The 70,678-nt window shown below is 34.7% G+C and overlaps 2 protein-coding genes across 3 annotated transcripts; one reads left to right on the top strand and one right to left on the bottom strand.

Annotated features, from left to right (window-relative positions):
• Positions 1-2,301: 2,301 nt before the first annotated feature.
• Positions 2,302-6,153, bottom strand: LOC107945359 (ribonuclease III domain-containing protein RNC1, chloroplastic). 2 transcript variants are annotated; one of them, XM_016879331.2, is made up of 5 exons: positions 5,146-6,153; positions 3,436-3,640; positions 3,046-3,246; positions 2,860-2,946; positions 2,302-2,731 (listed from the first exon to the last, which is right to left on the bottom strand). In XM_016879331.2, the coding sequence occupies exons 1-5, from the start codon at positions 5,955-5,957 to the stop codon at positions 2,414-2,416; spliced, it is 1,623 nt and encodes a 540-aa protein (XP_016734820.2). In that variant the 5' UTR covers positions 5,958-6,153; the 3' UTR covers positions 2,302-2,413. The 2 variants fall into 2 exon arrangements, with proteins under 2 accessions (XP_016734820.2, XP_016734821.1); XM_016879332.2 differs by having other exon boundaries at positions 2,302-2,738; positions 5,146-6,144.
• A 37,740-nt stretch (positions 6,154-43,893) lies between these two features.
• Positions 43,894-47,030, top strand: LOC107945360 (BTB/POZ domain-containing protein SR1IP1). Its single transcript, XM_016879333.2, has 5 exons — positions 43,894-44,493; positions 44,591-44,660; positions 44,865-45,479; positions 45,565-46,104; positions 46,304-47,030. Exons 1-5 carry the CDS (start codon positions 44,396-44,398, stop codon positions 46,823-46,825), a joined length of 1,845 nt encoding a protein of 614 aa, XP_016734822.2. The 5' UTR covers positions 43,894-44,395; the 3' UTR covers positions 46,826-47,030.
• Positions 47,031-70,678: the final 23,648 nt, after the last annotated feature.

Here is a 70,678-nt window from a genome sequence, read left to right as displayed (position 1 = left end):
CTCAAACACTTAAACCCTAAACACAAAACCATAAACCTCAAAGTTTTGAATGCTAAACCCTAAACATGTGACCCTATACTCTTAAACCCTAAATATAAACTTTAAATCTCCAACCCAAACCCTAACCTCGAGGTTTGAGGTTCAAAGTTTAAGGTTCATGATTCGAGTTCAAGGTTTAAGGTTCTGAGTTTAGTGTTCATGGCAAAATAATTACCAAAATTATGTGTCAATAATATGGAAAAATATTACACAAAAATTACTATTTTTTTTAAAAATTGGTTGCACAAAAATAAAAAAAATTAACTTACAGGAAAAATGTCTGTTTATAATTTAAAAATTACTTATTTGAAGGAATTTAATTAAAGTTAAATTAAGTTGGAGAAGATATTAGATATAGATGAATGCATAATAATATTTTGTTATCTTTAAAATTTAATGACTTGACACTATTTTATTAGTGGCTAAAAATCATACTTTGTAGGATGATCCTAATATAAATTATTCCCAAATTTAAATTTATTATATATATTTTTTGAATTTTTTAGTATTAGGATCAAATTGAGAATATTTGTAAATTTTAAGGGTTAATTTTTTAAAATTATGACTAAACCGATATGATATGTAAAAGTTGATGGTTAAATTTGTTATTATACCTATTTTTAATTGTCTTGCCGTTTGTGATTTTAACTGGAGTGACCAAAATGATCAAACTATGTAACTTGGGTGCTTAAATTGTAAACTTTGTATTTTGGGTGTCGGAAATGAAAACTTTTGATAATTGAGTGATTATCTGCGTAGTTTACCCTTTATTTTACTTTTGATATGTATATTAACAATTTTAGCTCTCAATGTTTATACATTTTGTCACTTTAGTCTTGATTCTAAAAAGTCAACAATTTTAGAGCTCAATATTTATGCAATTTATCAATTTGATCATTATTTTAAAAAATATATGAAAAGTAAAAATATTTATATATTTTTTAAAGTATAAAAGTTCAAAAAATTATATAAGAATGTAGTCAATTTCGTTCCAATATTGCTCGTACCAATTAGAATATGGTGTATTGGTTTGTAAGAAATGAATTTAAAAAAATATAATTTAAATTTTTTATTACTTATTTCCGATTTTTTGAATGATGAATTGTTAATAGTATGGGATAATCTTATTGTTTAATATATGAAATAATTTTTTCCTTGTTTAATAATGGAATAATTTAATTTCATTTATTTGATATTTCTAAATATTTTGTATGCATATATCATGTAACACCCATCACTTATTCTGACATACGAAACAAATGTAAGATGTTACTGAAGCACACATAGAACAAAAATATCAGAGATCTTTAAAATTTTAAACTTTAAAACAATTTTATAAAATATTAAAACCAATTTTAAAACAATTTGAGGGCTGTAGAAGCATTTTAAAATAATTTAAAATCATTTTATGAGTGATTGGAAGTGTTTGAGGTCAAATTTAAACTTTGGTGGGCTCGAAAAATTCGAAATAATGTGGTGGTCTAAGTTCAAGACTTATGTAACTGTACATATATTCTATGTATTGATACCTTAAGTAAGTTACCAACACATAAGCCTTATGTATCGACACTTGGGCTAGAAACTGTAGCTTTTCAGCTACTGTCTTGCGATGTTTCAATGCTTTTAGTATAAATACCATTACTTGGATCCCTTAAATTAAAAACTAGTCTAAAAACACATAGAAACATGTTCAAACACTTGCATATCATTTCAATAAGTCTCAAATATAGAGAATTACGATAAAATTACACTCTGTTAGCTAAGCATGTCTAGAAAATTACAATTCTTTGTAATTTTTATCCTAATAATTATATTTTCATCTGTTGTGAAAACAGACCCTTAATGATTGTTTTGAAGGCATTCACTAAAAATCTTAAACAAAAACTAATATTATAAATTGATTTAAAATATATTAGGGCAGCACAGAGTAAACAACTAGTTGTATTTATATTTTAGTTGTCACACTTGAAGATGTTTTTTAGTAATCAAGAGTAAATTACTTCGATTCTATCCATAAGTCATAATTCTTCTTTTAACCTTTAGATCAGAATAAAACACAAGAACCCTCTTCCTCCTCATTACTACAATAGTATTTGATGATTGAAAACGAAATTTATTTTCTTCACAATTAAGCAAGTTGGTTATTTGTGTTGAATATATGATTTTAAAAGGAACATTAATTTATTAATATTTAAATAGATAAAACTTGGTACTATAAAAATTAAAAAAAACAAAACCTCGTTCATCGAAACCAACCCAATATCAAATAATCGACCAAACCTAATTAGTTCCATCTTTAAAACCAAAATCAACCATCCAATTTTCCCCTACTTCAAATCAAACAATAAGCTTTCACGAATCAGTGTCCAGATATTTACACAGATTTAGGTTGAATTTGCTCGAAGTCAAAAACCTCGAACATAAGGCGTCTCACATCTGGCTTACCATACACAGTGTATGAAAGGCCATGGAGGGCCTGCTGAACAGCAGTTGTGGCAGGGTTCCGGAGTCTTCGATTGTTCTCATATGCATCTTGAACTTGCTCCGAGTAGATGATAAAATGATGCAGATACTTTTCCCGCAAATACCTCCCGCAGAACTTGTTCATAAGAACACGGCGATGCTTCTCTTGTAGCCATCTTCCAGGGGCGTCTAGATGCTTCATCAGCAACCTCTCCGCCATAACCAGATCCTAAAGAATTCGAAAACAGAAATTCATTTCAGATTGAGTTAACCCGAAAAGATCATTCTTTTTCTTCCAGTGATGTATCCAATATGAGAGAGGCCAAAGCATATGTCTAACTTTGCAAAAACCATTACCTGGATCTTCTGGCCGACATACTCCAACCGCTCAAAGCAAAACCGAGGATGTTCAAACTTGTATTTTGATGGATGCATAAAACAAAGCTGTAGTACCACAAACGAAACAGCACAAGGAATCAAGCAGGAGAAAGATGAGTAAATAAAGCCTTGCATCTAGAGAACGAGAATAAACAGTCAAATAACCTGTAGCCCGAGCCCGAGTTCAATGTTCCTGGCTTCAGTAATTTCGGGGATTCTATCATTTACTGCCAAGGGATATCCCAGTATCTGCATAACTTGTGGTTTGCTGTCATAATCCCAGATATTTCCCTGAAACCGATGCATACCTGGTGGAACACAAGCCCTGAATAGCCTTGGATGTGCAAAAAGAGCATCCTCCGGTGGCTGTAAGAAAAATGAATTAGGTTAAGTTTCCTCGTAATATCAATTTGAACAAAATGCTTAACCAGGCTCCCGTAGACAGAAACATTGCCGCAACACATAATCTCTTTCCTCAATCACCTTCCCTTTAATAATTTCCATTTTAACTAATAAGCTATCTACAAATGAAGGGTAAAAAAAATCAAAGCTTACCTTATAAGTAGCAATATCCTGCCAACTGAGCTTATTCCCATCAAATTCAACAGAAACATAATCTACATCTTCAAGTTGTCTCCTTAATCGTGGCTGGCAGTCCTCAGCTTCTGGATCCATTCCAAATACTTCAAAAAGAACACGATACACTTCCGGCATGCCAAAACACAAGTATATTGCGCCAAACAGAGCCCAAAAGACGGACCTGGCCAAAATAACATAAATTAGTAGTCAATACACACACACGTGTAATCAGTCTATTTCAGATATCTCACAGTGCCACCACCCAAAGCATCAAGTGATATGAACTCATGCAGCATGACATAATCTATCCATTCTTAAACAGTTTCTCATACGACATCTAACATTTCCTGCCAGTAAGCTAAGGCTTACTGGTACATGTTACCCATCAAATACAAGGCATATACCTATATATATTTGCCACTGACGTATTGCAATACAAGACATCCATCAGCTTTCCTACCCATAACCTGACATTTTTATTGTATTGTTTAAACCAATATTAGCAGCGTTCCATGACTTCTAAGCTTTTGGATCTTCTCTGTCCTGATGTTATTCTAGCCATGCATTTGTAGTTAAAAATAGAAAACTGAGATTATCTCTTCAATATATCATACATACTGACAAAAAGATAATAGCAAATAAATTGCTTAATGTGCAAAACCCCTTTCTCAACCTCACAAAGTAAAGATTTTAAAGAGTAAAGCAGGGTGTCAATAAATACAAGTAAACTTGGTAGCTCCATCACAAGCAGATAACAAAGATTATGCATAATAATGATGGCAACTCCATCCTACTGCAGTCACCTTAATATCACAGCAATCCTATCATATGCCTCCGATTTGACTCTGTTTTTATTTTGTCTAGACCACACAAGAAACATAATGCAGCATTTACTAAGACGTAGTATGTTTGGGCAAGTTAGGGTTTGAACCATGTAACATTCACGATATATGTTTGAGCAGTGCAGCTGCAGCCACTAAGCGGCTAAATTCTAAGTCCAACCGTGAAAATATCATTTTCTTAACAAGTATGGATAGCCTTATTTTGTCACATGCTATCAGTTCCAAATCATGTTGCCATAACAACAGAAGAATGTGCCTAGTGCATATTGATGCCTGGCTTGCCGAAAGCACAGCCTAAAAACTTAAAAGGCTATATTACTTGGACTTAAGTGTGAGCCATATACAATTTTGAGTTTGACATGGGTATGTTCCTTTCTTTTTAAGCTTTTCCATGTATTTGGAGAGTCTTGGAGAGACTCATCACCATACCCGTGTCCTGATATACGCCAGACACCAGTGTCGAACACGGGTACTTGAAAAAAAAAAAAGAGTTGGAGCAACACAGCTAAAATGCACAGGATTAAGTCCTAAGTTAACCTAGCATGGATTCAAGAAACAAAAATTCTACTCAAGTAATGATGCTTAGAAGGCAACAACCATGGGCAAGTAAAAGCGGTCAAAACATCATAGCTAAAGGCAAGAGGAATTCAATGGTTTTATTTCTATGCCATGGTATGTGAGACTAAAGCTAGGTGCACCAATTCCCAAAATCAAAATTCAACACCTGCCCCCACGTACCCTCAAGTTCAAACAAATATATAACAATTCAGAAATTTATGAATCATACACGTCAAAATCTACTAAGCAAATTATTCGTCAAATGATAAACAGAAGAAAAACTCACTTCACAGGAGGTTCCCGGTCTTTCCTAATCAATTTATCCATATCATCATAAGGAAAGATTAGATTCTGCAAGCTAGCAGCTTTAATCCAGTTAGGCAAATTCCTCTTCCCAATCAAACCAAACACCCTTTCCCTCATCGGCCCCGGCGATTCCCTCGGATACCTCTGCAAGAAAAACTCCGCCAAAGCCAACTCCAGTACATATTGCCCAAAAAACCAAAGCCTGGAATGAGCCGACCTAACGTGCCTAGCATTAGTCCTATCACAAGAAGGATGCTGAAACGCCAAATACAACAAAGTATCAAACTGTTTCGCCGGATTATCATCTCCCAATTCATCAGATTTCTCCAAAGGATACCCCAAAGCTTGCTTAGCTTCAAGCAAATACTCGTCTATCCAAGTATTGTCAGCAGTGTTAAGCTTTGAAGAAGGCAGGCAAGAACTTAACAAAGGGAACTGTTTTAAGGATAATTGTGGGCTGTTTAGGAATCTTTCTGTCAGTTTTTTGTCATCGAGGGGAGGCTTCAGTATGAACCTTTTTGGGGGTACTTTTTTCCTTGGAGCTGTGGCTTTTTTACGATGGGCAAGCTCTTTTAGGAGTCTTTGCGGGCTGTTTCTGGGAAGCTCTTGCGATGGGCCGACAGCAACAGCGAGGACACGGAGGTTTTTGGGTTTTGACGGTTGTGGGTAGAGTTGAAGTGGGAAGGGGGAGAGGGATGAAGAGAATGAGATATCGGAGAGCTTTTTCGAGAAGTGTGTAAGAGATGATGAGAGTTCCATTGAAGAATTCGTTGAATTAAAAGATTGAAGCATTTCTTTTAATTACGGGAAATGGAGATTTTGGGTTAGGTTGCCATTGAAGAAGGGATTTGTTTGCAGGGGTTTTACAGAGGGTTTGGATAAGGTGAAGAAGCGTGTCTTATTTTGCAGTACACTATCTCCGGCAAGGGAGATATTTTTCTTTTTCTTTTTCTTGTAAAAGAATTGTTTTAATTTTACGAAGTCGTCCATTAAATTGGTAATTTTGGAAAAAAAAAAAGGTTCAATGCTCTTTTCCTGACCATCGGAGAAGTAATTAAATGGTCCAAAATATCAAAAAAAAGGTAATTTTTTTTTAAATTTATCGAAATTGGCCCAGTATTTTATTATTTACCGGAATGGGCCACTTTCCCCTAAATCGCGTCCACGTTAGCGCGATGTCAGGGGATATGTCAGCAAATCGCTTCCACGTCAGCGCGATTTGCTGACATGGGAACAAAGCGCGGCCTTGAAAGCGCAATTTGTGTCCACGTCAGCAAAGCACGCTGACGTGGACGCGATTTTGCGGTGTTTCCCACGTTAGATTTTTTAGGGTTTTTCAGATTTTTAGGGCTTCGAAGAGAAATTAATTAATTAATTAATTAAAATTAAATTACGTGGGCGCGAAGAATTTGTGAAATCGCGCCCTCCTGGACGCGCTTTTGCTACAGTTGGTCCTGGAAGAAATAATTTCGAGTTGACGTTTCTGAGCAAATAGTATAAAATCACTTCTACCAGGATGCTTTATGAGAAGAATTTGTTAAATCGCGCCCACGTGGACATGCTTTTGCTACAGTAGGTCCTGAAAAAATTATTTCAAGTTGACGTTTCTGAGCAAATAGTATAAAAAACGCTTCAAGCAGGATGATATTTGAGAAGAATTTCTGAAATCGCGCCCTCGTGGACGCGTTTTTGCTACGGTTGGTCCTGGAAGAAATAATTTCGAGTTGACGTTTCTAAGCAAATAGTATAAAATCACTTCTACCAGGATGCTTTATGAGAAGAATTTGTGAAATCGCGCCCACGTGGACGTGCTTTTGCTACAGTAGCATGTTTGGGCTGAGGCTATAAATGAGATAAAAAATGTTCTCAGAATGCATAAGTCACAGCAGAAACAATTTAGAGAGGCTAAGAAGGTTAAAGTTTCAAATATGAGTGAACGTATTAGCGCTGTTATTTACTACGATGGTGAGGTTTGCCACACCGAGAATGGTGTTGTTTTTTTGTCGGAGAATACGGTGCGACTAGTTTTTAACTAGAACATAGATTTGACAGAACTTCGTAAAAGAATTAGGCATAAAATTTTCGGAATGACGCCAATGAAAGTTTTGTCTATCACGTATCGATTTTGTTCTTCTGTTGATCCGATGACATATGACTCGTTCGACATAAAAGGTGCTCGTAGCTTGGAGGCAATTGTGCAGACTCATCTTGCTAGTGGAACACCTTATATTGAGTTATATGTACAATTTACATCGCCAAATGATGTACTTGCGATCGGTGTTTGAGATGTATACACGACCCCTGGTCGACACTCGGTTAGCGGGTTACAAAATACGGAACAACCCATGTTTGGTAGCAGTGTCGAATGCACATCCCCTGCAAGACACTCTGTTGGTGGATTGGACATGTACGTTGGTGGCTCGATGTTTGATGCTGGAAATAGGTACTGGGGAATGGCATCAAGTTCTAGTGGGTGGCAATCTACATCCAATTAGGGACGTTATTAAATGCCCAGAAGAAGGGACGATGTACTCCCTACGACGTCAACCGGTGAGGGGACCTTGTACGCTGCAGATGATTGTGGGTTAGAAGATGACTCCGAGTGGATCCACCTCGAGAGCCCGGGCCGGATGGTGCAGAAGTTGGCTTACTTTCTGAACCGGAGCCTATTCCAACAGAACCTGAAGATGCTGAAAGGAGTTCAGATGAAGAAGAAAATCCACGATTCAGAGCATACTCACCTCCAACCCACATGCATAATGTCGATCTGTCTGCAGATGATGCGTTAGAGTTTCTAGATCTACCACACCGGTTGCGTGATCGTACAAGTTCGGGGGTAGATTCCGGTGAATTTGAAGTTGGTAATCAATTTACCAACAAGGATAGTTTTATTGGTGTTTTGAAACAACATAGCATCAAAAATAGTGTTAACTACCACGTCGTTAAATCCAAATCTGATAAGTTTGAGGCAAAGTGTGTGGTCCAAGACGGCACATGTTCATGGAAAATCTACGCCTCGTTAAGGAAAATGACAAGGTTGTGGGAGATTAAAAGTTACAAAGGTCCACATACATGTGCTGCAGGTACAGTATTGACGATTTCTGAATAATACTTTTATTATGCAATGTTGCATTATTTAATGTACTCGGTTTATAGGTGTTTCACATGATCATCTCAAGATGGATTCAGCTATGTTAGCTAGTTTGATACTGCCCACGGTTAAAGCAGATCCTAGAACTTCAGTGTCGGTGTTAATTGCAAGTATTCGTAGCCAAATGGGGTACACGCCCTCTTACCGTAAGGCTTGGATAGCAAAGCAAAAGGCGTTAGAGAAGATGTATAGTGGGTGGGACGCCTCATATAATGAAATATGGCAGTGGTGTCAGGTGCTAGAGAGATACGTCCCAGGTGCCATCACAGACCTTGAAATGAAACATGCGTACTACAACGGCCGATTGCTACGTGGATGCCAAGTGTTCAAACGCCTGTTTTGGACCTTTAAGTAATGCCGAGACGCATTTCCATACTACAAGCCGTTGGTACAAATTGACGGTACATTTATGTTTGGTAGGTATACTCATCGGCTATTGCTTGCAGTGGCACAGAATGGCGGTGGGAGAATTCTTCCAATTGCATTTGCAATAACACCAGGGGAGTCGTCTGATGACTGGGATTTCTTTCTCTCTAGGTTAAGGAGGCATGTGTGCCCCCAACCTGATATCTGTGTTATTTCAGATCGGGGCGCCGATATACTAGCTGCATTTGATTGACAGGGAAGCTTATGGCAACGCACACACCATAGATATTGCCTAAGACACGTTGCTTCGAACTACTACAGGCAATATCCATCTAAGAGTGAACGACGACAAGCGACCAACATGTGTATTTAGTTTATATTTGTGTTATTTCGTTTGTCAATTTGAATTAGTTTTATTGGTAGAAGTGGTATAAATTATTCGCTATGATATTATATTGGCAGGGTATAAAATAAATAAAGACCGTTTTCACGAGATGTTGGCAATTTTACGTTCAATTAACAGAGAAGGGGCAGACTACCTTTGTAACATACGTTTCAAACAATGGGCACAAGCATACGACGGCGGCCTACGATATGGCCATATGACGTCGAACCTGGCTGAATGCATAAATTTTGTTCTTAAAGGAATGCGCCATCTACCGATAACATCGGTTGTGCGAGAGACATATTTTCGTTTGGCGGCGCTATTTCCAAAGCTAGCAGCAAGTTATGCAGGCCAGATGCAGGGAGACCATGTATGGTGCAGTAAGGTAGTTCAAGAAATTAACAAAGCCAAGGCGAGGGCAAACACCATGCACACAGTGTGTCACGATCGAGACAATTTATGGTTTCGCTGACAGAGTTTGACAAACCACACCAAGGTGTTGTTGGCGGGCAATTTCGTGTACACTTGTGAAATAGGACTTGTGACTGTGGGATGTTTGATGCACTTCGTTATCCACGCGCTCATGTTATTGCAGCTTGTCAGAATCTCCGTCTGGATCCGATGAGTTATGTGGACGAAGTGTACAAATTAGAAAACATGTACAGCGTCTGGAGACACGTTTTCCCACCGGTCCCAGATGAACGTAAGTGGTCATCCCGTATCTCTTGCTCCTTTTAAGCTATTACCGGATAGAGAATTGCGTCGTAAACCAAAGGGTCGACCTTGCTCGACTAGAATACGTAACAATATGGATATCCGAGAAACAGCCAGTCAACAGAAGTTGTGCGAATGGTGTAGGAATCCAGGCCATACAAGCCAATCATGCCCTAATCGGAATAGTTGAATGTAATTGTAAATAAATTATATTTTTTCAATTATTTATTGATAATTGTATTAATTGTTAGTAACAGTCAAAACATTTTTCAAATCTAACATTATGTGAATGTAAAAATATTAACTGATAATTGTATTAATGGTTAGTAGAATTCTCAAATAATATCAAAATATTCAAAATATTTGTACAAATTAATTAAGCTCATGTTATTACATCAAATAATATCAAAATAACTCAAAAAAATTTCTATTTTATTACATAAAATAATATCAAAATATTCAAAATATTTGTACAAATAAATTTAAATATGACAATCAATGTCTATGCCCGGGGGATTTAGTGCCACATGGCAGCCGTCGACGGTTACGCGCTGGATTCCTCCTTTGTCTAGCTTCCGGCAACGGTTGTTGTTCCTCCGGTGGGGATTCTGGTTCTTCCGGTACGGTATCTGGTTGTTGAACTTGGGACGATGATCCGCATTCAAAGAATAGTGTATGTGGAGGTGTTTGCATCACGAACGGCGACGGTGTTTGAAACCCATACGTTGGTGGGGATTGGTAAAAAGGAGAGCTCCCCGACAGCCCCTCTTGCGATCCCTTGTGCGCTGCTGGCCTATACATCGGTGGTCCACTCGGCATAACAGGAAATGGAGCTGAACCGGGCATTTGACTCCAACTTGCCATAGGACTCGGAAAAGGATACATGTAAGGGTTAGGATACATATAAGGGCTAGGAAACGCACCTGGCATCATCTGAAAAGGCGGTTGCGTGGGTATCATTGGTTGAACTGCTGCGTTGGGTGACTGTGTCGGTGCTCTCGTTGGGCCTGGTGATTGCATGGCTGCTGATGATGAGCCGAGTGAATGTTTGGGCCTCGTTGAGGGGCTGCCTTCGTCGTCTTGGATTTAGAGGCCCACGCATTTCCCTTTGGACACGTATTTGCCGCTGTCTCTCCTCTGGCGTCAGTAAATACGGCTTGCTATGGATCCTAAACCATGGCATGTATTCCGGAACGCACGTTAACTCCGGAACAATGATTGGTTCTTGAGTAGGTATATATTCTTACCGATCTTCCCATATTTCCATGTACTCGGACCAGTATCTCGGCCAATCCGAATTCAATTACCGAAGGTCGACTTTGTGTTGATCGTCAAACACCTCAGGATCCACGGGAATCGGTTGTCTACATCCAAAATGTCGTAGCACTCTGTCTGACGGGTGCGGCTCCACGGTTGCGTAGTTGATCAACATGACTTTCACGTGCCAAGCTAGTGAATTTTGTAAGAACTCATCCGGAATTACTGCCCGAATTGCCGGATCCTCGTATGGTGTCCATTGAAACTATATGAATATTATAGAAATATTAGTTATATACATAATACTAAATACTAAATACTAATTACCAATCGACTAGCAAATGATGGAAATATCAATTTTATTTAATATTTATACGTGCTTCCGACTGCTGGTCTAATAGAAGCCGTATATCTTCAAGTTCTGTAGGTAATCGAGCATGACTTGCCGGATGGTTCCACCTAATTAAATAAACTTTTAGCATACTTTTATTTTTAAATATCTACATAATAATTGTAAACTTTAATATAAAATTTACCTCGTTATGAGTGGGAATGTATATGGATGGTCCACTGGAGGACGTAGAAATGGAAAGTGAAATCGTGCCCATGACTGCAGTAGTGACAGGCAGCCTCCGATTTTTGCTCTCCTCGGTCGCGTCGCCCCGCACATCTCCCGATATAATATGGCCAAGACAGCAGACCCCCAACTCAATTCACCGGCTGCTCTAAAATCAACGAGTTTCAGCAGCCATCTTAAATGTACGCGGCTCCGTGACAAGTCCGGCATTAGATAACCTCCAACTAACTGAAGAATATATGCCCGAGCATATCGGATTCTTTCTATTTCGGTTGAATCTTCATCCAGATCCGGGAATGTGTCTCGCAACCAGCCCATCTCGATCTTACCTCCGTCCATTTTCTCCGGAATAGCGCCCAGAAGCTCGTAGCACACCGCTGGTCAATCGCTAGATTGGGCAGACCCCGTGACTGGGTACCCGTCCACCGGCAATCCCAATTGCAGGCTGACGTCTTCCAAAGTGACAGTGCACTCTCCACATGGAAGATGGATTGTGTGTGTCTCGGGTCTCCACCTCTCGATCAACGCACTAATTAGTTTCGGGTCCACCTTGCATCCCCGGCCTACCGTCGCCACGTGCCAAAAACCCGCTTCCCGCAGGTAGTTCTCTACCAACGATGATGGAGGAGCATGCATATTCCGGATATTGCATTCCAATACCTGATTTATAGACTTTTATAACAAATAATAAATTAATAATTATCTAAAAATGCATAAATAAAAAATTCTTAAATAATATTTAAAAATTATATTTAACGCTTACCATTTTCATTTGTTCCACCGATATGTGATGATTATCAAGACGAGTCAATTCTCCGGCCATTGCTGAAATCGTACAAAATTTTACCGTATAAAAAAATTAAAAAAATAAATTTTTTTAAAATTATTTAAAAATAGGGATTTAAGAGAAATTTAAGAAGAACTTGTGAGCAAATTGAAATTAAATATGGATTTGAGAGAAATTTTGAAGGAAATTGAGAGGAAATTGAGAGAAAATTTGAGAAAGGATTAGTTTGTGAAAAAAAACAAAGGGGTGGGGGTATTTATAGTGTTTTTTTACCGTTGGGAGGGGGGCAACGGTAAAAAAATTGACCGTTGCACTGTTCACGCGCGGGTCAGATTGCGTCCATGTCAGCGCGCTTTGCTGACGTGGACTCAAATCGCGCTCCAAAGGACGCGATTTGTTTCCACGTCAGGAAAGCGCGCTGACGTGGCCGCGATTTTCTGGAACGTTCCCTGACATCGCGCTAACGTGGATGCGATTTCGGGGAAAAGGGTCCATTCCGGTAAATAATAAAATATTGGACCCATTTCGGTAAATTTAAAAAAATAGGCTTTTTTTGGTAAATTGCCCAATTAAATGAACATTATTAATTAAAAAAAACTAAGAGAGATATTTTTAGCTAAGATTTTTTTTTAAATTTTTTACTATTAATATTTTAATAATTTAATTGTTAGATTTATCAATATAAATATATAATTGTATTTGTTATACATGTAAATTTTTGAATTGATTCAATTTTATCATACCCATACAAAATATTGTATTTATTAATATATATTTAATTATTGAAAGTTTTTTTTACATAAAACAAATAATTAGATATTTTATATTTGAAAGTAATAATTAGACATTTTTAATTTAACCAAAACTTGACATGCATGATCTACATGAATTGAATATAAAATATGACGATCGAATTGTTAAAATATTAATCGTACAAAAAATTATAAAAGTGTATAAAACTACTTCAATTTTTTACATCGCTATAAATTGACCCCTTTCTATTAAAAGCATATGAATCACGTGTAGAAAAGGTGATGGTTGTCAAGCAACAACCAACAATGATCTATTAAGTCTGTTGCTAACTGACTTGGTTAGTTAAGTTAGTTATGAGTAGTTTCATGTTAGTTATGTATATAGTTGTGATATGTGAAGGAGACTATAAATTTGTAAGTTGGCTTATTGTGAAGCTTAGGTGATTCATCAATAAAGAAGTTTGATTCTCTTATACTTTGTTCTTATTTGTTGTTTGTTTGTTCATTATTCTTGTATTGTATTTCTGCCAGTTTTGGTGTTTGATGCAAGCTTGTGGTTCGATCATGGTAAGTGATATTGAGATTCGACGTAAAGAGGTATCAAGTTCTGATCATGCTATTACTGAGAGCAAGATTAGTTAGGTATTTTCTAACAAACGTGTGAATGGTTTCTTGAATGAAAGAACTTTTTACTTGGGAAGCAACAAGTGCTTTTTATTGTTAAAAGTCATGGCTTGGAAGGATTCCTTTATTGGTCAGTTGTTGTTCCATCGAAAGTTCTTGTTTCATCTTCTAGTGATAAGGTTGCAAATCTTGAGTATGCTAATCACATTTGTAACACCCTATACCCAATTTGATCACCAGGTCTGAGCTAAAGGGTGCTACATTTATTATCGGAGCAACTACAATAAATTATATGCTAATTCCACCATTAAAAATTCATATACGGGTATTACACGCATCAAACACAATAAATAATCATTTCTGAGTCAAATACAAGCTTAAAAAAGCTTAATACCATCTAGGAGTCGATTAAGGACCAAAGAGAAAAGTTTTATAAAATATCCCAAGTAGGTGTCGCAATTTTAAGGGCTTGGTATCATAATTTTGAAGATAGTAGCCAAACTTCCCAACTTGAGGATCAAATTGTAAGGTTTCCAAAATAAAATAGAGTCGAAGTCGCTGCCTTAATGGGGGATGACACAATGAGGTGGCCTGTTGTCGTGACATTTAAGGTGTGAAGTTGCGACTTCCATGGAAGACCACCAAGTCTGCAACTCCCGATTTTGGCAGGTTCTAAAATTGGCGGGTAAATCGAGTGGTACTTGAGTAGCATAGTGCTATCCACACAACTGATGCTCTTAACGTGTAAAGGTGGATGTGTAATAGGCATTGGGTTATTGCGAGAAATTGTCCTAGAAAGAACGATTGTTAAAGAAAGGATCTTGGCAATGTATTATGAAATTTTAGGTAATTGAGTCATCGCTGGAGAGTATGGTACGTCAAGTTTGGTTGGTTACGGTGCTGGTTGCATTCTAATAGGGTGGTTAGGAACGAACAATGAAACTACTCTATATATGTGAAATGTTATATTTTCGTACATGTTTCCTTACAGTTGTAAACCACCTATATGACAAATTGAATGGGATTATGACGCGTGTCAAGTGTCCATAGGTACAAAGGTTGTATATTTAGATAATCAGGATTGGAAAAATGGAGTTTTTCTTCTTCCTTCTTCAAGAAGTATTTTTGTCTAGATTTAAAGGCACATGGGGTATTTCCTTCATTTACTTAAGCTAAGTTGTAGGTTTGGATCTTTACTTATAAATGCTCCATGTCAAGGTAAGATTTTTGACCCTCCATATTATGTTGTGAAATATTAAATCTGTTAACTTGGTAAATCCGTAAGGTGGATGATATAAAGCTTTGTTTGGGGATTTTTTATGGTAGAAATTATGGTAAAATGGGGTATTTGAATAGATCCTGATGAGTTTCCATATTCTATAGTAGTAGTTACTGCTAATCTTACAAGGGAAGTCTAGATCTGGAGTTTGGAAATACTATAGGAGAGAATCAGGTAAGTTCCTAAACTGACTATTGTTTGTATATTGGTTTAGTCTAAATACCTTTGTAGGTCAGGATCTTTACCTATAAATGCTCCATGTCAAGGTAAGATTTTTGACCCTCCATATTATGTTGTGAAAGAGTAAATCTATTAACTTGGTAAATTCGTAAGATGGATGATATAAGGCTCTGTTTGGGGATTTTTGGTGTTAGAAATGATGGTGAAAGGAGGGCATTTGAATAGATCCTGATGAGTTTCCATGTTTTATAATAGTAGCTGCTACTGATTTTACAAGAGAAGTCTGGATCTGGAGTTTGAAACTACTGTAGGAGAGAATAAAGTGAGTTCCTGAGCTAACTCTTGTGTGTGTATATTAGTTTAGTCTAAATACCTTTATCAACACCCGTACAAAACTTGAACTGAGATTAGAAAAGAATGGTACATTGAGTATGTTGATCTATGAATGTTGGATAAGATTTGCATATATAGTAGGTATGAATCTGACAAGTATAAAGTATCTGATAAGAAATATGGAGTCAAAGATATGACTGTATGAGCATGTTCGGAATATGTAAAATGAGATGTATGCTAAGTTTAGTGCTAATGCATGAAAGGTTTGCTAGTGAGTCTATGTCTGTCTCCACAGAGTCGTCTAAAGGGGTCAGTTGGGACTTTAAGCAGGATCTTTGGAAGGAAGAGTCCATGACACCATATCGTGTAAGACCATAATTGGTGGGTTATGACATAATATAGGATGATTTAAAGGAAGGTTATCACCTAAAGGGGTTTTTTGCGTGACCTAGGACGATGATGAGCAAACCTCAAGAGACGTGAGCCTAGGCGAATTCCTATCGTGAACACACTAAAAAACGAAAGCCTTTGTGGTGTATTTAAAATGGAAGCCTTTTTGGCATATTTGAATTGGAAGCCTTTGTAGCGTATCTAAATTGGAAGTGTTTGTGGCGTATTTGAAATTAAAGCCTTTGTGGCGTATCTAAAATGGGAGCCTTCGATTTTTTGAAAGAATGTCCCTTAAGGCAACCATCCGAAAAGAACGTCTCTGTGGCAGACCCTGAATGAAAGAAATAAAATATATGACGAAATTTGAAAGAATGGAATTTTTGCCGGACTCTGAAGAAATAGTATGAAAAGCAATCTCTAAAATTTAAAGTCTTAGTAGCAATGTGTAACACCCCTAATCCGTATCCTTCCCCAAAATAGGGTTATAGAGCATTACCGGAGTTTACAAATTAATTTTCAGACATTTTATTTCATCAAGCATTCATATTTATAACCAATCAAAATCAAAACATTTATGATCTAACATTAACCAATTTAAGTTATACAAGTCATTATAACCAGAATCAAATCATTCAAAATTTCCAATGGAACCAATGGATAATGTGATATGTCTCCAACAAACTTCCAACCCAATCGAGCTTCCGATAATCATTTCAAAACATCTAATAATTATACCTATTACCAATAATAAATCAATTCCAATAATAAACACACACATATATAATATTCATTACCAAATAGCATTCACTTCTATTAAAATTATGCAAAATATAGTTCATACGAACTTACCAGGCTAAATTGCAGGAATAACAAAATTCAGGGACATTTTGGAAAATTTCTATTTTTTTTCTCGAATTTCCACCCAATCTTGATCTAAATTAATATTTCATTCAATTTACTAATTTAAATAATAAAACAATTCATTTCATGCAATTTGGTCACTTTTTGACATTTTTACAAATTTACCCATAAAGTTTCACATTTGTTCAATTTAGTCCCTGAACCTAAAACATGTAAATTGGTCATTTTTAATGAAAACTCATGCTAGTTGAGTAATCATATATTTTCCTCCTCCTCCTCTCCATTCCACATCCTTAATGTATATAACATGCTTATAGGTAACATTATCTATAATTTCACCATTTACTTATATATTCATTCAAAGTTGTCCACTTGAGTTGTAGTCACTAAATTATTTATATCTTGAGCTACAGAACTCAAAATTAAGATCCGTTAATTTTATATGAAACTAGACTCACATATCTTCTTACCATAAAATTTTCAGAATTTTTTTGTTTAGCCAATAAGTACAGTTTTTTCTTTAAAGTCATCCCTGTTCTACTGTCTGACAGTTCCGACCCTTCTTCACTAAAAATTAACTATCTCGTAAAGAATTCAAATGATGTTACCGTTTATTTCTATTAAAAATAGACTCAGTAAGGATTTAAACATATAAATTTAAGCCTCTAATTATTTTTCTCCAGTTTTTGATGATTTTCCAAAGTCAGTACAGGGGAACCCAAAATCATTCTGACCTTATCTCACAAAACCTATTATATCTCATAATTTACAATTCCATTGCTTACACCGTTTATTCTATGAGAAACTAGACTCAATAAGATTTAATTTAATATTTTTTTCATCCTCTAATTCAATTTATACGATTTTTGGTAGATTTTCAAAGTCAGACTACTGCTGCTGTTTCAAAACTATTTTAGTGTAAAATGTTGATTACTCAGTCTATAACACTCTTATTTTCCTTCTCTACACTATTTCTCAACACTTTCTCTTATTTCTCTTCACTAACATATCAAGAACATATAACCTTATATAATAAAACCCTACATTAACATCAATGTCATACTTTTTCAATAATATCAAACTCGAAAATATATTGAAATCATGATGTTCTTACCTTGCTTAATTGACTTCAATCTTTAACTTGATTTTCTCTCTCCTCCAGCCTCTATTTCTTGAATCTAACTTGATATTCTAGCTCCCCATAGTCTCCTTGTCAATTTTCTCTCTTGGTGGCTATGGGGATTTTGATTTCTAAGTGAAAATGGTGGATTTTTGGTGAAAGGACCAAATTGTAAAGAAAATAAAGCTTTCATTCTTCTCCTCTTCTTCTCACGTTAATGCATACAAAAATGGTGGGGATGGATGCTTTTCATCCTTCTTTCCACATATATATACTAAATAAATTAATAATAAAAAAATAAAATAATTTAAAAAAATCAAATTAAAATATTAATAAACTAATATTTATTTATTTATTAATCTAAAATATCTCCAACATCATCATTATCTTCTAGATTTCTCTCTCTTCTAATTGACCATTTTGCCCTTTATGATCTTTTAAAATTCCATCCTTGAGTCATCACTTAATTTGGTAAAATTGTGATTTAGTCCCTCAAACTTCTTCACCTTTTTCAATTTGGTCTCAATCTATCCATTTTTCTTAGTTTCTAGATTATTCCACCCTTAAAATATTTACACCATTGGTCCTTCAAGTTTTTCATATTTACACTTTAACCCCTCAACTTTTAAGTATTTACTATTGGGTAACAAAACTTTTCTCACTTTTGCGATTTAATCCTTTCTTGAATTAATATGTTATAATATACTTCCAAATATTGCCATAACTCAAAATTACCCCTTTTTAGCACTTTATTTCCTTATTTTACTATATCAGAGATATTATCTTACTTTCCTTACTGTAGAAATTTTCGGGGTATTACATTTCTCTCCCCCTTAAAATAAATTTCGTCCTCGAAATTTCCTTGTGTTATTTTGATCATGAACTTCATCATTTCTATATTCTGTCAATTATCCTTTTTTATTCATTCCTATCATTAACATTTCAGCTCTGGAATTTCATCGTAGCAAAACAGTACACTTTCTAAATATGCATGCAAAACAGAACAATAACCGTTCACAAACCGCCCAATCCAATAGGGCTTTTGTCTAACATCATAATAAGCTAACATTCTCATAACATAAGAACTCCATTAGAAACTGAACAGTTATACATATATCTCTGAGGATAAAAAAAATATAGAATATCCAGAAAAGATCATCGTGTTCATTTCGATTGTAATCGTCTCACATAGGCATCTTTACCACTTAATTATCATTTCTCTGACTAATTCTGTTATCACGAACCTCACATTATTCTATTCGCTAACAATCTGATATTTTTTTAAAAATTGAGTTTATTTATTATACTATACTAAACTCTGTTTGCATTACTAATTATTTGACCACTGAACTCTTTAGTTCACATTTATGAGCTTATTCAACATAATTCTCATAAAAAATTTCTTCATAAAGCAATACTAATAAAGGGGTGATGGTGAGGTCATAAAGCCTTTAACTTATTCTCATAAATACATACATATATATATAAGACTTAACATTCATCTTCAATGTAATACCATCAAAACCACCTAGTTCATTCATATATTTTCTCACATATAGGGGTCACACGCCCGTGTGTCTACCGGTATGGACAAAAATCAGGCTATTTTTCAAGCCTTATTTCTCACCCATTTGATCTTTTAACTTCACCATTTGTTCACTTTATAGCCACATCAATAATCACCATTTTCTTTTATTTCAGATAAATACATATAACCATACATAAGCATGCAAATCACTATTTCTTCTTGTCAATCACAATTTCAACTGACAGATTCATGTAAATGAGCTCAATATCATTATCTGTTTAATTTCTATCACTTAAATTCACATACACTTAATTTATTAACATAATCTGACAAACATAATCTCTGAATTGTGAGATCACATAATTGAGCTCAATTTTATTATTCAATATGTTTTATCACATAAGATTTGCTTAACACATACCACAATTTATCAAATTAGAGAATGTCTTACGGAATTGAGTACCTCGTTTTCTCGATACCATAGTCCAACTATGGTCTTACATGTAATCACTTATCACATACCGATGCCATAGCCCAGCTATGGTCTTATACGGAATCACATATCACTTACCGAAAGTACTCATTCCTGCGTTCTGCTTAATTTAATCTTCCAATTCAATTTCCAGCAAGCTAATTTTCTGCGTCATAGTCACTAATTTATTTTTATCTGGAGTTATAGGGCTCCAAATTGAATTCCGTAAATTTTCCCCGGATCTAGACTCATATACCTTTCCACCATAAAATTTTCAAAATTTTTGGTTTAGTCCATTAGTACAGTTTATTCATTAAACCTTCCCCTATTTCACTGCCCGATAGTCCTAACCTCTCCTTACTAAAATTTACTTATCTCCCTGTACAAAATTCAAACAATGTTCTCATTTCTTTCTCTTAAAAATAGACTCACTAAGGATTTCAAGCATGTAAATTTAAAGCCATAATTATTTTTGTACAATTTTTTGTGATTTTACCAAATTTAGAACAGGGGATTTCGAAATCAATCCAACCCTGTCTCAATAAAATTTAAATATCCCCAAATGTACAATTCCTTTGCTTGCTCTATTTCTTTCATATGAAAATAGGCTTATACAAAAGATGTTGGAATTTTGCTAGCTAGGGGTGCCTTTTTCATACTTAAAATGGCCTCGTCACAGCTTCATCATTGTGTTTTCTATCTTCTTTCTTATCCTGGACATGTCACTCTTTTTTCTTCATTATTTTCTTTCACAATTTGAGGATACGAGTTACATTACAGAACGAGAGAAGCGGAAAGTAATTTAAAGAAGGTTTTTATTCATGTCCCACTTGTCAAACCATACCAACCTATATATACATAGAGGAATAACAAACTATTTAACAATAATATATTTGAACTTTAAATGATGGATAATAAAGTTGATAATATTACTAAAGAAAAGGAAGAATCCCAACAACAAGATCAAGGCGGTTGAAGAATCTTATCATGCCCCCGCAAGATGGACGACGATGCGAGGCCAATCTTGTTGACGATGTTAACGTACTGTCGGCGAGGTAACGATTTTGTGAGAGCATCAGCAAGTTGGTCGGTAGTGGAAATATGGGACACATGAAGACAACCACTTTGTACTTGTTCATGAATGAAGTGGTAGTCTAGCGAAACATGCTTCATGCGCGAATAAAATACTGGATTAGCACAGAGATGAGTGGCTCCAACATTGTCGCAATATATCACTGGCTGTTGTGGTATGATGACATCGAGTTTAGACAGAAGGGAGCACAACCAGCGTAACTAAGTAGCTGTATTAGCCACAGAACGATACTCAGCTTCAGTAAAAGACTGAGCAATCGTTTTCTGTTTCTTCGAGCTCCAAGACACGGGATTGCGACCAAGATAGATAATATAAGAACTTGTAGAGGTAAAACCATCTTTTTCACCAGCCCAATCAGCATCAGAGAAAGCATGAAGGGCAAGAGGCAAATGACGATAGATGGAGAGGCCATGATCCAAAGTACCACAGAGATAGCGTAATAGTCATTTAACGACAGTCCAATGGTCGGTCGTGGGTTGATGCATGAACTGCGATAACTTGTTAATAGCATAGGAGATATCGGGTCGTGTTAACGAGAAATACTGAAGGCTGCCAACAATGGTGCGATAGGTAGCTGCATCTACTAATGGGGAACCAGAATCTAATGTAAGAGACACCGAGGTGGACGTACGTGTTGAAACTGATTTAGCTTCAGTCATCTGAGCTCTGTAAAGAAGGTCAAGAATGTATTTGCGCTGACTAAGAAATAAACCATCAGCATGGGGAATGATCTCGACACCAAGAAAATAATGCAAGTGACCAAGATCTTTTAATGAGAACCATGCGAATAGGTGCAAAAGAAACTGAGATATAACTGAAGAGGTATTGCCGGTAACGATGATATCATCAACACAGACAAGAAGATAAATTACAGTATTGTGGCCACGAAAGACAAATAACGAGGCATTGGCAATGGAGTTGATAAATCCAAAAGATAGCAGGAATGATTGTAATTCATGATACCAGGAACGCGGAGCCTATTTAAGCCCATAGATAGCTTTTTGAAGCTGGCACACATGATTAGGATTATTGTGATTGATGAACCTCGAAGACTGAGTCATAAACACATCCTCTGAAAAGGTGCCTTGGAGGAAGGCATTATTGACATCAAGCTGATGAAGGGCCCAACCATGACTAACAACAAGGCTAAGTACCAGGAGCACATGGTTGGTTTAACAACGGGACTAAATGTTTCAGTAAAATCGATGCCCAGGCGTTGATAGAAGCCTTTTGCGACTAGACGGGCTTTGTACCTATCAAGTGAGCCATCAGAATGATATTTAGTATGGAATATCCATTTACAACCTACTAAATTATGAGTGGGGCACGATGGAACAAGCTCCCATGTTCCGTTGCGAAAAAGAGCATCAAATTCATTGGACATGGCACACCTCCACTGAGGGTCTTTTAAAGCTTGAGTAACTGTGGTTGGTTCACGGGTAGGGTGGTGGAGTTTTGCATGAAGGTTGAGTTCTTGAATGGGTTTGTGTATATTGTGTTTGGAACGAGTAACAATGCCAGGAGAGCGTAACGGTGGCTGTGTAAAGGTGGTGGTTGGTAGTTTAGGTTGAGTAGAGGTTGGGAGGTGATGCGGAATCCCGGATCTAGACACAAGAGAAACACAAATTAGAAATAAAACGAGAATAAATAAAATTAGTTAAATAATAAATAAATAAATAAATAAATAAATAAATAAAAAGGATAGATTTGCCCTATGGAACCCTTGGTTAACTTGTAACCAAAAATGCCAATGATTGAGCGGCTCCCTACGAAACCCCTAGAAGAAGACCCTCTAGAAACATCGATGAACGGGAAAGAAATTTGAATATTTGCAACTCTGAAATACCCTCGAAAAGTAACAAACTCCAAACTAAATAGCAAGAGAAGAATCACTTTACTCCCAAAAAATTTGCCTCACACAAATTTGAAAGAAAACAAATACTCTTCTTTTTTATTCTCCCCTCAATGTGTAGAAAACAAGCCTATTTATAGGCAAATTACAAGAGTAATTGAATCCTAATAAAATTCTTTCAAGAGTAATTGAATCCTAATAAAAACTCTTTAAAGAGTAATTGAATCCTAATAAAACTCTTTAAAATTATCTAAGAAAATAAATAAATAATAACCTAACCAATAAAATTACTTAACTCATAAATGATGTGTCCCAACCAATGAGAATTAAGTAAATAATAATAATATACATAAAAGATTAATCCGCCAATTTATGGGCTTTCACTATTCCAAGATTGGTCCAGTGAATTGCATTCTCGTATTTGTCAATGTCACGAACATGATGAATTAAATTTGTAGCAACAAAGTCTTGGACAAAAGCATTCATCTCTAATTTTAATTATCGTGCCTTGCTTCGAGTAATTGGACCACTAGGAAAAACAACCCCTTGAGTGTCACCTCCTTGGCTCATATCATTCTCCCCCTCTTCAAGAAGATTCGTCCTCGAATCTGAACCTGCATCAAATTCAAAAGGAGAAAGATCAGAAACATTGAAAGTAGCACTAACACTATATTCACCAGGAAGATCAATGCGATAAGCATTGTCATTTATTTTCTCGAGTACTTGGAATCATCCATCTCCTCGTGCATCAAGTTTATTCTTTCTCTTAGAAGGAAATACATCCTCAAAATCCTACAAAAGATTAACAAAACAACTAGGCAAATGTGTATTAGGGTTAGTCAAAGCGAAGTTTTCCCTAAACCTAATAATTACAAATGTTTGTTTTGTACAAGGAGCAAATTTGATATCTCGAAACCTAGCGAATAAACTCACTTTCTCATCTCGTGACTTGTGTGTGCAATCACTCACCAATGTTGGGCCTTTAAGTTGGCTTTTAACACTAAGGGCCTCTTTACTCTTAGCCTTTTTCAATGATTTTACCTCACTTCCCTTACCTATCTCACTAACAAGTTTGAGTTGATCATTGTAGACTTCTTGAGGAGGAAGTGGAGCCAAAGTAAACTTCTTTCCAAGGAATACAAAAATATATTGGTTGAGGAAACCATCATGATTTACTCGTCGATCAAACTACCATGGCCGTCCAAGTAATATGTGCCCAGCTTGCATTGGAACAACATCACACAAAACTTTATCAGAGTATCTACCAATGGAAAATGAAACTAAGCATTGTTTAGATACTTTTACCTCCCCACTATCATTCAGCCATTGCAAGCGGTATGGCATTGGATGCTTCACACAAGGTAGGCCAAGTTTCTCAACAAGCGAAGAACTCACCACATTGGTGCAACTTCCACTATCGATGATCAATGAACTAGGTTGTCCACCAATTAAACATCTCGTGTGGAAAATGTTATCTCTTTGTTCACGCCCTTCCTCTTTAAACTGGACATTTAAAGCCCTTCGAGCAACAAGTGCTTTCTCACCATACTCCAAGTATTCTTCATACTCATCATGAGCATGCATATCATCAGCATCTTCCAAAGGAGGCATCTCATCTTCGTTATCAGACTCAAAATCAACCTCGCCATCTTCTCGAATCACCAATGACTTTTTATTAGGGCATTCTCGAGCATAGTGACCTCTTCCTTGGCATTTGAAGCAGGTAATATCTTTTGGCTGCTTAATGGTACTAGGAGAAGTAGAAGAAGAAGATGGAGCTTGATTAGTAGAAGTAGAACCTTTAAATGAATTAGGCATACCTCTATCTTTGGAGTAAGTTTTAGGCTCATTTGGCTTGAACCGTGCATCTCTCCCATTCCACAATCTATCATCTTGTTTTTGTCAATTTCCTCTCCAAGCAGGATTAGAAACTGAACTAGCACCCCTTGGTGTCCCATGCTTTCGTAATTGCTTTTCAATGGTGAGTGCGGTTTGAAGCATCTCTTCAACATCCATGTAGTGTTGTAACTCAACTCGATTTACAATCTCAGGCTTTAGGCCAACAAGGAATCTAGCCATAGTCACCTCAGCCTCTTCAACAAGATTGGCTCTAATCTGAATAGTTTCCATCTCTTTGTAGTAATCATCCACAGATCTATCTCCTTGAACAAGATGTTGGAGTCTTTGATGGAGTTCTCGATAATAGTATGGTGGAACAAACCGTTTTCGTAAGATACGCTTCATTTCAACCCAAGTAGTAACAGGTTGCTCTCTATAAAGAATCCTGCTTTTACATAATTGATTCCACCATGTTAGTGCATAATTAATGAACTCAGCGACAGCGTATGTTACCTTTTTCTCATCAGGGTAATTGTAACAAGCAAAGACTGCTTCCATCTTTTCCTCCCAATCAAGGTAAGCATCAGGATCATTCTTCCCTGAGAAAGAAGGAAATTTTGGTTTGGGGGTGTCATTGTTTCGTTCCACCCTTTCTCTAGGTACATACTCGGACTCAAAGTCATCATCAAAAACATGGTCCTCTCTTCGTTTAAAAGTTCGATCGCGCGAATTTGATCGGCTTATAAAGGCTTCATTCAACTTCTTGTAATTATCGGCAATGTATCTCTCTTGAGTTGTAAGTTTTGTATCAAGATACTCCCTTTGCTCTTGTATCATCTGGGTCATGCGATGTTCGATTTGAGTTTGCAACTTTTTCATCTCTTTTTGTAACAACTCGACCAAAGGATCGTTATTTCTTTTTTGCTCATCCTCTTCATTTTTACTAGTTTGGGATCTAGTGATCGGCATGGTATCTGTGAAAAAAATCACACAAACAAGAACAAGAAAAAATAATAATAACCTCACTCGTTAGCTCTCAAAAGAATAACTCTCTAAATGATTCAAAACTTGTAAATATGTTTGGAGAGGGTTACTAATCAAGATCAAATAATGGAGGTGCAAACTTCAAAGAAACAATGAAGATCCTAATTGCTTTAAGAGGCCAATAAACTTGACGAAGCAATTTGTAATGGAGGCTACACGGATGAAGGAATTGTGCGTGCCTTTAATATCTGCTAACACAAGAAGAAACAAAGTGTTAGAAAACGTAAGAGAAACAAAAAAACGTAGACCTGCAACGATCCCTAACTCTAGAGTCAAAGAAAATCTTTAATAAGAAGAAAACTTAAGAAAACTCTACCCAATTTAAAGGAAAACAAAAGTCGGAAACGTTTGGTGTCTTAAGATTTTCAAAAATTGAAGCTTTAATTATACTTGAGTCAAGAAAAGAAGGGGGAAAAAATTCAATTTTGGGAAAAATAAAATAAAAATAATAACAATAATAGGAAAAGAAGAAACCTACGTATGAAAGGTAGGCAACTTTTTTTTTGCGCTTTTTTGCTTTTTGCTTTTTTTTCTTTTTTTTTTGCGCTTTTTACTCACTTTTTTTTGCATTTTTTTTGTTTTTTTAAAGAATAAGAGGATAATAAACACAAACTTCACAAAAAAGAGAATCGAAGAAACCAATGAAAAGTGTTTTAGGTATATTGACTCGTTTCGGATTTGATTTTAGCTTTGAAAATAACACCGAATGGCCTGAAACTGATACCAACTGATGCGGAATCCCGGATCTAGACACAAGAGAAACACAAATTAGAAATAAAACGAGAATAAATAAAATTAGTTAAATAATAAATAAATAAATAAATAAAAAGGATAGATTTGCCCTATGGAACCCTTGGTTAACTTGTAACCAAAAATGCCAATGATTGAGCGGCTCCCTACGAAACCCCTAGAAGAAGAACCTCTAGAAACATCGATGAACGGGAAAGAAATTTGAATATTTGCAACTCCGAAATACCCTCGAAAAGTAACAAACTCCAAACTAAATAGCAAGAGAAGAATCACTCTACTCCCAAAAAATTTGCCTCACACAAATTTGAAAGAAAACAAATACTCTTCTTTTTTATTCTCCCCTTAATGTGTAGAAAACAAGCCTATTTATAGGAAAATTACAAGAGTAATTGAATCCTAATAAAACTCTTTCAAGAGTAATTGAATCCTAATAAAAACTCTTTAAAGAGTAATTGAATCCTAATAAAACTCTTTAAAATTATCTAAGAAAATAAATAAATAATAACCTAACCAATAAAATTACTTAACTCATAAATGATGTGTCTCAACCAATGAGAATTAAGTAAATAATAATAATATACATAAAAGATTAATCCACCAATTTATGGGCTTTCACTATTCCAAGATTGGTCCAGTGAATTGCATTCTCGTATTTGTCAATGTCACGAACATGATGAATTAAATTTGTAGCAACAAAGTCTTGGACAAAAGCATTCATCTCTAATTTTAATTGTCGTGCCTTGCTTCGAGTAATTCAGGTTGAGTAGGTGTAGTGGTTGGTGAGATGGTTTGGTCTAGAGTAGTTGGAGAAGACGGCTGAAGGTTTGGATCAAATGAAGTGGTAGAAGGAGATGGAGCATTAGAGGCGGGTGTAGTGCTAGGTGTTGAGGCGGATGAAGTAATGATTGGTATAGACAAAGAGCACCATTCAGAAATAGTAACGGGAGTAGCTCTCGGGAGAGTAGGAGCAGTTTGTGTAAAAGGGAAGATGCTTTCAATAAAACGAACATGATGAGAAGTATACAAGCGACGGGAAGACGTATCAAGGCAGAGATAGGCACTCTAAGAAAATGAGTAACTAACAAAGAGACAATGGGTCGATCTGGGTTCAAGTTTGTGAGAGGCATAGGGATGTAGCTAGGGATAACAAAGGCAACCTAAGCTTCAGGGTTTTCTATAGTTAGGAAGAGTGCCGAAAACTTTGAAGTATGGGGAGCCATTGTGAAGGGTGGGCGTAGGCATACGATTTATAAGATAAACGGGTGTGGAAACGACATATGACCAATAGGATAGAGGCATTGACGCATGGTAAAGAAGGGAGAGACCAGTTTCTACTATATGTCGATGTCGACATTCAGCAAAGCCATTATGCTCAGGGGTGTGAGGAGGAGATGTAAGATGGAAAACTTCATTGATGTTGAAAAACGACAATAAGGCTTGGTATTCACCGCCATTGTTTGAATAAATTGTTTTAATTTCAGTATTAAAGAACTTTTCGACAATGACTTTGAAACGGATGAAAGTTTCACGAGCCTCAGACTTGTGCCTTAAAGGATACAATATGTATTTGGTGAAGCGATCAACAAAGATTATATAATATTTAAATTTGTCGACAGAGTGTATTGGAAAGGTCCATACATCAATAAAAACTATTTTAAGAGGGGATGAAGATGATAAGGTGGAAGCGGAGAAAGGAAGTTTGTGACTTTTATTAGAGTGACAAGCATTACAATATGTATCTGATAGAGAAAATGTGTTAACATCTAAAAGAAAATAGGAAACCATGTACTTGAATGTCGAGAGAGATTGGTGACCAAGTTGGTGATGCCAAACATGAGGTGTTGTAACAGTCCGATTTCGACCCTAATCAGACATAGTGGTTTTGGAACCACAAATCCGAGTCCGAAAAATATTTTAATATTATTTTTGTGTTAATTATGTGTGAAATTATATGTGTGAAAGTTTCTTGAAATAAATTTATTGTTTGTGTGCTTAATTTGAGAAAATGGCTTAATCGCGTAAAATAAAAATTTAGGGGTTAAATTTTAAATTACTTAATTGTTGTTTTTGTAAAATGAGGGATTTATAAGGCAGTAATGCCAATATGCACATAGTGGACAGCAAAGGACTAATATGTCCTTATTATATATGTTATTTATATTATTAGATAAAGGTTATTAAAGTAAAATAATAGTTAATGTAATTATATGATTAATATAACAAAAATAAGCCATATTCTCTCCATCTTTTTGACCGAAACTAGGAATGAAATAGAAAGGTTTTTAAGTTTTGATAATTTCGGCACTTGCAAGCTTGATTAAGGTATGGATTTTATTTGGTTTTTGATGATTTTTATGTTTTTGAGATCGTTGCTTCGAATGCTTCAAAACCCATGTCTTAATTTTGTGAATTATTGATGATTTTGAAATGTGACATTGATGAATGCTTGAGTTTTGTGATATTATTTGATGAAATATGAAATATATGTGTTAGATTAACATGTTTTGTCTTTAAATTTTTGGTGAATTTGAGCAAATAGGGCTAAATTGTGAAAATAAATTTTTGGGGGACTAAAATGTGAAATAAATGAAATATATGGATTTGTATGGACTAGGGTGATATTCGGCCTAAGCATAGTATGTGTAAATTTTGTGTATTTTGTGTTTTATGCAATAAAGACTAAATTGCAAAAAGTGTAAAATGTCAGGGGCAAAATTGGTAATTTACCCATTTATGTAGTTTTGGACTAAATTGAATGATTTGATAAATAAAAGGGTTAAATTTGAATATGTTTAGATCAAGAACCGAAGAAAACGGAATTAGATCGAGGGAAGTCGAAAGTAATCGAGTAGTCGACTGTGTCTGTCGATATCCGAGTTAAGTTGATAAGCATTTAAATTTTTTTAAATTCATTAGTATATAGTAGATAGGTGATAAATGGAATTATTGAATGTATTAATGGTCTTAGCTGATTATATTTGTTGAAATAGGTAAGTTATTTGAGTTCGATTCAATTAATAATTAATGTCTGTAAGCCCGTACGAACCCTAGAAATACATGGGATTTTCTGATAAGTGATTTCGCGTAAGACCACATCTGGGACGTTGGCATCGACTTGTGTTTTCATGTAAGACCCTATCTGGGACAGCGGCATCGATCTGTGATTACATGTAAGACCACGTCTGGGACATTGGCATTGTACGAACCTTTTGACTATTCGCGTATCCTATTTAATTTCGATCAGTTCAATAGGCAATGTTAAACAAAGACGGTTATGTAATTGAAATATATGTGCATGTATGTATTAGTTAAAGAAATATATGGAGATAAGGTAAGTTATTTATTTGGAATTATATATCTCATGTGAATATAAGTTTTGAATTATTATGTTGGTATGTATAGATGTAATTCGGATTTTGGTTGATAATTATGTTCTTAAAGGTAAATTTTTTATAAGCATTTATACAATGACACAATCGGTTTTATAAATTATATATGTGATTAAAGTGTGGTTATGTAATATATAATATTCTTGTGTAATAAATTATGTGCCTTTAATCTTTACTAGTTAAAATATTTCTTATGCTGTTGACTTACTAAGCTTTAAATAGCTTATTGTGTGTGTTTGTATTTGTTTATCTTTATCTTATAGATTTTGAAGTCGTTACGAGCTCGGGGATCGTCAGTAAAGCCTATCACACTATCGACTAATTACGGTATTCTATATGCTGAAATTTATTTTGGGATTATGGCATAGAGGTGCTCATGGGTTGGGTCGGGTTTGGATGGGGCCCAAAAAAATTTCATCCCGAATCCTAGGCCCGTGCTCGGGCCAGCCCAAAATATGGGTCTGAAATTTTGTCCAGGCTCGGCCCGGGAAAAAAATCCTAAGCCCGAGCTCGGCCCAGCTCGGCCCAGCTCGGCCCTTTTTTTAATAAACACCAAAAATTTATTTTAAAATAAAAAATAAAAAAAGTATTTTAAAAATAAAAAAATAAAAAATAAAAATATTTATTATATATTTGGGCCAGGCCGAGCCGAGCCCGGGCCAAAAAAGTGGTGCCCGAGGCCCGGCCCGTTTTCTAAACGGGCTTCTTTTTTTGCCCAAACTCATATTTCGAGCTTATATTTTTACCCGAACCCTCCCATATTTCAGGCGGGCCATCGGGCCAGGCCAGGTCGAGCCGCCCTGCCCATGAGCACCTCTACTATGGCATGTATAGACTAGATTAGAAGTTGTTTAATTTTAATGTGTATATATTAAAACCATGCGAAAATGGCTTAATTAGCTTGTTATGTTCAGTTTTGAGTGAATTATGGTTTAGGCATATTTTGATTATGGTTTAATATTTTATGGATAGAATTATATATGTGAATGTTATGTGTGGTTTGTTTGGATTAGTAGTAAAGTTGATAGAATAAAGGAAGGTTTATATGGTCAAAGTGTGTATTGATTTGGGATTTGTGGTTGGATATGAAATTGAAAATGGTATGTTTAATTATTGGGAGTTGGTTTTTAAATGATAGTATGTGTATATGTTTGTTAGAATAATGGGATTTCCGATAATTATAAATTTGATATTTGTTTAATGGCTTATAATAACATGGTATGAATTGAATGATCTATATATATAAAACGACTTAATTTTCTTGTCTATGTTTGGTTTTTGTTGAATTATGGCTTAAGTATATTTTAATCATCATTTAATTCTAAATGGACAGTACTTATAAGGTAATATATATATAGATGTATTTAGTGATGCATTGTTTATGAGTTTCGGTAGTAAAACATATGGTGTAAGTATGCTTGATAAATGTATTATAACAAATAATGATAAGTTAAGATTATTAGATTAAGTAATTGGCACATATGTATAAGTGATATATGTATTGGGTTATGATTAGTCTTGGTTGTGAGATAAGCTAAATATTGAGTATAAGTAATTATGATTATATTAAGTTGAATGTGGATGCATGGATTAGTTGCTTAAGTGTGCATTATTTGTATAGTGTGAATATTTTTTTATATGGTATATATGTTTGGTTTTGGTATATAGGTAAAAAGATATGTTTAGTTTTAAAGTTTGTGATTAAAATAATTATAATGAAATAGTTAATTATATACATTCGACAATGGCATGAATAATTGATTATGTGCATGTTGAACTTGTTTTTTTTTTTTAAATGACCTTAGTTTGATTACCAATGAGTTAGAAATTATTAAGTCACTAATTAAGAAATTCGGTTGGTAATAAAAGGTTTATATCATATATATATTTACATGTATATTCGGCCCCTTTAAGTAGTCATTAAATTCGGCTATTATATGTTTGTGTTTTAATTATATGAACTATTAAAGTTGTTAAATCATGACTTGGTTAAATAGCATATTTGATTATATTACTTAAGAAAAATAAATTTAGACATATCATTATACAAATTTATTAAGGAGCCAATTAATTCATAAGTGATGACTGAATAAGCTTATGTTAAGCTTATATAATTTTGAAATAAGGTTGGTTAATCATGCCTAGGATATTTGAATTTGGCTGTGATTTTAAATGTTTATTAGTAACGTTAGTACTTGGCTCATGATGTATTAGTAATAAAATAATTATTTTCGGCTATGTTATAAAAATAAAATTTTATATTTTTGTTTTTATTTTATTTTGGTGTTAAAGAGTTGAAATGATTATTTAAAATTCTAGTACGTTTTGAAATGACTTGTAACCCTAATTCAGCAATGGGCATGGGTTAAGGTGTTACAGGTGTTGTCTTTATTGTAGAGAAAGCAAGTAATGGGATGGAGTTTAAGGGCCGCTCATAGACACCATGCTTAGGTTGACCTTGGAAAAGAACTACCTTGGTCTATAAATCCTTGACAAGAAAAGAAAAAGGTAAGAATTCAATAGAAGCATTGTTCGATTTGCTAAATTAAGGCACAGAAATTAAATTGCGTTTCATATTAGGAGCATAGAGGACATTAGATAGAGTAAATAAGTAAAAGGGAGTGGGAAGAGTGGTAGAACCAGAGTGAGTAATAGCAACGCCAGAGCCATCACCAATCATTACTTCATCCGAACCAGTGTAGGGATTGTGAACAGACAGATTTTGGAGATCGGTTGTGATGTGGTGTGTAGCACCACTTTCTAATAGTTAGGGATCAGAGGATGAGGAATTGAAGGTAGCTACATGAGCTTGAGGTTGCCATGGTGGAGGCGTACGAGATATAGATGAATTGACCTGACGTGGAGGTGCAGCTGCATTTAGGAACTGTTGGCGAAAGAGAGAGCACTAAGTGACAACATGCCCCTGAGTTCGGCACCACTGACATTTGCCCAAAAAAGGACGCATAGGTCTATTGTATTGTTGATATGCAGATGGTGTAGAAGATCGGTGAAACCGCTAATTGGAGTGTTGAGTGTGAGTTGAGTAGGCGGTGACTGATACACTTGAGAAGGAGTTGTGTAAGGCGAGCTCTCTATTGATCAGTTTCTCATGTAACTCATCAAAGGTGATGGCAGTATCGCGACTATTGACAGCATCGATAATTGGTTGAAAGGTGTCATCAAGCCCTTCTAGGACTTTTTCAATAAGATCCTCTACCTCTAACGGTTTACCAAGAGTAGTAAGCTCATCAGCTTTAATTTTAATAGCTTGCATATAGTCGGTGATAGTTTGGGAGCCTTTGGAAATGTTTTTGAGATTATCTTTGATTTTTTTGATATGACCATGAGATGGACGAGCATAAGTGTTGGCGAGGACAGTCCAAGTTTCAGTTGAGGTTGTGCACCGTAAGACTAGAGGTACAAGGTTTTCGGAAATGGTGCCAACTAATGCACCAAACAAGAGTTTGTTTTGTCATAGCCATGTCTGATATGCCAGATTGATGGAGATTGTGTTATTAGTAGTGATAGTTTTTAGTGGACAGAGATGTGTGCCATCAATGAATTTGAAGAGGTCATAGCCTATGAGGATGGATTCAACTTGGGTTTTCCTGTAAAGATAATTGGTAGAGTTGAGTTTGATAGAGTTCTGGATTGTGACTATGGTGAGGGGATTTTTGTTTAAAATAATTATTTAAGTATTTTATATATGTATCTTTTATATAAAGCTAGGAAAATTTGACAACTGATCTGTTGGCAGTGCTTAAAAGCATCAATTTCAGACTTGAGTAATTCCAAATTAGTCATGAAATAAAGCTAGCTTACATACCAATTCATTTAAATATGTATAATTTTGAAGAAGGATTTAGGAATTAATCTATTACAAACTGTGCACATGGGATGGGGACGACCTCTGATGTTCAAGGTTGTTGGCTCTGGCATAGATAGGCCTATATCTTTTTCTTTTTCTTTTTGAGGGGATCACCATTATTTTTGTGGCTGAAAGTTGAAGCAAAATTTTATTTTCATGGAATTAGAGCGAATATGGAGACAGATAGTAGGTTGAGGTGACGAGTCCGATAAAATAAGTGGTGGGACTATGGTGTTTTATGTAAACATTTTTCGCCTTTGTTTTTACATGTTTATGTAAAAATTTTCCGATCAAACTTGGTACCTCTTGCTTTTCTTTATGCAAACATTTTAAATCCCACCCAAGAACTAGAATTCCTGGTGAAATGGTTGAGGATGCATGGAAGTATAATGAAGTGGGAAAAGGTAAAAGAAAAGTAAGAGAAAGGGAGAAGAGAGCCCTAGTGTCCATAAGAGCCTTGAACCTTATATACTTTTATCCCTAGCCCCAAGGTACCAAGTTTCTATCGAAAGGTTAAAGGTAAGTGGTCAAGTGGTCTGCTGCTATAGGTCCAATCACCTCTGATAGAATGTTATGGTTGGAATCTAGCACAAAATTTAATAAGTGAGGCCCTCTTCAGCATCGAGCTGAAGAGTGCCTCCGAGGGATATGTCTAAACAGTATATTCAAGGTGTATGTTAGGTTCATTGCTCAGTCCCATCAACTAGGGTACAACACATTCTTACATATTTTAAAATTTACTCATTTTACTTTAATTTAAGACATTAAATCTCTATAATTGTAATGATTTAATAATTTTGGTTCAATTGATAATAACATCCAAATTTATCATTAATCACATAGGTGTGACAATTATAAAAAATGCAATAACTTTTTTTGCTTTCAAATTTTACATTTTTTTTTGTTAATTTTACTCTTATTTTGTAAAAGTACATAAAAATTTCAACATAGTTTTCTTTCATATTTAAATAAAGAAACCTAAATAAATTTTAAAAAATTATATATATATATTTTTAAAAAAATTATTAAAAATCTCTATAAAAATTAAAATTAAAATTAAAATAATTTTAAAAATTCAAAAATATAAAAATATAAAAAAGTTTCAAAATTTTAAAAAGTATTATTTACTCCATTAATGATAATAAGGTCTCTCCAAATTTTGAGTTATTCATTTAGCCCGTATGAAACTTGATTTGAACAAGTATGTTTTTTTAATTTAATTCAGATAAATTATATATCATGTATATATTTATTTAAATATAATTATAAAATATATAAAATATTAGTGTACATTTTTTATAATTAATGATACATATTTTGAATCAATTTGAGTTAAATTTAAGGGTAAACTGCAACATTAGTGTAACAGCCCGTTTTTAGTGAAATCAGATTACTAGTTTCGGGACCACAAATTCGAGTCCGTAAGAAAAATTATTTTAAAATTATTTTATGGTCTACCGTATGATAGGAATATCATATAAAAATTTCGTTAAGAAAATTTTACCGATTACATGTTTAATTGATAAAGGACCAAATTGTATGAAATGAAAAAGTTGAGTTCTAGTAGCTATAAGTATCAAATAGCTATGGAATTCAAAATTTTAGGTCCTTATATGGAAAATAGACCATAAAAAGGAGTTAGTAGATAAGTATGATGATTCATCCATGGAAAATTAAATAAAGAAAAGGACTAAATTGGAAAGATGAAATAATTAAATAAGAAATATCATCATTTTATATCATCTTTCCCAAATTAAAGACATGGAAACCCTAGTTATGGGTGTTGAACTCAAGCAAGCTGTTTTGGCTTAATTAGGTATGTTTTCTTGTGCTGTTTTTAATAATTTTCATATTTCTGAGATCGTAATAGCTTAATCTAGCTATCTCGGGGATTAATTTGTAAAATTATCAAAGTGTTAGGATTTTTCCATGGATGAATATAGTTGAATTATGAAATTTTATGGTAGAAAATGAAAGGTTGTTGATAGATAAACAACTTTTGCTAAGGGAATTTTGATGAAATTATGATTTAGGGACTAAATTGAAAAGTTGTAAAATTTATGGAAAAATTTTGAATTTTATGAAATACATGGGCTGCAATTGTGATATGTAAAAATTGGCTAGGCTTGGAATAATGATTAAATTGCATGAATTTCATTTTCCGAGCTTAGGGATGAAATTGTAATTAAATAAAAGTATAGGGGAAAATGGTAATTTTGCCTAAGATGTGAATTGGATTGAATTGAATATGAATCGTATTAAATTGATCTAAATTTACTCGTATAGATCCGAATAGACCAAATACGGAGTTAGATCGTGGAAAAGAAAAAGTGTCGGATTAGTAGATTTTGTATATAGAAACAATTGTTAAGGTAAGTTCGTGTAACTAAATTGTGTATATTTATATGTTTAAATTGGATGTTGTATATGTGATTTTATAAATGTCATATGTATGAAATTAATCATATATCCGATAATACCCGATAAATAATAAGTTCTGTTTGGATAAATGAGATTCGATGGATACAAGGTTCCCGAATTGGTTGTGGTCCTACATATGTTGCGGACACACCATAGCTCAAAAGAGCATCTCGTTATTAGCTCTCATGAGCATCCCGATATATGGCACTCTCAAGCTTCCCGTTAATAGCTCTTCGGAGCATCCCGATTGGTTGTGATTCTGCATGTGTTGTAGACACACAACACCTCTTATCAGCGTCCCCATATATGGCTCTTTGTGAGCTTCCCGGTTAAAGACTCTTTGTGAGCTTCCTGATTAATGGCTCTCTAGAGCTTCCCGATATGGCTCGCTTGAACTTCCTGATATATGGCTATTCGTAGCTTCCTGATTAATGGCTCTTCAGAGCTACCCGTTATTGGCTCGCATGAGCTTCCTGAATATGGCTCTTATGAGCTTCCCGTTATACAACCCGAATAAGCTTCCTGTTATACAGCTCACATGAGCTTCCTATTATATGGCTCGAGAGAGAGCTTCCCGTTTATGTGCTCGTATGAGCATTCCCGAATATGAATTGAAAGTTTACAATTTTGTACACTTCATGTGTACTATCCTTGTATCCATCGATATTTTAAATGATTTAATGGGTAAAGTTTCGATATGAGATGATATGAATTCAAGATGAATTACTATGAGAAATACTTGAAATACAAAGATATGATATGTACATGTTCATGGACACTTGAAGTGATAAATACATGTATGTGGAAATTGAATATTGATGAGCTCATTCATGTTTCTTGGTATTTATGTGAATTACATGACTAACATGCTTGATGAAGATGTGTGCTAGGCAATTGGCCAAATTGGTTTGAGCATGTTTATTTGCTTACCTTAAATGTGAATTAATTGGTAAGTTAAATTCAATGTTATACGAACTTACTAAGCTTAAATGCTTACTCTGTATTATTTTCCCTGTTTTATAGTAGCCAGAAAGCTCGTTAAGATTGGAAGCTAGTCAGAGCCACATCACACTATCAATTGCCCTTTTTTGGTATATTTATTAAATCAACTTTGGTATAATAGCATGTATAGGATAATTTGGTCATTGATGGGAATGTAAATGTTTTGTTGTGATTAGCCATTTGAATGACTTATGTTTGATACATTTTGATATATATAAGTATATGACCTTATCATGGTTGATATCTGTTTTGGTATAATTGATTGATGGTTAACTAATAGGAAAATTGTAACATGGTTTGAGTTGGTATAGTTGGTACAAATATGAATATATATGTAAGTGATCAAATTGTTAAGTATGGATACTTGGTTATATATGATGATATGATATGCATAAGACTTGGTTTTGTCTTGATTCAAATATTTTATATTGGTTTGGGAATATGTTTAAGTGTTTATATAGGAGGAAGACAAATTTAGGTGAGAAATATGGCTTAGAAGTGGTCTTATTTCATCCACAAGGGCAGAGACACAGGCGTGTGTCTCAGCTATGTGTGACACACAGCCAGAGACACGGGTGTGTGTCTTAGCCGTGTGTCAAGCACATGGGCATGTGTTTTGGCCGTGTGTCCCCTGCATCTTTAAAATTTCAAAATAGAATGCTCAGAATTGATCACATGGCCTGGCACATGAGCGTGTGGCTTGGCCGTGTGACTGAAGTCAGAGAGTTACACGGGTAAGGACACCGGCTAGGACACAGCCGTGTGCCCTATTTCGAATGCACAAACGGCCTAACCACACAGGCGTGTGTCCCCTGCATCTTGGAAAAATTTTGAAATTTTGCGAAAAATTCTCTGTGTACCCGGTTTAGTCCTGACTTGTTTCTACTGTATATTTTGGGCCTCGAAGGCTCATTTAAGGGACAATATTATTGAATATGATCTATTTCTGGTATGAATGTTAAATGTTATGAAATATTTGTATTTCATTTGTAAATTTTGGTAATGCTGCGTAACCCTATTCCGGCAACGGATACGGGTTAAGGGTGTTACAATTAGTCACTAAATTGTGTGTAAGGCCCAATTTTGGCCCGGGCCCTCATAAATAAGAATTAAAACCTAAAACAATAATAACAGTCCATATGACAAAGTCAAAAAATATATTACAGCCCCAAATAGCTAAACCCAAACCCACTAAGACCCACTAACCTAGCCCAATTACGGAGGCCCAACACTTAGCCAAGCTGAGAAAGAAACCCTAGACAGCAACAGCTTCCAGCGTCGCAGCCATCAAGGCCATCCTCCGCGCGTGCCGAGCCACTCCCCACTCATGCAGCGCCTCCACGCGCCTCCAGCTGACCTCCGTACACGCCACGTCCTCCCTCCGTATGCAGTACCTGCGAACACAAACAAAACACAGCAGAGAACAGAAACGAATTGTATTTTTATTTTTATTTCATTTTTATCTATTATTCTGTTATTTTTCGAATGAGGCTATAAGAACAGAAAACCTTTGTCTTTCTTTTCAGACACAATATCAATACAAAAAAAAAAGCAAAAAGACTGAGTTTTTGAAGGTGATTCTCCAAATTTTTTTATTTTTCTTCTTCGTTTAGTTTTATGCGAAAATAATAAAGAGAAAAGGGTTCAGAAACCTTACTTGGATCGGTGCGCCATCGGACCTTCATCACCTCTATTCGAATCGGAGAGGAAAGGTGAGGGTTTTGCGCCGGAACGGCGCTCTTAGGGGCGGCCCTCAGTTTTTCTGGTTGCTAAAAGGGGGATAAGGTGTTTAGGGTTTGTTTTTTTAAATCTTATACTGATTATTGAAACGGTGCCGTTTAGACCTTGTTTCAATGGTTTAAAACGGCACCATATTGGCCACTACCAGTAACTCTTGCGCGACCCAACCCGTCCCATGGGGGATCCGCGCGTTTCTGTTAAATGGGTTTTTTGCAACCCTGGTTCTCCCACATTTTCCAATTGTTTTAATTCGATCCTTTTTATTTTTTTTGATTTCGTCCTTTAATTTGTTTTTCATTTTATTTTAGTCCACGTGGCAACACAGCGTTTTGGAGGTTTGGGAATATTTCCAAATTAACCCTCCATGTCGTTCGCGTGTTGCACATTGGCCCTTATTTTGTTTTATTTACGTTATTCCCCAATTAATTTCGTTTTAGTTGCAATCTAATCCTTTTTTTTGTTTTGTTTGTGTTATCTTTTTTATTCTTTTTTAATTAGTTTAATATTTTCATTAGTATTAGGATCATTGTGTTGGTATTATCACTATTATTATTACTACTTTTATTATTATTAATATTATTACTATTGTTGCTATTATTGATAATATTATTCGCTTATATATTTTACCATTATATATACATTACTTTATTTTATACGTATTATTGTTTTAGGTTTCTTTTAAAATCTTATACATATATTTACCTTTTTATAATATACTATTATTAATATTATTTGAATTCATTTTATTCTACGATATGTTTTATCTATATTCACTCATTACATATTTTTAGATTTTTATAAAAAAAATTTTACGTAATACTATTATAATATTATATAGGTATACGTATTCCATATTAAATTATTTTCTTTATACATACATATATATAATCTATTGTTAGTTTCATATTATTATATATATATTTTATTTCTTTCAAATATTTTAACATCTTTAATTTATTTCAATTCTTATATATATATTATTTATATTAAGTTTTTCATCCCATATGTATTACTTATTTAAATTAATATATATGAATTATTGATTTTTAATTCATTAGCTTTTAAATGTTAGTATTTACATGTAACCATTGCTCTTATGTATATAATATTGTTTATTCGTATATATTAAATCTTTGTTACTCATTAGTGTATGCTTTAGTTTACGAATTATCATTTCGCGTTGTACATTATTATTCAATCATTTTTTTATTCATTCAAAAGATTACAAATGTCAAAGTTATTTCATACAAAAGTTTTCAAGATAATGCGATACTCCGGATTTGGAATCTTCGAGAAGATTGAACCCTAACGTATTGGGTTCCAATTTTCTTCGCCGAGTCTAAATAATCGAGAATATTCGCTAATCAAAACGTATAAATAAAAAGCTTCCTCCCGGGAATTTGACACGTTGTGCCCTAATGTATTGGACGTGACACATTGACTTCTCGAGACGAGAATTTTCCAAAAAATAATAACGACAATATTCAATGCTCGGAATTTTGAGAAATTATGCCCTAACGTATTGAGTTTCGATTTTTCATCTGACTTAAAGCAATTGAATATCCTTTTTTAGACTTCACCGCACGAGTTTTGAAAGTCAAAAGACAAGCTTATTCTCGAGGACTAAAAATGTCGTGTCCTAACGTATTGGGTGTGACATTTGATTACTTTGAGACAAGAAGGTCTTTAGCATCCGCTTCAATTTATCTAAGCCTCTTTTATAAAATTAACATTAATAAAAAAAGGGAGGACCGTATTTTTAAATTCTTCACGGATTTTTGATATTCGACATTAAGACCTTAATTAATCAATTCGGTACCAATTTTGGGCGTTACGAGGGTGCTAACCCTTCCTCGTGCGTAACCGACTCCCGAACCTGTTTTCTCAAATTTTGCAGACCAAATTTGTTTTTAAGGTGAGCCAATCACACCCCAATAAAGGATCAGTGGAGACTCCAATTTTCATTTTTAAAGTCGACAACTATTTTTTGTTTTCAAAAAAATGGTTTCGACATTGTGGGTCAATTTTCTTTTTTGTCACTTAACTAAAAACAATTCCAATTTGGTCACTATTGTTTCGAAGTTTTTTTTTTGTCACCTGATTGTAAAAATGGCACTTTTTAGTTGGAGTAATAAAAAATTTAATCCTCCATTTTTATACTTTTGGCCAATTTGACTGATTAGATATAAAATGATAAAAATTGATTTAAAATATTAAAAAATTCTAAAAATTTATGCAAAAGTATATAAAGTTGGAGAAAATGAGGGGAAATTGTTTTTAAACTCTACAAATTTTCTTTCTGTAATATCTATATAAAAATATCTAATACCCATTCCTTAAAACATTAAGCAAAATTATTGATTCTTTGTTTTTTACATCTTTTGTTTCTTTACATAGTCTTTTCATATAAGAAAAGAAAAATTCATGATATAATTCATTTTTACAAATTGGGTTTTGAAAAATAAACTAAATGAAATTAATCGATTTGAGTTTGAAAAAAAAAATTTTGTGATACATTATATTTTTTTGGGTAAGAGAATGTCATTAGAGTCAATTTCCTGTGCCTTTGTAATTTCAATTCTGGATGTTCTTCAAGGGCATGGAACTCATTTTGAAGATATTGCTAATTTGATTTCGAGAAAAACTAAGGAAATATGTAATGATCTAACTTTTTTTGTTTTGTTTTTAATTTGTTTTTGAATTCTATAGAATGATTTTTTTTTATTTCCCATACATATTAATCTTTAAAAACAACTTATTTGAGATTTTATTTTTCTAAGATTTTTATATAGAATTTTTTATTTTTAAAATAAATTTGAGTTTTTTATAATGTTATATAGAATCATGGTCTAATTGATAGAAAATATAAAAGTTAAGGACTAAAATTATTATTATACCAAGTTAAAAAGTGTCACTTAACAATCGAGTGACAAAAAAAATCAAAAATGTTAGTGGTCAAATTATAACTTTTTAATTAAATGACTAAAATGAGAACTTAACTATAGTTTAATGACTAATAATATAGTTTACCCTAAATTTAAATACTATATATATAAAGTTATTCAAATTACCCTATATAAAAAATTGAAGGCTCAATTACTTTTGAATTTTAAGAAAATTTAATAATAAAGGTGAAAATACCAACATCAGGCACATGCTACCACTGTTCTACTTTTCAAGTTTTTCATTTTTTATATTTTTTAATTTAAAAACTAATTTTATGTTTCATTTTTGAATTTCAAATGGCTTTATAGCATTTTTCATATTTTTAATGGTTTTTTTGAAAATAAGAAAAAAATTAATTTTTTAGAATTTTATGTATTTGTTTTTTTAAATTTATTTTTGAATAAAATAGTGTCATGTCAACAATAAAATATATATGGACTACCATGCAAGATGTGACATTGGTATCTAAAATTTCAATATATATATATTAACATTCAAGGAGTAGATAACTTTTTTTTTTTAACTAGAAAAGAATTTCCTTTTTTTTTTGGAAAATTTTTACAATTTCAACTTTTTAGGATCTTTATTGAAAATATGAAATTTTTTTTTTGAATTCTTTATATGCATTTTTGAAGAGTGAGGATCAAATTTTTGAAGAGTAAGGATCAAATTAACAAAAATCTTAAATGTTAGAGTTTAAAATTACTTTATTTTAGGTTTAAATCACAAAATGTTATCTAAATTATACCTATTTTCTCAAGTTGGTACCTAAATTAATTTTGGTTACAAGTGATACTAAACTATACTATGTTACCAAAAAAAAAATTAAATAGCAACTTGAGAAAAAAAAGTATAATTTAAGTACCATTTTATGATTTAAGCATTTTTTGTATAATGTCACATTAGCCTGATTAATTACAAATTTGAATATTGTTCTGAATTGAGTTAAAATTATTAAAATGTCTAGAACTATTCAAAATATTTCTATGACTATAACCCTTAAATAAAAAGATAAATATGATTCAACGTACATTTTCTTACAAAGATAATAGTGTCGATGTGAACAAGGTGAATACAGCTTAGTGTGTTATAAGGAGAAAAAAAATAAATTTCAAGAATTGAGCTACATATTTCATGAAATAGCCGGGAATTATTAAAAGAAGGCATTTAATAACTCAAGCTTTTGCATTTCATGGTTAAATTACCCTCTTTTTAATGTGTAAAAGTTTCCAGTAGCTATGGTGCCCATTAGCATTAGTCCTTTTAACTTGAATGCACCAAGAGTCAAAATTTGATAGAATAACATAATAATTGAGAAAATGGGACAATTGCCTGCAACTAAATACAAAAATCCTTTTAATGTTGGTATAACCAGGAAATCCAAAGGATGGGGCCCGGAATAGCTGTGAAATAATCCCACTACTTCATACCAAATCCTACCGTGGATTGGCGATCAAATCAACTATCAACGTTATGAAAGGGACCTTTAATTTAAATTGCGTAAAACAGATGATCATGCTTTTCATTAGTTTTTAAGGAGAATTTCTACCCAACCTTAATAGAAACCCAGTTATCTGCTGCCTTCAAAATGTAGGGACAAACTGATCTCTTCTATCACTTTTCAGAATAGAAACCCATCGACATGTGTCATCTCAACCTCACCCATGTATGGATACGAGAGATGCAATTTTAGTTTAGGCCTGTTAATGTGGAAAACTTTTTCTAACATTTTCCTTCCATTTTCCTACTGTTGCCGATTGGAGACTAGTTAAAGTGGTGAACAAGTAGTCGCTCACATCACCAATTACACAAGGGCTAGACTTGGAATGTTAATATGATGACTACAAAAGTAGTCAAAAATGTTTTCTCCATTATTACACTGTAAAACAATATAAGAGTAACATATTTAAAAATAGTTAGAAGATTAAATCTTTTAAATATCCTGTAATAACTAAAACATAAACTTTTATCAGAGAGAGATGGGAACATTTGTGGATGGGAATATTTCCCACTCACAAGCTTTCGACCTTTAGCCGCCAAGGAAGGAAGTTGAAGCCATCTCATCTCTACAACCCACACCACACGCTGTTAATCTTCATCTATCTTCTTATACACTCACCTCATTTCATTCCACTATTACCAAAATTGCCACTCATTTAAAACCTTGTCCACCGTACATCCTGCCCTCTAGTTTCCTTGTGAGGCCTAGTTTTGGGAATTCCCCATTTCTGATGGCTTTTTTTAAGGCTGAAGTTAGATAATGCAGTTTCATTAGAGATTTAGAGAGATGATAGCTCCTGCTTCTGCTTCTCATTTAAACATTCAAGGCAAAAGAAAAAGAGACAAAACATTGAAGGAAATGACATGTTTCTGTTGCTTCCTTACAACCTTGTAAAGTTATAAGCATCGTGTCAGAATTTCTCTCTGCCAATTGCCAAGGTTCTCATTATCTATGGTTTGATGGAGATAGAGATAAGATAGATCATGGTAAAATTAGTTGAGTGCGTTACATGGTGGATTTTGTTAAGGAGGAGATTGCACCTACTAGTCTTAACATGTCATCTAAAAAGGAGCTTCTTTCCACAGCCATGAAGAGAACCAGCGAGTGGTATCAGTATTATCCCCTTTTCTTTCAGTAACAGGGATCAGTTTTGATGAAGTGGCTGCTGAAGTTGATAACCTGATCTCTTTGTTGTTTTTCCCAGGATTTTCTCTCAGGAGATTCCCAGTGATGTCACTGTCCAAGTTGGAGGAGTTTCTTTCTCACTGCATAAGGTAGAAATCAAACACTTTAATTCATGAATTTCCATTTATCAAGAATGACAAGCAGCCGTAGTGTTGGAACCATGGTCGCTTAATTGGATACAGTTGATGTTCGTATTTATTTAGTACCATTTATAGACAAGTTCGCATCTATATTTTGTTTTATTTATGGCAGAACCGTGCACTTTTTGAACTTATTTCCTACTTGAATTGCAGTTTCCATTAATATCTAAGTCTGGATACGTAAGGAAAGTTGTATCAGAATCCAATGATGCTGATCATTCAATCATAGAAATCCCCAATGTTCCAGGTGGAGCAGATTCATTTGAACTAGCAGCTAAATTCTGTTATGGGATAAATTTCGAGATAAGCACCGAAAACATTGCCATGCTAAGATGTGCGGCCGAGTATCTCGAGATGACTGAGGACTATGCAGTCGGAAATCTTGTGGGAAGAACTGAAGCCTACTTGAATGAAGTGGCACTTAAGAGTCTAGCAGGAGCAGTTTCTGTGTTACATATGTCTGAAAGCCTCCTCCCTATTGCAGAGGAAGTTAAATTAGTGAGCCGGTGCATTGACGCAATCGCGTATTTAGCTTGCAAAGAGAGCCAGTTTTATATGTCTAGCAGGTCTGATAGTGGCAATGATAGTACCATTTCTTTGACAACCACTAACTCGAGACCAATTGTCGATTGGTGGGCTGAAGATTTAGCTGTTCTTCGAATCGACATCTTCCAACGGGTTCTGATTGCAATGGTAGCAAGAGGGTTTAAACAATATGATCTTGGTCCAGTGCTTATGCTTTATGCACAAAAGGCTCTTAGAGGTTTGGTGAGACACCCATACCAACATGATGGACTTCTTTACTAGATACATGTTTGATGTCTAAAGTGCAGACTCCTTTTTTTTCATGCAGGAAGTATTTGGAAAGGGGAGGAAGAAAATTGAGCCACGACAAGAACACGAGAAAAGGGTCGTGTTGGAAACCATAGTGAGTCTTCTGCCTAGGGAGAAAAATGCAATGTCTGTAAGCTTTCTATCCGTGTTGCTTCGTGCAGCGATATACCTTGAAACAACTGTTGCTTGTCGACTTGATTTGGAGAGAAGGATGGCCTTGCAATTAGGACAGGCTGTTTTGGATGATCTCTTGATTCCTGCATATTCTGTTACCGGGGATACATTATTTGATGTGGACACCATGCAGCGGATCTTGACGAACTACGTTGAATATGAAACTGAAGGCCACCATTTTGGATACAAAGAAGATGATGAGTACATTTCTCCCCCACCAAGTGACATGGAAAGGGTGGGAAAGCTAATGGAGACCTACCTAGTTGAAATATCATCTGACCGTAATCTACCTATCTCGAAATTCATCGGTCTTGCTGAACTCATTCCGGAACAATCCAGGGTAACAGAGGATGGGATGTATAGAGCCATAGATATCTACCTCAAGGTACATAAATCTCCATCTTAAGAATCTGCTGCAACTTTATTCCAAGACTTCGTACACATTGCAGTAATGGTGATCTTGAAGCATTTGCATACAAGATAATATTACTACTATCGAGATTCACAACTTTTCAATATAATTGTTATGATCTTTTTGATCCACCATACATATATTCCTTCACTGATTTGATTACAATCAATAGGCCCACCCCACTATTACTGACATGGAGAGGAAGAAAGTTTGCAGTTTAATGGATTGCCAGAAACTCTCGAGGGAGGCCTGCGCGCATGCGGCTCAGAATGACCGTCTTCCAGTGCAGACCGTGGTTCAAGTCCTTTACCATGAGCAGCAACGCCTTCGAGATGTTATGAATGGAAGTGGAGATTCCCCTGCTGTCATTCCTTCCAAGGTGAATTTATACCCTACTGATGTCCACCCAGTTTCAGGTGAACTGTCCAGCTTGAAAAGAGAGAACCAGGACTTGAAACTAGAGCTAGTGAAAATGAAAATGAGATTGAAAGAAATAGAAAAATCAACATCAGCAAAAACGGCAATAAGCAGTCCTATGGGAAGTATTACGCCATCATCTGATAAGCCTCCTTTGCCTAAAAAATCATTTATGAATTCAGTTTCCAAGAAGCTCGGACGGCTTTATCCTTTCGTCCCTTCCGGTGCCAAAGGTCGAACAAGACCCAGCAAAGATAGGAGACACTCCATATCTTGACACCACATTACTTTGCCTAAAAAGCATTATTATTTTTTTGTGTGTGAAATTGTTTAGCGTCTGTGTTACTTGTAAGGCTTGAGAAAACTTGGAGCTCTCACCTCTCTTTTATTTTATGGGGTACCATGACTGTTGGATCCCTTTCAATATCTGCTTCTTCTGTATGTTATTGCTGTAAATAATATCATCTTTATGTTTGATACCACATCACGGAGGTTTTTGCTGCCATTTGAAAGACTACTTTTCTGTAACTCTGTGCAACACATAACAAAGCGGCTCCAACTTAAAATTTAACTTGATTCTTCAATTCTAGCCGCTCTATAAATTGAATTTCAATCCTTAGCAAATTTTTTCGGTAAAATTAAGGATAAAAACCGAATTCTAAAAAAAAAACATAGCAAATCGTGACTGTTGGTTTTTATCAACGGTAAAATCAATTTTTTTAAAAGAAGAAAGTAATATTACCCTTTGGCACTCCTGTATATAAACCTTCCCAATCTCATTTCATTCTCAAGTTTATTTTTCTCTTAATTTTCAATCTCAAATTTCTAACTAAATTTCATATATATTTTTAGTTACCAAATATTAATAATTTCGATTTTCATCATATCAAATTCCTTAAGTAACATAGATTTAATGTGTTTAAATTTTTTTAGTAATAATCTATTGTTATATTGTATTTAAGATGCCTTAAAAGATAAATAATTTTTATTTTAATAATATTATAAATTGAGTTTAATTAACATTGTAGATTTTAAAAATGTCAACAACACTAATTCGTTCGGATCACACATGAGCGCACATATATATATACATAAACGGGTTAGGCCTTGGGTAAGGTTTTTTGGCTCAGGCTCGACCCTGCTTGAATTTAAAAATTTTTTTTGCTATTTTTTTGTTGTTTTCCTATTGTTTTGCTGTCATTTCACTATTATATTGTTACTATTTTGTTGTCATTGTTTGGATATTATATAACTCTTGTTTAATTGTTAATTTTACTACTATTTTAGAGGCATTTGCTTATTAAGTTGCACCTATCATAGTGTTATTTAAATATAATAACTTTTTTTATTTATTTAAGGTTAAATATAAAATTGGTACATGAACTTGCCCACTTTTCCCTTTTAAAGTTTTTTTAATCCCAGATTGGTACTCGAACTTTCTCTCCGTCAACTAGTTTGGTAAACACCGTTAAATTTGAGATAGGTGGCAAAATAGAATTGTAACACATGGCATGATGACATCTTGATGATGTCATAATCTATTTTTCTATTTCACTTTTCTTTTCTTATTTTCCCTTTTTCCTTTTCTTTTATTCATTCTCGTTCCCATCTTTTTTTTTCTTTTCTTCTTCTCCTCCTCTCTTTCCCAACCCTAGTCGCCGCCAGCATGCTCCACTCTTGCATTGTCAGTGACTTTTGTTCTCTAGTCCAAATAATGGCACCGATCAACTTTTTCCTCTTGCTCTTTCATTTCCTCTAATTATTTTTCACAGAGAACTTGAAATCCTGTTGGGATTCTCCTTCTCTGTTCACCTTGCTCCGATGTCGTCATCGCTTATTTTAGTGTCATCACCTATCGGAGAAGCACCGAACGACTTTCCTTTCTCTCCTACTTCTGCTCCTCTTCTTTTCTACTTCATTTTTTGTTTTCAAAACCCTTAGCTGTCGCTACTCTCATCTGTTGTTGTAATAACCCATTTTTCCCGACCCATAGTTAACCAAATTAAAAAAACCAAATAAAGGTATAAAAATCCAATAATAGTCCAGTATTACAAATCCAATAAAATTTGGGCCCAGATTATATTAAGCCCAAAGACCAACCCAAAACCCACTAACTCAACCCAAATACTCATTATACCAGTCCAAAAATTAACCCAAATAACTAAGGCCCAATATCCAATTTTACCCAAACCCATATCAGCCTAAAACTAAAAAACAGAAACCTAGCCCAAAACAAAAGAAAAAATAGAAAACCTTAGCCTAAGCTCAGCCGTCGCACGCCCCAACGGTAGCACCCGAGCGCGCTGCCTTCTCCGTGTGTGCCGCCACGTTTGTACCTGCAAAACGGACTAAGAGAGTCCAAAGCAAAAAAAAAAACAGTGTAAAAAATAGGAAAAATAGAGAAATAGGTGTTATTCTTGGGCTATAAAAAGAGTCCCGATTTTATGTATTTTTATTCACGAATGAATCAAAAGAAAACGGAAAGAAGTCAGTTCAAATACAAGTCATTTTCGAAGGTAGATGTTTTACCTTCTGGTTTTTTATTTATTTACTTTTCTTTCTTTTTTTTAAAAAAAGATCGAAAATAAAAAGGATAAAAAATCGTACCTTTTTGCGAGGGCGGTCCGATTCCGATGAAAATTGGTGTTTTTTGGGTTTGGGAGTTGAAAAAACTAAAAAAAAATATTTTTTTTGATTTTCCGGCCACCGCAGACGGCGGCGCCGTCGTCGGCGATGGCCGCGGTCTGGCGACCCAAGCTGGCCAAATTCTGGGGAGTTGAGAGAGAGTTGAGAGGTTTTTTGCAAGTTTTAAAAAAGCAAAGGGTTGAAATGAAGTTTTAAAAAAATTTTGGGCTTAAATAACCATATCAAAACGGTGTCATTTTGAGTTTTAAGTTCAGAAGCCAAAACGACACCGTTTTAGATTAAAACACTTAAAACTAATAATCATAGCAAAATCAAAATATTAATATATACTTAAAAATAATTTAGTAAGTTTATAAGGATAATAGTATTTTTTCTTAAGAAAAAAAAATACACATATCTATCTATAGTGAATTTAAAACAATATTAATTTGAAATATTAAAGTAGTATTAGAGATAAGAAATAATTTTATCCAAATAAGAACTAATTTAATTTAAGATTAAGTTAATAAAGTTTTAATTAATATCGAACCAAAGTTAAAAGTAAAATAAAACAAAATAAAATGAAATAATGGAACAAAAATTCAATTGAAACCAAGTAGAATTAAATAGGCTGCAAACATCAATAAATAAAAATGAAAGGATTAGTTTTCATTCGATAAAAAAACGAGGGACTGAAACAACAAATAAGCACACAGATTCAGGTGTCCAAAACCAAATAATGAAAACGACATCACTTCACTGCGGACTTAAATGAAACCGAATTTAAATATACAGTATAAAATAAAAAAGAAGAAAACTGAATTGAAACGATATGAAACACAGAGAGGTTCGCTGCGCAAATAGACCATCGAACGGGTCACCGCGCGGATCTGAGCCTCTAAACGGCGTCGTATCATGGCCACTGCAACAGGCTCTGAACGACGTCGTTTCTTTCGTCAAATAAAGGCTAAATTAAACCTAAAATCAACAGTCATTTAAAATTCACAAATCAACCCTAAAAAAACTAATCTCTTCCTCTCCATGCGCCATTTCAGACTCAAAACCTTTACCCATCTATCCCCGATTCTAACCGGAACGGATAAAGACTTCGACGGAGTACTCCAGAAGGTAGACTCCCTTCTTTTTCTTTTTTATTTCAATGCTATTAATGAAAAAAAGAGCAAAGGAGAAAAGCGAAGAAAGAATTAAAATCACCTTTTGACTACTTTGTTTTTGTTTTTTCTTTGAATATATTTTTTGTATTCAATCTATGTGTCTGTAAAAAAAATACAAAGGCTTTCCCCGATTTTTATAGCCGTGTATGCGAAAATAAAAGAAAATACAAAACAAAGTTTCTCTGTGCTGCATTGTTCTCGTTTTATTTGCAGGTACTGTGTACGGAGATGCGTGGCACGTAGCGGTGGCACACCTGCTAGGGAAGGCCCTGGTGGCTGCGGTGCTGGAGGTTGAATGTTGCTAGGGTTTGCTGCTGTGTATTCTGGTGTTGGGCCATTTGGGCTGAGTTGGTTTGCTGGGCTTAGAATCGGGTTTAGGTTTAGGCTAGATTAATGTTTGGGTAGTTTAGGTTAAAAACGATTTGGGCAACGTTGGGCCCATGTATTTGGACTGTAAACATTTAATTATTATAATTTTTGGTTTTTATTATCTATATCGGGCTGGGCAATATTGGGCCATTACAATTATCATTATATTATTAGTAATATTATTTTATAGTTTCCATTATTTTACTTATTGGCATATTTTATTCCAAATTGTGTATCTAGATTCTGGTTGTATTTTATTTTGGCCTCTTTCAATATTTTCACAAATTATTTTCCTTTTTCATTATTTATGTATTTATTTTGTTTATTTATTTGTTGTTTTGTTGGTGTTGTCTTTTTATATGCATGCTTTGATCTTATTACCATTGTTATTTGTTTGATTAATGTCAAAATAGTATATACTATATGATTACTGTAAATTGATGTTATTATATCCATTGTGTAATGTAACTTTTTATATATATATATAGCGTATCAAATATCACATTTTTTTTATGTTGGAATTTGCAAAAATATAAAGTCTTCAAAACGAAGATAATATTTCGTATTTCTGGAAATTTGAGGAGTCATTCCCTAACTTACGGGGTTACGATTTTCTGGAAAATCTGAATACACAAACCACTTTTTAAAAAATACATTTTTAAAATAATCTCGGGATTAATAAAGGGCCATGTTCTAACTTACGGAATATGGTCTTTTCTAAAAATCGAGATGATCAAAATTTCTAAAAATAAATAAATTTTTGGTGTTTATTCTCGTGTTGGGATTAAAGTATTGCATCCTAACTCACAGGATATAATTCTTTTTCTCGATTAATGTGAAATACACCCTTCCCTTTTTTTAAGTGATTTTAAAAAGGATCATATTTTTAAATCTCTCTTTGAATTTTTTAATTTTTCGACATTAAGACATTAATTAACTGATTAGGTACCAGTTTTGTGTTAATTCTTTCTCGCATGTAACTGACTCCCGAACCCGTTTTTCTTGAATTTTGTAGACCAAAATTATTGTTTTAGTAAAATCTAAGCGTTTTATTAAAACGATTGAATCGCAAGGTGATCCGATCACACCTAAAAAATATCGGTGACGACTCCATTTTCATTTTGAAAGTCGACCCCATTTTTTTAAAATAAAAAAATGGTTTCGACAGCTTGGCGACTCCGCTAGAGATTGGAGAGTCGAGCCATAAATTGATTATTTTTTGTCTTATGGTCAAAAAGTTAAATTTTGCTTTAAAATTCATGATTTCCCCTTTGCATTTATTTGTTTTCATCAGGGTATGCTTGCTCGGTTGGTCTAAATTTTTGCATTTCACATTGCATGAGTTAGACAATTTTACCCCTCTAAGTGGGAGCGAGAAGCTAGTCCTTTATGAGGTTTTCACCTCCGTGCAGGATAGTGGACCGCTTTCGGGATACATCCGTACCTATGTCTTCGTGAGATTTTCATCTCCGTGCAGCCATAGGGAAATGTATTCCCCTAAACTGAACTTGGTCCATATGAGCCTATAATGGGTGAGGATCGAGGAATCTGCTGATTTGGGTTCCTTTACTCTAGAAACTAAACCTCATGTAGTGAGCTTTAGGAACTTGCCCTAGGTAGAACTATACCAAACCCTAGTAGATTCCTGAATAGGTGCTTTTATTATTTCCTGTCTGTGTTGAATTTTGTTTTTATACATGATACTAACTTTTGTGGGTTTTGCTTTGATTGCATGACATTTTGACTGCATAGAATTTCATCCTAAAAGGCGTTGGTTCATATCCGGTTACTAGATAGATAGCTTATCATGGAAAATAGATTTCTTGATAAGGTGAAGGATAATGCGGTTGTCTAAACCTGGTCTGAGGCAACACAGTGGGAAAAAGGTGATAGCTTGGCCGAAGGATATGTATCAGAGTTGTGAGACTTCACTCGTATTAGTGTACCCTAAAATAGTCTGCAAGAATTGAAGGAAATCTGGGATCAGTGGAATGATGAGGTCAAGCAGCTTTTTTACTCTAGCTATGGAGATCTGCCTTATCTGCTTGACATAAAGGTGGATAAACACTTGTTTCATACCCTTGCCCAGTTTTGGAATCCTGCTTACAGTTGTTTCACTTTTAGGGGAGGTGATTTGATACCTACAGTGAAGGAATACATGGCTTTACTTTGTTGCTCGAAGATTCAAGTAGATAGAGCTTACTCGAGAGCTGTTAATGTCCCAACCTTTTTGAAGAAATTGATAAATATTATCGGGATGAGCGAAGAATGGGTTGTAGCACGGATCAAGCAGAAAGGGGATAGCAAATGCATTCCTTAGAAGAATTTGAGGGATCTAATTCTAGCACACCCAGAAACGAAGAAGAAAGTTGATGTCTTTGCCTTGAGCGTCTACGGCTTAATTGTATTTTCCAAAGCCTTGGGACACGTTGATGAAGCAGTCACCGATCTCTTTGACCGACTTGATAAGATGGTTACACCAGTCCCGACAATTTTGGCAGAAACTTCAGATCGCTGAATGAATGCCAGAGAGCAAGTGAGGGCATATTCATCGGATGTGTGCAGCTCATTTTAGCATGGTTTCATAGTCACTTTTAGAAAGTTGATAAGGTTTCTTATCGGGTCTTCTCCGAAAATTATTCACCTCTGAAGAAGATAGTGGCTATACCGAGGCGAGATGATATCTCGAACGAAAAATGGATGGCAATTCTTCAGAATCTTCAAGAAGAGGATATCGAGTGGAGAGCTCCTTGGATGCTTCCAGGTAAGATCTTATATATATGTGGTAATTTTGATTGGGTTCCTCTACTTGGGATTTGGGGAGCTGTTGGCTATGCACCGTTGCTAGTGCTAAGACAGTATAGGTCAATGCAGTTCGTACCCGCAACCCAATGGTTAGCTCAGTGCGAATTTTCATATAAAGGCGATGGTTACAAGAAAAAGATTCGAGAGATGTCTAAAGCCTAGAATCAGACTCTATGGATGAAGAGATTGGCAGTAGGTCCGGTAACGACCCCTGAATATATCGAGTGGTGGGGTAGGAAGATTAATGATAACATCTTTGGGCTAAGTCATGGAGACAGTCAACCGATACGAAAACATTTGCGAGTTGTCCCCTCCAAGTTAGAAATTATAAGACAGGATTTTAAAAGAAAGAATTTAGAGTTTGAAAAGAAGATAAAACAAATGGAAGAAGAGAAGATGAATTTGAGACTAGACATGGATGTTCAGAAGCTAAAAACTGAGAAATTAAGAAAAGGGAAGAATAAAGCCGAGGGAGATTTGGATAGTTTGAAAACAAACTATAAGAGGTTGCGTTGTTCGATAAAAGCGGCCGGGTTGGGGAAAACTTCAGAACAGTGGTGTCAAGAAATTCAAGAGGAAATGATCAAGGCTGATAGATGGGAGAGGAAATTCCATGAGGCCCAGATGCAAAATGAGACCCTAGAGAAGAGTTTGCTAGAGAGCCGAAATGAAAAGGGTGAGTTAAAAGCTAGAGTGGCTGAATCTGAGAAAACTCTTCATCAGTATCGAAATCGTAATTCTGTGATGGAGCTAAGAGTGAGCTTAAACAAGATTGAGCAAACGAAAAGAAGAGTAAAAGAATTAGAAGTGGCATTACAAAACTGTGAAATGCAGATTGAATTCTTTGAAGCCAGTGAAGAGCGTAAAAAAGAACAGCCCATTTGTTGTCAGAACCAAGTCCGAAACAGAGATCACATTATGGGAGAGGCTGTGGCTCAGATTCGAGAGGTAGCCAATTACTTACAAACTTTGGCAGTACAAGCTGATATACTGAGTGTAAAGTACGAGCTGAAATCAGACCGGGGGCAGGAGTTAGCTTCGCTGCTTAGGAAAATTAAAGCTTTGAGTGTTAGGGCTAAGTCATATATGTAATTTTTTTTATGTAAAGAAATTTTGTTTTCTGGTAAAGTTTTCAAAATGGAATTGAGTTAAAATTGACGCCTTTTTTTATTCACTTCATGCATTTGCATTGCATTACATTATATGCATTAAAGTCCACCAAAAGGTCCTAATTGGTTAAAATCATATCAGTTTATCTGGCAACCGGTAAAAAACCTACCAACCAAACATCGTTACGGTACTCGAGCTAAGACAAAAGTTATGGACCAAAGAGTAGAAAAACTCAAACAACTTCAAAGGGAGATGCAATACCAGTTACAAGCGCAAATGCAAGAGCAACTAGCTTAGATCCAACAAGACATGACGTGCAAAATGCTAGAATCTCAAAGAAACATGATGACCCAGTTGACCCAATTATTGACTGGGGGAATAGATAAAGGAAAAGGCCTCATGACCAACCCTGGTGAGGATAATGAGGAGCCACTCTATCCTCCAGGTTTTACTCCACCAAATATACAGGCCCAAGCTGAGATGTACCCACGGAGACCATCCGTCACAATTAAGCCTCAGCAATTTTAGGCTAATGCTTCGATGCCAATAAACTTTCAGGCTGGATTAGGTTCAAATCCAGGAAATAACCTAACTAATCCAGTTATCCCCGATTTTGATGAAGTGGTAGAAAAGGAAAAAGCAAAGGTGGAATTGCCAAAACAGCTAGAGGACAAGTGTGGATGGCTGGAGGAAAAATTCAAAGTTATGGAAAGTGTTGATAGTCATCAGGGAATTGATGCTAAATATCTGAGCTTGGTTCCAGATTTAGTTCTTCCTTACAAGTTCAAAATGCCAGAATTTGAAAAGTACAACGGGACCAATTGCCCTGAAGCTCACATCACCATATTTTGCAGACGAATGGCGAGATACGTTAACAATGACCAACTACTAATACACTGCTTCCAGGATAGCCTGGTGGGGGCAGCATCCAAGTGGCACAACCAATTGAGCTGTATCAGGATTAGTTCATGGAGGGACCTAGCACAAGCATTCATGAAGTAGTATAGTCATGTCACGGATATGACTCTTGATAAAATTACTTTACAAAACATGGAAAAGAAGCCTAGTGAGAGTTTTAGGTAATATGCATAGAGATGGAGGGAGGTTGCCATCCAAGTTCAGCTGCCGCTCCTAGAAAAGGAAACTCTGATGCTCTTTATCAACACGTTAAAAGTCCCATTCATCACACACATGCTAAGAAGTGCCACAAAGAGTTTTTCAGATATAGTCATGAATGGTGAGATGATTGAGAACGCCATAAGATGTGGGAAGATAGATGCCGGAGAAAGTAACAAAAGGTCAGCCTCGAGGAAAAAAGAAAACGAGGTGAACAACACTAGTACGTACAACAAAGGTTACTCAGAATCGATCATGGTAAATCAACCAGGAAAGGGGGTTGTCAATCAGCAAGGTTCATCAAGGTAGGAATCTGGTGCAAGACAAAACAATGAGAAGCTCCAGTTCATGCCAATTCTAATGTCGTATAATGAGCTATATCAAAGTTTGTTCGATGGACACGTCGTTTCCCCTTTTTATTTAAAGCCCTTGCAGCCTCTGTACCCAAAATGGTATGATGCAAATGCACAATGCGATTATCATACGGGAATTACGGGGTATTCTATATAAAAGTGCACCTCTTTTAAAAAATTGGTTGAAAGGTTCATTAATATGAGAATTGTCAAATTTGACGATTCATCCAATACAGAAAATCTGCTACCCAATCATGCTGTTAATGGAATAAACATGATGAGTGAAGCTATGGGGAGAAGAATCAAGGTAGACATTGCAAAAATAAAAACTCCTCTAAGAAGGGTCTGGAAGGAGATGATCAAAAGGGGGTTAATTGTTTCAGATTTAGGGAAAAGATGTGAAGAGACAAGGAATTACTATGAGTTCCACTATGAGGAAGGGTACGAAATCCAAGAGTGCAAAGAGTTTAAAGTCCTAGTTCAAGGCAAGATGGATGATAAGGAAGTGGAATTCTATAAATAATTCAAGGAGGAAGGAAATATATGTGCATCCGAGTCTATGATGAAGGTTTCGAAGGTAGATCATCCTGTGGTTATCATTTCAAGACCAAAAAATAATAACACTGGGGTACTAGTAGCACCAAAAATCACAATTCGGAAACCCGCAGTCTTCTTTTACAAGGTTAGCAAAAAGGTCTCATGGAACTATGAGTGCAATGTAACCATCTCGGTAAGGGAGACTTCAGTCGGTGCTTCAAAAGAAGATCAGGGTATAGGTTCTCGTACACGTAGTGAGAGACGTTACGATGTGATAAGTCCCCAAGTAGAACCTATAAAAGTACAGGAAATGATAGAACAAAGGAAAGAGAAAGCAGTCGAGCCTATCAACGAGCCAGTAGGAAAGGAAGAAGCCAAAGAATTCCTCAAATTCTTAAACCACAGTGAGTACAATGTTGTAGAACAGTTGCATAAACAACCAGCTCGCATATCTATACTAGCTTTGCTCTTGAGTTTAGAAGTACATCGAAGCACATTAATGAAAGTGTTGAATGAAACATATGTGGCCATTGAAAGTGCCGATAACTCCATCTTCTTCAATGATGATGAAATACCACCTGGAAGTATGGGGTCTACTAAAGCTCTGTACATTACAACCCGATGCAAATGGTACACCTTACCTGGGGTCCTGATTGACAATGGATCAGCATTAAATGTACTACCCTTGTCCATACTTAACAGGTTGCCAGTGGATAGCTCGCATATGAAGTCGTGCCAGAATATAGTGAGAGCATTTGATGGCACTGAAAGGAGGGTTATGGGGAGAATTAAAATACCCTTATTGATTGGTCCAACTATCTATAAGGTAGACTTCCTTGTGATGGACATCAAGCCTTCCTACAATTGTTTGTTAAGAAGACCATGCATACATTTGGCAGGGGCTGTACCTTCGTCATTACATCAAAAGCTAAAGTTGATATCAGAGGGTCGATTGATGACAATAAATGTCGAAGAGGATATTATTGCAGCCGTAACTAGTGATGCGTCGTACTTAGAGACAAATGATGAGGCAGACGAATATTCTTTCCAGTCTTTGGAGTTTGTGAATGCAACATTTATTATTGAGGGGAGCAGGATTCCGGTGCCAAGAATATCCAAAACTACAAGAATAGGTCTACAGTTGATGGTGGAAAGAGGAGCCTTACCAGGGGAGACATCTTCAAAGAAGAGTTGAGGCTCCAATGCTGAAGGAAAAGCATGATCGTTTTGGCTTAGGGTATAAGCCAAGTACAAGACAAAAAAGGAAAGAGTTAAAAAAGAGGCAAGAGAGCAGAAGGGCACGCATGAGTGGGGAGGAAATTAAGTAGGAACCAATGATATTCCCTCGCATATCTAAAATTTTTTTGTTAGGAGGGATTATTCATCCCGAGTGAAAGACGATAATGAGAGAAAGTATTCAAGAAATGCTGGGAAGCGTTCATATCAATGACATTCATGACGAAACAACTAAAGGAGGGATCGTGTTAGATATCTGCCCTTATGAACTTAAGAGCGTGCTAAGCAATTGGACTGCAGAAGAGATCCCTGTAGTATTTAGAGCTTACTCAGAGTAATGTTCAGAAAACTCTTATTACTTTTAGCCTAAAAGTGATAGGAACCCTTTTGTGAAAAGGCTCATGTCCAAACATCATTATTTTAATGAAGTACATTTTTTTTACAATCATTTTGAGCAATTATTTTTTCATACAATTAATTATTTTGATTCTTTCATTCTTTTGGATTTTCTTCCAAATCATTCTTTCATTCATTCATAATTATACTGTACAAATAATTATTCATAAATTCATCCATTCTTTGTATATTCTTTTGTACCAACGATAGGTCCCTGGATATCAATGACATGAGTGACGCTGCTGCAAACTCAGAATTTCCTTTTGAACGAGACATATGTTTAGAGGGATTACATGAATTTGAGGATGATGTAGGCTCGGTTTGTCTCCAGACTTGCTGAGGATGGTAAAATAGAAAGAGAAACAAATCTTACCTCACAGGAAATCAGTAGAAATTGTGAGCTTGGAAAAAGGAAAAGAGGTGAGAATTGGAACTGACATTGCTACAAAGACGAGGTGAGACCTCATTGAGTTACTCCAGGAATTCAAAGATGTCTGCGCATGGTTATACCGGGATATGCCCGGGTTAAGCGCTGAAATTGTAGCGCATTACCTTCCTATAATAGAGGATTGCAAGCCAGTTCAGTAGAAACTCTGGAGGATGAGGCTTGATATTGCGCTAAAAATAAAGGAGGAGGTCAAAAAGCAGTTTGATGCCGGGTTCTTACAGGCGGTCAAGTATTCCGAATGGGTAGCCAATATCGTCCCAGTTCCTAAAAAGGATGGGAAAGTACGAATGTGTGTGGATTATAGGGACCTGAACAGGGCCAGCCCAAAAGACAATTTCTCATTACCTCATATTGACACTTTGCTAGATAATACAGCTGGCTACTCTCTGTTTTCCTTTATGGACGGCTTCTCCGGATACAATTAGATAAAGATGCATCTTAAAGATATGAGAAAGACCATATTCATCACCTTGTGGGGAACGTTTTGCTATAAAGTGATGCCATTTGGTTTAAAGAATATAGGAGCAACGTATCAAAGAGTCATGGTAGCCTCGTTTCACGACATGATGCACAAGGAAATTGACGTTTACGTCGACGATATGATTGCAAAATCACAACAGAAGAGGAACTTGTTCAAGTCTTGAGAAAATTGTTCTTAAGATTGAGGAAGTTTCAACTCAAGCTCAAGCTCAAGCTCAATCCCGCAAAGTGCACTTTTGATGCTAGGTCAGGAAAGATACTGAGTTTTATGGTCAGAGAAAAAGGAATCGAGATCGAGCTAGACAAAGTCAAGGCGATACGAGATTTACCTCCATCACGTACTCAGAAGGAAGTTTAAGGTTTCTTAGGAAGATTGAATTACATTGCTCGGTTCATTTTACAGCTAACCGAGAAATGTGACCGCATATTCTGTCTTTTGAAGAAACATAATCCAAGAGAGTAGGATAAGGAATGCCAGGAAGCTTTTGACAAGATAAAACAGTACTTGTCCAATACTCCAGTACTGTCACCACCAAGTCCGGATAGGCCATTAATATTGTATTTAACGGTGTTTGACAATTCCATGGGATGTGTGTTAGGCCAAAATGATGAGACAGGAAAGAAAGAAAGAGCGATATACTATCTCAGTAAGAAATTCACTAACAGTGAAATGAGATACTCGCCTATTGAGAAATTATGTTGTGCTTTGATTTGGACAACTCAGAGACTGAGGCAGTACATGTTGTACCATACGACTTTGTTAATTTCAAAGTTAGATCATTTAAATTATATGATAGAGGTGATTGCTTTGAATGGGAGGATGGTCAGATGGAAAATATTACTTTTTAAATTTGACATAGTCTATACGAGCCTTTGAATTTCAATTTTCCAAATGAGGACCTGATGTATGTGGCAACACAAAGGAAAACCCCCAAGTGGATTGCATATGAAAGCTAAACTTTGATGGAGCTTCAAATGCTGTAGGCAATGGAATTGGGGCAGTCCTAGTATCCCTAAGCGGAGATCATTATCCTTTTACTTGCAAATTGGATTTTGATTGCACAAACAACATAGCAGAATATGAAGCATGCATCATGGGCATTCGTGAAGCTATAGAACGTGAAATTAATGTATTAGAGTTATATGAGGATTCAGCATTGGTGATATATCAACTCAAAGGTGAATGGGAGACAAGAGATCCCAAATTGTCTGTTATCGAAAGCTGATTCTCGAATTGATTGAAAAGTTTGATGACATTACTTTCTGCTATCTCCTACGAGATAAAAACCAGATGGCTGACGCATTAGCTACTCTAGCCTCCATGATCAAAGTGAATAAATAGGAGAACATAAAGCCTATCTAGATGAGCATCTATGAAACCTCAGCTCATTGTTACAATATCGAAGAAGAAGAAAAGGATGACAGCCCTTGGTATCAAGATATATTACAATATGTGAAGAATCATGAGTATCCTGACCAGGCAGCTGAGAATGATAAGAGGACTCTGAGAAGACTAGCCATTGATTGTCTTAAATAGGGAGATCTTATATAAAAGAAGAAAGGATCAGGTACTATTAAGATGTGTGAATGCTGTAGAGGCTAAGAAGATCTTGGAGGAGGTCCATGAGGGTATTTTCGGAACGCATGCTAGTGGTTTCACAATGGCTAGACAAATTATGATATTTGGATACTACTGGTCCACCATAGAGGGAGATTGCATCAATTATGCCAAGAAGTGTCATAAATGTCAAATTTATGGAGACAAAATGCACGCACCATATTTACCTCATGTTATGACTTTTCCATGGCCTTTCTCCATGTGGGGTACAGATTTCATCGGGCCAATATCGCCAAAGGCTTCTAATGGGCATCATTTCATCTTTGTGGTTATTGATTACTTCACTAAATGGGTAAAAGTTACTTCGTATGCTAATGTCACAAAGTTAGCAGTCAGCAAGTTCTTGAAAAAGGAGATTATATGTCGATATGAAATGCCTAAAAGAATCATATCTGACAATGTGTTGAATTTGAACAACAGCTCGATAGTAGAGGTCTGTAGTCAATTCAAGATCAGACACCATAATTCGTCACCGTATCACCCAAAAATGAATGGTGCAGTAGAGGCGGCCAACAAAAATATCAAGAAAATTATGGGGAAAATGACTAAGACTTACAAGGACTGGCATGAGAAATTACCATTTGCCCTTCTTGCTTATCGAACATCAATCAGGACTTCCATCGGGGCAATGCCTTTCTCCTTAGTTTATGGTATGGAGGCAGTTTTACCCATTGAAGTTGAAATTCCTTCTCTCCGGGTATTGGTTGAGCTAAAGCTGGATGAAGCAAAATGGATACAATATCGATATTATCAGTTGAACCTAATAGAAGGAAAAAGGCTAAAAGCTATTCACCACGATTAGATGTACTAGAAACGAATGATGCGAGCCTACAACAAAAAGATTCGTCCCAGAGAATTCCACGAAGGGGACCTGGTGTTGAAAAAGATCCTTCCTCTACAAAAGGATTTTAGAGGGAAATTTATGCCAAATTGGGAAGGACCTTATGTTGTAAAAAAATCCTTTTTTGAAGGAGCATTGATTTTGAGCGAAATGGATGGTAAAAACTTGCCTAATTTTATAAATTCAGATTCAGTCAAGAAGTACTTCACTTGAAGAAAGAGAAGGGACCATGGTGAAAACCCACAAATGGCACTTTGAGTCTTTAAAAAAAAAAGAGAAAAAAAGGAGAAGCCAAGGTGAAAACCCACAAAGGGTGCCTTGAGACCAAAGGGGATTTGAGTTGAAAACCCGAAAGGGGCGACTCAAATATTGATCAAAATGGGGCATGCAGTGATCTTGTTATACCTGAATTAACAGAAAAAGGGGGCATGTGATGTCTGGAGCATCGACAAAGTACTGTAGATCTCCTAAACACATGACAAACTCAAAACGATTCTTAGAAGTTTGTACGGAGAAGCCCAAGCTATGATATCTAGGGCACCTAGTCTTCATATTACTTGTATTGGATTTGCCATTCTTGGAATACTTTATTCTTTTCAAGATGCGTGTGCTCAATCAATTCCCTTTTATTTTTTATAAATTATCCTTGATAATTTATTCATTCCGAGCTATGCTCCAAATCAATTTTCTTCTTATCCAGTGTTATGACCCTTTGACAAGCATGTTGCATTGAAATAATGACTAATGGACTAACAACACTGTCATAAAGGAAGTTCTGCATATTACTCTAAAAGTTTCTAAATAATACAAGAACTTGAAGTAGGACTATTGTTTAGAACGCACCAAGTTGGGAATATTTGAGAGGGAAAAGTCTAAATTAAGACTATCTCTTTGGATTTTGTTGTCAAAAACATTGATTGAATAAAATGACAAGATGTCGTATTGGTGACAAAGCTTAAATGAACAAGCAAGCAATGATCACCGAATAATAAGAAGAAGTTATTCTTAGAGAAGAGAATTCTTCATTTGTGCATGAGCATTTGGTATGACTCACTGGGAATGGTGTAAAGGACCAAAGAGCTTCACATTCTATATCCTTGAATTGCGATAGGAAAGGATTGAGAAAAAGCCATATTTTTCTACCATTGGGTTATAGTGGGAGAAGGATGGTACAAATTGTGTGTCCTAGTGGATTGAATTTTGAGGTTTACAATTGGGGCAATCTGACTAAGTGTTTCTTTGGAGAGGCCAGCCGAGCAAGAAGACATTATAGCACGTCAGTGATAAAACCTTAATAAACTTTGAGTAATGATAACCTAAGTGATAAAGAGCGATCATTCTCGAAAAAATGACATTCTGCATTTATTCAAATGTCATTCATACACGTCTAGTTAGGAGCATTTGATTCATTCTGATCATGACATCCTAATCACTAGGCATAATTAGGTTCATAAAATGAATTATACAGGTCATGTTCCCCAGAGAACAGATTAGTGAAACCTCAAATCCTATCTCCCTGAAGTTGCAGTAGAGTGGATTGAAGATAGCAGGTCTTATCCCCCTGAATTTACAGTGGGGCAGACTGAAGATGGCGAATCTTATCTCCCTGAAGTTGTAGTGGAGCAAATTAAAGTCAATAATCCTATCTCTCTGAAGTTGCAGTGGAGCGGATTAAAATGATGGATCTTATCTCTCTAAAGTTGCAGTAGAGTAGATCGCATCAGGTCTTATTTCCCTGAAGTTGCAGTAGAGCAGACCGAATAAACCAATCTTATCTCCCTGAAGTTGCAGTGGAGCATATTGAAGTTACAAATCCTATCTCCCTGACGTTGCAGTGGAGTGGACCGAAGCACCAATTTTTACACCTCTGAAGATGCAGTAGGTTGGAATGAGGCTACGTGAAGAAGAAGCGCACAAAAGTCCAGCACGACCGGGCAAAATTGGCCTTTTAAAGTCTTTGCTTCATCCCGTTACACGACAATTAGCAAAGAGGCGCAATTGTGATAACCCATTTTGCCCGGCCCATAATTAATCAAATTAAAAAACCAAATAAAAGTATAAAAGTCCAATAATAGTCCAGTATTACAAATCCATTAAAATCCGGGCCCAGATTATATTAAGCCCAAGACCAACCTAAAACCCACTAACTCAACCCAAATACTCATTACACCAGTCCAAAAATTAACCCAAATAACTAAGGCCTAATATCCAATTTTACCCAAACCCATATCAGCCTAAAACTAAAAAACAGAAATCTTAGCCCAAAACAAAAGGAAAAATAGAAAACCCTAGCCTAAGCTCAGCCGCCGCACGCCCCAACGGCAGCTCCCGCGCGCGCCGCCTTCTCTGCGTGTGCCGCCACGTTTGTACCTTCAAAACGGACTAGGAGAGCCCAAAAGCAAAAAAAAAAACAGTGTAAAAAATAGGAAAAGTAGAGAAATATGTGTTATTCTCGGGGTATAAAAAGAGTCCCGATTTTATGTATTTTTACTCACGAATGAATCAAAAGAAAACGGAAAGAAGTCAGTTCAAATACAAGCCACTTTCAAAGTTAGATGTCTTACCTTCTGTTTTTTTATTTATTTACTTTCTTTTCTTTTTTTAAAAAAGACCGAAAATAAAAAGGATAAAAAATCGTACTTTTTTTACGAGGGAGGTGCCGATTCCGATAAAAATAGGTGTTTTTTGGGTCTGGGAGTTGAAAAAACTAAAAAAATATTTGTTTTAATTTTTCGGCCACTGCGAACGGCGGCGCCGTCGCCGGCGACCGGCGGCCACCGCGGTGGTCCGGCGACCCAAGCTGGCCGGATTCTGGGGAGTTGAGAGAGAGTTGAGAGGTTTTTTGTAGGTTTTAAAAAAGCAAAGGGATGAAATGAAGTTTTAAAAAAAATTTTGGGCTTAAATACCCATATCAAAACGGCGCCATTTTGAGTTTTAAGTTCAGAGGCCAAAACGACGCCGTTTTGGCCTTTGGTCCCTCCTTACCCGTGTGTTGACCCGACTAAGTTTTAAAAAATTTAGTTTTTTTCCTTGTCTCTGTCTTGATTTTAATTTTGTTTTGTGTTGTGTTGTGTTTATTTATTTTTTATTTACCCTTTTATTTTCATTATTGCATCGTGATTTCTATGTTTAATCTTGTTTTTACTTTGTTTGATTTTATTTTTAAAAAAAAAATTTATTATTGTTATCATTATATTATTAGTAATATTATTTTATAGTTTCCATTGTTTTACTTATTGGCATATTTTATTCCAAATTGTGTATCTAGATTCTGGTCGTATTTTAATTTGGCCTCTTTCAATATTTTCACAAATTATTTTCCTTTTTCATTATTTATGTATTTATTTTGTTTATTTATTTGTTGTTTTGTTAGTGTTGTCTTTTTATATGCATGCTTTGATCTTATTACCATTGTTATTTGTTTGATTAATGTTAAAATAGTATATACTATATGACTACTGTAAATTGATGTTATTATATCCATTGTGTAATGTAACTTTTTTATATATATAGCATATCAAATATCACATTTTTTTATGTTCGAATTTGCAAAAATATAAAGTCTTCAAAACGAAGATAATATTTCGTATTTCTGGAAATTCGAGGAGTCGTTCCCTAACTTACGGGGTTACAATTTTTTAGAAAATCTGAATATACGAACCACTTTTTAAAAAATACATTTTAAAAATAATCTCAAGATTAATAAAGGGTCGTGTTCTAACTTACGGAATATGGTCTTTTCTAAAAATCGAGATGATCAAAATTTCTAAAAATAAATAAATTTTTGGTGTTTATTCTCATGTTAGGATTAAAGTATTGTGTCCTAACTCACAAGATATAATTCTTTTTCTCGATTAATGTGAAATACACCCTTCCCTTTTTTTAAGTGATTTTAAAAAGGATCATATTTTTAAATCTCTCTTTGAATTTTTTAATTTTTCGACATTAAGACATTAATTAACTGATTAGGTACCAGTTTTGGGCATAACGAGGGTGCTAATCCTTCCTCGCATGTAACTGACTCCCGAACTAGTTTTTCTTGAATTTCGTAGACCAAAATTATTGTTTTAGTAAAATCTAAGCGCTTTATTAAAACAATTGAATCGCAAGGTGATTCGATCACACCTAAAAAATATCGGTGGCGACTCCATTTTCGTTTTAAAAGTCAACCTAGTTTTTTCAAAATAAAAAAATGGTTTCGACAGTTGTTGTTGTTAGATAAGCCATGGTCAAATCAGGCTTGCCTGAACCTGTTAAACAACTTGAGATTTTTAAATAAGTCCACTTTCTGTTTCTGGGTCTGCCATATTATATGCGCTGGCATTATTTTGCGGAGATTAGATCTGCTAGTGACGTTCCGATACCAGGAAGCTTGAAATGATCCCTTTGCAGGGTATGTTTTTCAAAGGGGTGGAATGTTGATAAAATTTGGAAAGATTACAAGTAGTTTTGTGAATTGGATTGGTTTAATTGGTTTAATTTTCTTGTCATTTCTTAGGTTTTGGTTGCTGTTATGAACATCTTTTTCTTGTTCGTACTATCCTCCAACAATGGCTATATTGGTATCTGGATTGCTTTGACCATCTTTATGAGTTTGCATGTGTTTCCTGGTCTTTTGAGGTAATATAGTTCATTTATGATTTAATTTATTTTCCATGGTGTTTTCTAATCAATCAAACAGAAAATTTCACTTGGTTTTTTTTTTTTTGGGAAAGTTCTATATGATTCTAACACTTTCTCATTAACATTGTCTTGCAGGAGAGGTACTGGCATAGGGCCTTGGAGTTTTCTTCGAAGATGATTGCTTCAACCCAGCATTTTTCAAAGTGGGGTGAAATTGCTGATAAAATCTAGAAAGATTACAAGTAGATTTGTGAATTTGATAAGTTTAATTGATTTTGGTGTGATTATGTTTTTGAGTTTGGATGGTTCGGATTTATAATTAAAATTTCTTGTGGTTCGAATTTTTACATAATTTAATCAGATTTAAGTCACTTCATATTTATAGTTGCGTCAAACTTAGAAATGTTGAATAAACTTAGAAATGTGAATTCAAAAAAGAAAAAGACAAAGTGACGAGAGGAAGAAGGAAGAAGAAAGGAATACCTGGAAAAATAAGATAATAAGAAAAAAATAACCTAGAAATGTTGTTAAATTTCTTTTCAAAGAAACCTAGAAATGTTAGATTGAACCCAAAAAAGAAAAAGGCGAAGTGACAAGAGAAAGAAGGAAGAAGAAAGGAATACCGGAAAAAAAATGGAAATAATTTTAAAAATATACATGTTACAATCTTATTATGTCAGTTGTCTCAAATTTAACGACGTTAAAAAGAGGTACTAAACTATTTGACAAAAAAAGCCTTAAGTATTAATTTGGGAAAAGTGGATAAGTTCAGGTATTAATTTTATATTTAACCTTTTAATTTATTTTATGGGAAACATCTATTTTAATATTTTTAGCGTATTGTATTTTTTTTATTTTTTATATAAAAATAAAATAGAATAAAATAAAATTGTAATATAGGCGTGTCAGGTTCAAGTTTTAGCATTTTTATTCGGACTAGGCTTGGACAAAAATTTATGCCCATTTTTCAGGTCGGGCCAAGCTTAGGCCTATCAATCGGACTTAGAATTTTGTTAGGACCCGACCCGACCTAGCCCGACCCATGAACAACTCTAATATTTAGGAAATAAATTATATTAAAATAATTTAAAACCTTAAATTTTAAGCATCAATGAAATAAAGACACGTAATGAGTTTCTAAACCCATAAAAATTTTATTATATACAATTTCCTGTCTAACACAATTTAACTTTTATTAAAAATAATTAAACTCAATTACAAATCAAAACCTTTTTGATGATATTTTAAACCTTTTCAAGCTTTTTCCACTTTCATGTGAAATCTTTATTTCTCTTCTTAAAGTTAAGATGATTATGAAATGGGCGGGAGAGGTGATATACAGAATCTTAAATGATTATAAGGCTGACATGATTCTTGTGTTAATTAAACAAGTGTTGTTTGATTTTAATTCCTTTATTTTGGGCCTTGTAATGACAATCTTTGGTGAGGGGCGTCATGGTTGTTCATACTTACATACATATCACAGTTTATGTAAAAATAAAAAGAGAGAATTTAAATATATGTTAATATAAAAATAATAAAGATAATTGAAATTAAAATAATAGTAAAAATAGGTAGAAATGAAATTTAATTAAATAAAATGATATGAAAAAAAATTAAGTTTCAAGCTTCATTTTGCTCTGGTTTCGAACCAATTTTTGAAAACAAGTCTTCTTCTTTAACTGATAAATCAATTATAGTGATCGATGACGCCTCAAACCACCAACCCTTCAATGTGTAAATTAATTACGAGAAACACGTGTCCATGATTTAGCTCTTCTATATCCTTGCCAACTAGAAGAGCTCAACTCGAACCAATAACCTCAACTGCGGGAGCCGTTTAGATCCAATTGTTATTTCTCTTAAAGGATCCAACCAACTACTTAATTTGACATAACGAATATGTTAGCTGATCAATTTAGTACTTCTGTTAGAATTGTGTGACCCAAATTCTAAGAGATTTCTTGCAAGTCAAGTTAAATAAAAATATATTTTCTTTCTAGAAGATTTAGTATTTATTAGTATAATATATTTAGCATTTATTAGTATAGTTTATTTGACTTACTAATTTAGCCTATAAATAGGCTCTTTTACAATCTTAGAAATAAGAGACACCCATTAGATTAAAACTCATAACACATTCAAAGAATTTTGTGTTTACATTTTGAGGGTTCTTTATTTTTCGGGTTTTTGGGGTTTAGTTTTTATCTCCATCTTTTGTACTATTCATTCTTTTGCCATTATAGTAAAATTATCTTTGCCCGTGGTTTTTTATCCTCTTTTGAGGAGTTTTTCCACGTTAAATTTGTGTGTTCTTCTTCTCAATTTCTTCTACTATTTTTTACTTGTTTGTTGTTTAATCGGGACGATCCTAACAACTTCCAACTGTACACCTATTAACGCTACTCTCTTTTTAACTTAATGGCAATACAACTTTGTGAGTTGATGATGTCTATCTTTTAAACCGAAAAAATAAAAAATTTCAAAATAAAAAATTTTAAATTCCAGAATTCTCTAATAATCCAAAGGTTAGCTACTCACAGGATTTAATGTATTCAACGGAAGTTTTTTACAAGGTTCAGATTAAAATAAAAAAGAAATATGAAAGAAAGAAAAACGAAAATTTATGGCGCAAAAATAAGGACGGACAGAATGAAAATCCAAATTGCAATTCAAGAACAGGACCTCCCTCCCTACGCAAATATATATATATAACTCTAATCCTACTTTCAACTCTTTAATTTAATGTTAGTATTAAAGAGTTGTAAAAGAATACCAAGAGATAAAATATTAAAATATGATCTTAAAGATAAAATATTAGAAAATTAATATTATTCTAATGAAAAAAAAGTGCTATTTTTACAAATAAATTTTAAAATAAAAACTTCAAAGTAAATCCTTGTCCATCAATTTGTTATTAGGTTCAAAAATTGTAAGAAAGTCTAATTTCTTATTTTTTTTACTTTTCGAGTTTACTTTTGCACTTGATTAAAAATCAAATTATAAATCCAAAATTAATAACATCTCATTTAAGAATTTATCAAAATTAAAGAGGATATTGTCATTGATTTATTGTGGTTTAATGATTAAGCAGGGGAGAATAACCATGGTTTAGGAGAATTGGGTGGTATTTTGGTTATTTATTATCTGTATGTATCAATTTCTTTTAGAGTGGTATAGGCTTTAAAGATTAGTGGAGTTTTTGGGTTGAATGTAGGTGGATGTGTGGTTTTTGTTTGCTTTTGCTCTATTCTTCAGCAACAACCTTTTAATTGAATCTTGTTCGTAACTTCAATTCCATGTGCTAATGTCAACTTGCTAAAGGGTGTTACTTTATTATGGTAAAATGATTATATTTATAATGGAAATGTTTGATTGTATTTTGCTTTTGATGACAGTGGCTATTACTTGCTTAAGCTTTATAACCTTGTTCTTTTCTAATAAAATTTCTTGACTAACCAAAAAAACAAAAACATTTCATGCCAATTTGGTTTTAATGGAAAATTCAATTGCGTACAAACTTTCGAAAGTATGGGTTTGGGTCTTAAATCTTAATACAGATATCCTTAAAATTAATAGTGCTTATGGTCGGGTCGGGTCTAAACAGTATATTAATATATTTTATGTTTGTTCAAGTTCATTATAATCCAAAATATGGATCTAAAATTTTGCTCAAACCTCTTCATATTTACAAAAGCTTAACCCAAGCCCATTTTAGGTCCACTCATATTATTTTTAATTTTTTTTAAAAATATGTATATTATATTATTTTAATATTTAATAAATTTATTTTTTATTTATTAAAAGTTTTTATATAGTCATCTTAATATTATTTTAACATTTATATTAGAGTAGTATATATATTTAGTGTAAGTTTATTTTTTTAATATGTTCTAAATTACATAATATATATAAAAAAGCATAATATAAAGTATTATAAACTTAAAAACAGATCGGGTCAAGCCGGACTCGGGCCTTGAATGTTCAAGCTCAAGCTTAGCCCATATTTTAAATAGACCTAATTTTTTTATCTAGGCTCATTTTTCGGGCCCAATATTTTTATCCAAACCCCCTAAATTCTGAGCGAACTTTTGGGCTTGGACGAATAACTCGACCCATGAACAGTTCTACTTAAAACCATTCATCTGTTTACTTGTAATTAAACTATAGTTTATATTTAGAAACTCAAAAAGCAAATATAAGTTCAATAGCTTTATTTACATGTTTTCTTTTCTACAATCTCATTTGATTTCTAATCAATGGTTTGCATTTACTATTTACATGTGTTATTCCTCCTTTACCAATTTACCACATTACATTTAGCATTTGTCCTCTGTTTTACTGTTAAATATTTTGGAGGGTGTTAAAGCTTCAACATATCGCTTAAATATGTTTCAT

Source organism: Gossypium hirsutum, chromosome D12 (genome assembly GCF_007990345.1).
Source record: "Gossypium hirsutum isolate 1008001.06 chromosome D12, Gossypium_hirsutum_v2.1, whole genome shotgun sequence".
NCBI classification, from domain to species: domain Eukaryota; kingdom Viridiplantae; phylum Streptophyta; class Magnoliopsida; order Malvales; family Malvaceae; genus Gossypium; species Gossypium hirsutum.
Note: the sequence above shows the minus strand (reverse complement) of the source record. Positions and strands in the feature narration are given on the sequence as shown.

Bases quoted from the DNA above. Each gene is read 5' to 3' on its own strand.
- LOC107945359 (XM_016879331.2), bottom strand. From the start codon at position 5,957: ATGCTTCAATCTTTTAATTCAACGAATTCTTCAATGGAACTCTCATCA. The intron at 3,247-3,435 runs GTAAGCTTTGAT...TTTTTCTTACAG, and splicing joins AGGATATTGCTACTTATAAG to CCACCGGAGGATGCTCTTTT. The intron at 2,947-3,045 runs GTTATTTGACTG...GTGGTACTACAG, and splicing joins AACTCGGGCTCGGGCTACAG to CTTTGTTTTATGCATCCATC.
- LOC107945360 (XM_016879333.2), top strand. From the start codon at position 44,396: ATGGTGGATTTTGTTAAGGAGGAGATTGCACCTACTAGTCTTAACATG. The intron at 44,494-44,590 runs GTATCAGTATTA...TGTTTTTCCCAG, and splicing joins ATGAAGAGAACCAGCGAGTG to GATTTTCTCTCAGGAGATTC. The intron at 45,480-45,564 runs GTGAGACACCCA...TTTTTCATGCAG, and splicing joins AAAAGGCTCTTAGAGGTTTG to GAAGTATTTGGAAAGGGGAG.